The 72,089-nt window shown below is 32.2% G+C and overlaps 2 protein-coding genes and 1 long non-coding RNA gene across 5 annotated transcripts in view; 1 reads left to right on the plus strand and 2 right to left on the minus strand.

Annotated features, from left to right (window-relative positions):
- Window positions 1-972: 972 nt before the first annotated feature.
- LOC148597983 (uncharacterized) lies at window positions 973-56,296 on the plus strand. Of its 3 annotated transcripts, XR_015918305.1 has the most exons (6): window positions 973-1,276; window positions 16,174-16,426; window positions 32,633-33,086; window positions 41,847-42,520; window positions 43,330-50,893; window positions 50,941-56,296. XR_015918305.1 is itself a non-coding variant. In XM_088560012.1 (5 exons), exons 2-4 carry the CDS (start codon window positions 16,176-16,178, stop codon window positions 42,486-42,488), a joined length of 1,347 nt encoding a protein of 448 aa, XP_088416138.1. In that variant the 5' UTR covers window positions 973-1,276; window positions 16,174-16,175; the 3' UTR covers window positions 42,489-42,520; window positions 43,330-56,296. The 3 variants fall into 3 exon arrangements, 2 of the variants coding, with proteins under 2 accessions (XP_088416138.1, XP_088416139.1); XM_088560012.1 differs by having other exon boundaries at window positions 43,330-56,296; XM_088560013.1 differs by lacking the exon at window positions 973-1,276 and adding an exon at window positions 1,647-2,065 and having other exon boundaries at window positions 43,330-56,296.
- On the minus strand, window positions 29,272-35,185 carry LOC148597984 (uncharacterized). Its single transcript, XR_015918306.1, has 3 exons — window positions 35,016-35,185; window positions 31,776-31,905; window positions 29,272-29,958 (listed from the first exon to the last, which is right to left on the minus strand). It is a non-coding gene; the product is annotated as an uncharacterized LOC148597984 (long non-coding RNA).
- Window positions 56,297-65,182: 8,886 nt separating the features above from the next.
- Window positions 65,183-72,089, minus strand: part of LOC148597985 (uncharacterized) — an 8,982-nt gene continuing 2,075 nt past the window's right edge. The window contains exon 2 of the mRNA XM_088561141.1: window positions 65,183-67,759. Within this exon, the coding sequence (XP_088417267.1) occupies window positions 65,439-67,751 (2,313 nt within the window). The 5' untranslated portion in view covers window positions 67,752-67,759 and the 3' untranslated portion in view covers window positions 65,183-65,438. The remainder of the gene's footprint in view (window positions 67,760-72,089) is intronic.

The following is a 72,089-nucleotide window of genomic DNA, read 5'->3' on the forward strand; positions in this document are numbered from 1 at the left end:
AAATTTATAAGAACTGGGTGAAAAGTCGCTTTTATTGTGTTTAATATGTTGCCTTTCCAATTTTTTATTTTATTTTATATTCGTGCTCCCAGTTTTGAGTGGAGTCCGAGTTGCTCATTTACTTTTGTTTATACGTGTACATGTATGTACGTGTTATTTTGATTATTTAATGTTCGTTGTTTTGTTTGTCAATTTTTTTTGTTTTGTTTTGTTTTGTTTTTTGTTTTTGTTTTTTTTTGCAATTTTGTTTTGTTTTGTTTTGTTTTTGTTTTTTTTTTTGTTTTTTTGTCTGGTCGTTATCCCTCGATCATGTTATTTCCTTTCGAATCCTAATTCTTTGGATTATTCTATAGCGATTGAACCACAGCTGACCTGTCAAAACCATATATTGATTATTGTGAAGTGAAATGTCCCCTTTGTTTTGATTGAAATTATTTGTTTAGCTTTATGCAATTTTAACCTCACCTATGTTTCCTTAAATTTATTTTCTATTTAATTTGTTCTGAAAAATGTTAGATACTCCATGCTACTCTCACTGGAATTCAGTGCCATGCTCCATGCTTTGGCATTATTTTTCATAACCCTGGAGTATTTAATTTGGTTTTAATCTTATCGTTAATATATATAATTCAGATTGTATTAATCTTCGTGTTCCATTTCTCTCTTAACAAAGCACATTTTTGACCAAACAAAGTGCTCGGTTGGCAATTATCTTCTTTCTTTTGTAATTCGATGAAACTTGATCGAAGATTAAAACCCCGTTAAACAAACCGAATCTTTTTCCAAGGTAAAAAAATATAATAAATAGGTAAAAATCAATTACTGAACTTGATGCATTGTCAATATCCTATATTAAAATCGATGGCATGCAAACAATTTTACATTTTTTTATCCGCAAATTGATTCTATTTTACGCAGGTTCCCGCGGCCATTGGCATGCGGCAGAGATGAACTATAGATTGTTGACCTGTTCGGCCACTGCCCTATGCTAAGTTCATCTACTGCAGACGAATATATTACTTCATAAAATTATGATAATTTCTTTTCTTATCGCAGTTTGCAGTTGGATTTAAATTGATGAACACGATTAAAATTTTTGAGAGTTTAAAGGTTTTTAATAGTTACCTAATGTTATGACCAAAAAATTCTAAAAATAGTATCCGAGGAATTTGGGTTACTGTTACTTTGAAGGTGTGAAGGGACTTACGGAATCCGCCATTAAATACTATCATAAGATATATATGCAGCGTTTTGAGGCGGAAAATCGCCGTCCAAGGTAAGTGGATATTTTTTATCAAGTTTTTTTCTTGTTTTTGTACATATTTCATAAATTAACTCCATTTTTCTATCGATCAAAATCTTTCCCGTACCAGGTAATCGACTATATATTTTATCTTTAATCGCAACCATGTGCGCGCTTACCGAATGCAATACACAAATGTTTATTGTTTACAACAATGTAATATTTTAATTATTACGTCATGATTTGTTATGAATGGGATTGTAATTAAAATAGCACTTTATGACAGTTTTTATTACTTTGATAACAAGTTAATTACGTAATAAAGTAACGTAACTTTGCTACCTGCGTTTCACAAATCACAGGTAATATTGTGTATTCAACGAACGGGGCAAGGGGAAAGGTGAAATCAGGTCACGCTACGCCAGAACTTTGACTCCACTAAAATATTAGTTGATTATTCATACCGGGGGCGCTATACATGCTAAGTTAATAGTTACACATTACTAACGAACTATGCAGAGATGTAGAAAAAAAATAGCAAGCAATGCTATGATTGGTTGATCTTTTGACCTTAATACATTAAATGATAAACATTCGCCTTTGCGTTGTATTATCTAATGGTAAAAAATCTGTCAGATCTAAAATAACTTTGTGAAATATTACCCTCCGTGAATGTAAGATGCTTAATCGAAAATAGGTTAGATTAGAAAATTGTACACGTAAACTGTTGTGCTATATTTTGTTATTTCTGAATCGGGATTATGTGTGAAAACAGAATGGAAACTTTGGAATTTACAACTGCATTCAAGTAATAAAAAAGTGGTAAGTGCATCATCGATCATGCAATACACTGATTGGTTGATGAGCCTGTTCTGCATGTTTTCTGCACATGTGTTTTTCTTTGATCTTTGTAAGTGATATACATAGAACAGACTTTAACGTAGGTTTTGTTTGGGAATTTTTATTTTGCTTTCTCATGGTGTTAATCTTGATTCTGTTGTTGATATTCAATAGATTTTATGATTTCATTCAGTTAAATGATTAATTTGGGTTAATTTGGTAGGGATACAATGGTAAAATAACACACATTATTCTTCTAAATTAAATTGTTCTATTAGGTGAAAAAGTATCCATGTGTTTTTATAGTAAAAAGTTATTTGTTTCACAGAGCTGAAAGCAGAAATGGTTATTCTTAATTAGATATATAACTGTTGGTTTACAGATGTACTACAAAAAATGCAAATTTAATTTCATTTTCAGGTCTTCTCATGCAAGTGTAATTTTGAAAAGGGAGTGCTTTTTTGGCTTTTCCATTGTTTTTTTGCAAGTAGAATCTTTGAATATATGAAAGGATTTGTTGAATTAAAAAAGCAGACCTTGGTTGTAAGCAAGTTAATTTTTCATGAGGATCTTTCCCATGGCAGCAAATGAAAAAGCTCCTAGAACCTTGAATAAACAAATGTATAACTTAGTGCCTGTATTCTGTCCAAGGCATATCTTTTACAGTGAAACCAATTTCAATTAAGTGTCAGTATCTGTAAAAATCAGGCAGTGGGTAAAGCATGGTACAAAAAAAACACCATTTTGGTAGTGTCATTTGACTATTCCCATATCATGCTAGACCTCTGAGTTAGCATTTCACTGAAATGCACTGAAAATGAACATTTCAAGGGCAGATAACTGTCAAAAACATCATTTTTCTAAGATTCTATTGAAAAATTTCTGAACAAAACCAGTGATGCAGAGATCAAATAATGGTCTCTTTAAATAGAGAAAGTATCCTTGAATGATATTACATTATCAGATTGATTGGTTTTTGACATGCATGTTTCTGATTTTTCCCATTTGCCTGATTCTTACAAATACTTACATATAAATCTTTTTTTTTTGTACAGTAAAATGTGTTCAGTTAAGACATGTGTTTTGTTTATTTAGGTTAAACACACGTTTTAACTTAATGCTTAAGTTACTTACCCTACCAGTGCACCCAGTCCATGCTCCCACTTTTTAGTGGAGTCTGAGTTGCTCATGTACTTTTGTTACATTGTATGTATTATTTTGGTTATATTATGTTCTTTTTGTGTGTGTGTCTGTTTTCCATTTCTGGTCTTTGTCTCTGGATTACATTCTTTTGATTTCCGCTTGAATCTTGGTTCTCTTGATTACTCTTTCAAGGATTGGTTTAGACAAGTTTCAATATATTTCCATCAGTTTAAGGTCTGTTCTTCACAATTTAAAATTCTTCAAGCTCAGAGAATCACCATTTAAGATAATAGTAAATTTTAATCCACTATTTGATATGTTTGACAAAATTTTGTTTGGAGGGGGTATGGATTACATACAATGTAAATAATGAGGTCTAAAACAGACATTTTTTGCATCAAAAGGGCCAAAGTTCAAATATTGTGGCCAGGTTTAAGCCTTGAAATTTTTCAAGTAATTTACTTGTCACTTTATAAGTTAAAACTTTATTGATTTCATTTATAGTAATTTACTAACTCTAGGAGTATTTTCTTGTTTCCCCCTTTTTTTTTTCTTTTTTTTTTTGGGGGGGGGGGGATGGGGGCAGTGTTCTCTCTAAAATTTTTAAATATTATTAGACAATTATGATAGCATCTTTTTTTTTAAAATTGAAACATTATTTGGGGAGTTAAGATTATAAATGGGTCATTGGATGCATCTTTTTTTTTATTTTGGATTGGGCATTTTGCAGTTTTTAACCAATTCCTTTATTTATCATGGTACAAGTGACCTTTTACTAATATTTTTACACTGGTAGATTGGGCATTTTTGCAATTTTTTAGCCACCTTTTTTAATAAATCTAACTTCATCAAGATTCAAGCGACCTTTTACCCTATTACGTGTATTGTTTTCATGTTTCTACAGTATCAATATACTGGTCTTAAAATGAACATCCTATCATGCAACTTATGGGCTAAAATCATATAGCATGCACAAGCATTGACCTTTATAGCTGCTCTGGGTAAAGTAGAAAAGCAAGATTGAAAACACTACCCTCAATACGAGATATGGCCAAAATTTTAAAAGTACTTTTTTGTCATATCTTGTCTAAAAAAAGGAAATAATCTATTAGCACTCGGACATGTTAATGTTTAATTGTTACGACCATTCAATTTACATGTATAACTATTTCCTGTACAAATAAGTGATTCATTGCATTAAAAAAAATAGGTCACTACATGTCAGTACCATATTTCTACAGTGCAACCTAAATAAATTGAACCCTGTATAAATAATCAAACTCTGAATACACAACAAACCTTGCTTACATTCTTATGTAGGAGATTTTAAATTTGATTTTGTGGGAGACTCCCCCCTTTATAGAGTGCCAGACGATTAACATGTATGACTAATAATGTGCTGAATTACAGCTGTTTCATTACTGACCATGATAAAAATCTTATGACCTGAAGATTTGAGATATACTGATTGTACTGTATCTTTATCATGCTTTGATGACATGTATAATACATCTGAGTGGTCAGAATTAAGATCAAAGCCATTTACACTGAAGATATTGTAGGGAAGTTTTCATGAGAAAATCCTCTAAAGCATACCTTGTAGAGCTTAAAAGTTAAGAATCTCAAGTCATCAATCTCTAAAAGTTTTAGGTACTCAGTGATTTTTTACCCTTTTATTGCAGCCAAATATCTGAAATTTTCCCCAAAAGTTGAAAAATATTTTCCCAAAGGGAGGGAAATTCAACATTGTCAGGCATATTTTTTTTAAAACCAGGTAAAGATGCCAGTGAAATGTTGCTTAAGATGTGATTTCTCGACTCTGTTTACTTCTAGGGAATGGGTTTTTTTTTTTGGTAAGTTGCAACCTAATGAATATTGGGAGTACGTATTTGTCAGTTCGGTACTGGTTATGAGTTTCAGATCGGCAAATGATGTGTTTTTGTCCCCATTACCCTGTACCATATTTTCCCAATGTGTTGAAAATACTGCAAAAATTTCCCAAAAATAAAGGGTTGGGGCTGCTTTTAAAACAAGGAACAAAATCACTGGTACTTATTTAGATACTGGTGTAAGCATTGTGGCTTCTAATATCACATGGTAAATGGGATAATCCTGACTAAAAACTTTGCCTTGGCAGCCCATATTGTAGAGGGTTTAGTCTTTAAAAATCATAACTTTAATTTCAAAGAGTGACTTTTTTGAAGTGTGACATACAGTCAATATCCTCAACATAAAAGAAGGATAATTTCATTCCACTATTGAACAGATTTCTGTGAATTACTGTTAATATAATTTTTTATTTGACTATGTATTTACTTACAACATATTCATGCTTATTTTATTGGCAGATCTAGGGAAGGGGGTCGAGAAAAAGGGGTTCTAAGCTGTTATTAGTCAATATTTACCCCCAAAATGTACATATTAAAACCAAAACTACTTAACAAAAGGTGGAGGATTTCAAGCTTCAACCACCTCCCCAACGCCTCCCCCCCCCACCCCCCGTTATGGATCCACCATTTTTTAATTTCCATTTCTCAGTAGTTCGATCATCATAAAATCATACTTGATGAATAAATCCAACTTATAAGTTTCCTCAACATTGGTAATATGATGTTTACAACTTTCAAAAATTTCATTTATTGCTGGGACCAGTTCTAACTATAATTTTACATGTTTATCACAGTGTTGATGTCAGATAAGGTCACAAACTGTAGGGCAAATGGAATATGAACTTAAGCAGGTGCACCTTGAATGAGATAGACAGGGGAATATATCAGGTCACACCTGTTAACCCTCCACATGGGGGGGGGGTGGCTCCCACACAAAGGTTTCATTAAGAACTGGCTACCGTCAAATGTACACCGTTCAAAAAGTGTAAATGGACAATTCAAAATCACAATGGACCCATTCCCTCTTTGATACATTTTGAAGGTGTAGACAGTCCGTTTTTTCTATTTAGCTTGTTCACTGATAAGATAATGAAAATTAACAAAATTAATGGAAAATTAAAATTAAGAATCTCCCACATTAAAATGTGATATGAGGGAGGTTTTTGGTTGAAAATACTATAGTTTCTGTGAAAATACTAAATAATTGAATATAAACATTTTTAAAACATTTGTTTTTACATAAAATTCTCCCGCATGAGACGGTCTCAATGGGGGATTTGTTGCAGAACAATGTTTATCCTTTGTATAATGATGAATGTTTAGTACTTAGACCAGGATGATTGTTGTCACAATAACTAAAATTCTCTTTTTTTTTCTCTTGCAATTTTTATAATAATTGAAAGCACTTAGCATCAAGAAAAATGTTGAATCGACATGAAGTCCTAGGGTTTTGTGCCCGATGATGCTTCATTTATGAAATGCAATAGGAGATATCACCTACCACTTTTTATTATTGCATAGTACATCTCATGAAGGTAGTTTTTGGTACAGCACTGCAAAGTTGAAAATTAAGGCATTTTAAAGTTTTTGCTCCCATGCTTATCATGTAGAATGTAAATCAGACCTGGCAAAATCATTTTTCAACCTGTCGGACATTTGGTCCTGCAACCTAACAAAATCTGCTGGACCGAACAGTTATCTGCCGGACCAAAAAATTCAAGAATTTCGCATTAATTTTTTACTCGATTCAGACGCCATCTTTAAACCGGAAGGTATGGTTTCCTGTCTAATAAAAAAACTTACTAGACATCTGGTCCAAACTCATGCAAATTTTACCGGACCAGCGGATAAAAGTACCAGTCAAGTCTGATGGCCCGACGAATTTCACCATGACTGGTAAATTTTATAATGATACATGTTAAACATAAAATCATGTGCATTACTTATCATGCTTGCTACAAATTATGAATGAGTTTTTCTTTTTAGGAAAATGCAATTTTCATTGATGGGTACTAGAGAAGTTTGCAATACTTTCAAAAGTTTTGAAAACAAAATACTTGTTTTTCAAAGAAATTTCTATTTAGATGTTGTTAAAATTTTTGTACAACTTTTATTGTTATAAGGCTGAGTTCACAAGATTTTTATGTGAACTTATTTACTCAAATCAGGTAAAAATTATGTGAAAACTATATTTTTCCTGTGGATGTTTAGAAAGAGAAGGGGTGTAGTGTTTACCCTTGTTCTGGATCTGTCTGCAACAATTTTGACTATCACAGTTTTCTCAGCCACTACTCATCACAAAATTTTAAAAGATTCTTCATGTAGGTACACCGTATGTTGGAATTCATTTTTGGAAAATTTGACAACAATTTCCTGTTTACGGAGGACTTTGTTTATTTTCCTTGTATCGTGACTGAAAGCAGGGGTACCACTAGTGAGCCATCGCTTGTATATTTTTTGTTTGAAACAGGAATAAAAAGAGTCACTCAGAATTAAAGGAATGACTAAAAAAAACAGGTAATTGATTTTGAATGGCCTGACCAAATTTTATGGAGAGATTACATGTACTGGTAGTGATGTATTGTTTGTTTATACAAATCTAAAATTTACATTGATTTAATTTCTGTGTGGGAGATGTGATGAGTGCTTGGTATCATTAAACAGTGAATAAAAACAGCTTGCTGATGGTGGCAGCTTAGTTATCAATTTGTTTGTTTTAACTTGGGGAGCAACTATTTGATTTTCACCAGGGGAGTCTTTAATTTTCTTTTGTGTATTGAATCCTGTTTTGTTGGGATTGAAAGGGTAATACTAGATTTCAGTCACTGAAGTCAATGATTCTGTAAACAGCGAAGTCATGGCAAATGTTAAAATTAAACTGCTGTGAATATTTTATCATAGTATGAGTTGAGAATCAATGATTGGGAATTTAGAACTGGCTGTAGCTGTGTTTAATCATAGAAATTGTGAAAAAAAAGACAGGGTAAAAATTTTCCTTACTGTAAATAAATGATTGAAAGGGTTAGACAAGTCAGTGATGAAGAGTTTAAGAAATAAACGGATAATAAATTACAATCACAAGCAGAGGTATTATAACACATGATAATTCCGTCCCCATTTTTTTTTTAGTTTCAAGTCCCATAACACTGATAAGAAAAAAAATATAAAAAGATGAATCCTCATTGTTTAAAATATTTTTTTTTACATTATCTCTGAACCCACTGGAGTTGTTACATGTAAAATTGGCAAATAATGGAATACCCCTGATCTGTTCCTCAAATTACAAACAGTGATAGATACAGAAATTCAAAAAAGGGGGGGATAGCTATGGCCTAAGATGGGGAGCCCACTCAAGTGATATTTTTTTTTTACTATTTCCCAGCAATCAAAGTATAAGGGCCTGTACCTCTACCCCAACGTATTCTCAAGGGTACTTGATATGTACTAAGGTCTCCTATTGGATAAATTGTTACTCACACAAAAAATTAATTTATTGCCTAATTTGAGTTTGTACCATGCTCCAGTAGTACACTTAGTGTGACAATCTTTTTTATTTTTAGAGAATTTTTTTTGCCTCTAGAAAAAAAACAAAAATGTGTCATTTATTAATTAATGCACTACATTCATTGGAATAAAAGTACACCAGTGTTAATGTATAAACAAGTTACAAGATGTATGTGAAACTACTAAGCTTCCTGCAAAGAGACACAATTTATATTCAAGATTAATGAGTTGTCTCTCTTTAAGAAAATACTCTCTGTGTAAAATATTTACTTTATTTGACCAAAACTTCAGAATTTCATTAGTCATCCTAAACAGTTTTGGCATTAAGTTTTGGTAAGGAATAAGTGTGAAATAAAGTAAATTACTATGCAGGTATAACTTCTTTTGTGTCTGTATAGAAAGGGGGAGGGCTTTTTAAGCTAGTGGCAGTGTTAGAAACTGAATTTTTTGTTAACAAAGACCCATCATAAATTTACATAAACAGCACTGTACATTTTAAAGCCAATTTCATCATAGACCTGCTTAATTTTACATAGACTCGGTCCGTAAAACTACTGCTAATTTCTTTTACTGTTAAAAGGACATTATTCTGTGGTTTGTCTTTTAATTTAGGGAAGTAGATAGAGTTTATGTGAAAAAAATTATAGTTCCGATTTTCATAAAGGATACCAGTTCTCAAACTCCAACACTTAACAGTTTATTTTTATCCCAAACTTCTGATTTTTTGTACTTGAAATACAAGTCTTGTTTCCCTAAAGACCTCTTTTTTTTACAATTTGCGCAAAGGCTGTTGATCTCAAAGTTGTCTGACCTAGATTTGTTAATAATAGGTAATAATACCCTCAAAGTATTCTGGAATCATTTGAAATCTGTATTTATATTTCATGTTGGTAAATTTCTATTTTTCACAATATTTTTAATTCTCTATTGATGTCTTTCAAATCTTGGTGTTAAAGTTGTATTTTCCTTATAGTCAACTTGTACTATAGTGCTGACTTTGGATCAGCTGTGATCATGTGACCTGGATTCCACGACTAATGGATCATCATATCGTCTGGACATGGCAACTGACCGTTAGATAATTAGCTCTGGGGAAATTCTTCAGAAGATGGAATATTGATTTCTGTCTGCGAAAATCTATATCCCTTGCTTGTCAATGTTCCCTGAATGCTGTAAATGCCATTGTAAATAAAATGCAGCGGAATGAAGCTGTTCTTTGTCTGAGTTCCTGGTCACTGGCGGCTATTGCTAGTGATTTGATTGGTCAGTTGACAGTACGATTGGGTACAATGATTAATGGCAGGAGATTTCGTGATCTTTCATGCTGTCGTGTCACCTCTTATGACCATGCATTGTCAGGATTGGTACTTATTAAACATATTATATAGGCACAGACTTTCCTGTAGGCGTCCATCTCAGGTTTGCTTTTTTCTGAGACTGATTGGGTTGGAACATCAATAAGCATCAAGTTTCTAAAGGACAATAGAATGAGATGAGATATTATAATGGTGGCTGAAGTTGTTAAAAAATTTTGATCTCTAATTGCAAAAAAAAAGGCAAAAAACAAAACAATTCTCAACTCAAGTATCATGCTTATTATGTTGTTTAGTTATGAAATTGAAACTGTCCGATTTTAAACTATATATTTTTTTTATTATTATTGAGAGGTCATTAAAAAATGTTTGGTGAAAGACAAATGCTAGCAATTATGTTCTTCCCAGGTATAAAGTACATTTTTGCCATTTAATTTAGTTTGAAAGCAAATCAGGAGGCATGCTGGTATAATTTTAAGTATACATTGAAACCTTTGACCTTTAAATGACCTCCAGACAGTTTGATGTCCAGTGGTCATGTGATCTGTAATTGATTCCAGTTACTCCCAGGTGATATGTATTGGCAAGCTGTTGACTGTTACAGATTTAGATATTACATGTTAATCTTTGGCACATATCCATTGAGATTTTGGATGGGGATATTTAATGAAAAAGGGGGTTCTATGTTAATATGAATCATGCTACCATTAACATGCATGGTGTGCTCTAACTCTGAAACTTTTTTTTTTAATTTTAGTATAAAATTCTGAAGTCTAATAAGGTATTTCAAATTTTCATATCTTGACAATATGTCTACCCAAATTATTATTGTGGGTTCTAAAATGAGCCAGAATTGCATGCTGCTTGAAAGCCAATGTATATTTATAAAAGAAAAAAATAGTGCTGCATAATTGTTCCTTGTTTGACTTTTGGTGGATGACTGTCTCATTGGCAATCATATGACATCTCCTAATAAATAGTCTTTATATGTTTAAATTTATCTTTTGATTTGATTGAAATTGTCGTCTTGTTCTTGATGGAACTAATGAAAATAGTATTAAAACCAATTAAATCTGAAAAGTTTGCCTGTGTAGTCAATCATCCCAAATTTGCCTTTTTTATGTCAGACTATTGTCAAAGTTGTCTGTGTCCTTAAATGCCCTCAGTTGTCCATTGCATTGGTCACATGACTATTGATTGACAGATAATGTCTGACAGGTGATGTTTATTACCAGGTAGACTGTATGAAGACCTGAGTGTGTCAGAAGTCCAATTATATATTGATCATAAAAAGTACTGGTATACCTGAGTGTAGGTATTATTAGCTGTTATTTGTTTGATAGAACTAAGCATTAAAAAAAGGGGGGGCAATTTCTGCTAGAGAGTACAATACGTAAAAAGGGGGGAGGTAAGTTGATATGAGACAGCTACTGGAGAGAACACATAATTTAGATTTTTCTGGTGTGAACTGGGCTTTCAGTCTGAATAAGGAGGGATAGAAGATTAAAATAGTACACTAGATTTCTAGATTTCATAAATTGTTACTTGGGAAATTGCTTGTAGAGATACCAACCAAAATTGTAAATGAAAAAGGGGGTGAATTTTCAATTGTACACTAATGGTTTTTAGAGTGTGGGTGTACTTAGATATTAAAAATGTAGAAAACTCCTGGTTTAGATTTGTTTTTGATATTCTGTCTGTATGATAAGGATCAATGTCATAGACCAGGGGCTGATCCAGACACTTTGAAAAGGAGGGGTGCCAGTTGGGGTTCCTCAGAAAAGGGGGGTTGCTAGGACATAATTTGCCATTTTTTATCAACACGAAAATGACAAATGTTCCAATTAAAAGGGGGTGCTAACCCCCTACAACCCCTCTCCCCTCTGCATCCGTCGCTGTAGGCAATATGTAATGTTAGTTCATTGTGGTAAATAGTTTCCAAAGAGTTAATTTAGATCAGGTCTAAAACTGCATGGGATTGTTTTGAGGTTTGGTCAGGTTAAATTAATTGGAAAATGAAACAGTGCAAAGGCAAATTTGCAAAAAAAAAAACATGAAAAAAAGACGGTGTGAAAAATTTCCTCTTTTAATAACTGTTTCTGGATACTTGTACAGTATGTGGTTAATGGAGATCAAAGTAAAAAATTCAATACATGTACAAAAATGTACTTGTATTTTATTGAGAGTCAAAGAAATTTTTACTTCAAACATGGAAAAAGAACAAGAGATTGAAGAGGATTGTTTATTTTTTTTTGTAGTATTTTGACAACTGAGTTTAGATTTTAGTTGTTGTTAAGTAATTTGAGGAAATGATTCATTCCTAGTTAATGTTCAAAGACATTTATATAGAATGATGGGATGAAAAATGAGTTGTCAGTTCAAAAACAGTAATCCTGTCTAAATCAAACTTTTTTTTTAAATTGGTGTGGTATAGACAGGTGTTCAATTTACCCAGGTTCAAATGCATTTTTTAAAACAGATATAATGAGACTTTAAAAAGTGTCTGGTTTTATTAGACAGGTTTTAAGAATTTTCTGGGTTCAGTTTAGACAGGTATCACTGTATTTAAAAAAATAAATATATTTTATTTGTTTATCCTGCAATTTGTATTGGATTTTTTTTAATGAAGGTGCTTTTAACCATCAGCAGTGCTTTTTGCTTTTAATTAAATATATTCTTCTTTCTTTTCACCTTGTTTAATGCTGGAAACTATAAGTTGAAATGAATAGTTAAACCAATTAATATCATTGTTTTTTTTTTCGGATATCATTTAATTTAAATCTACCCTTTTTTCACCTTTTTAATGGAGAAAACTAAAAATTGCATTATATAGCAATTTAAGTGGTTTCACTAATCAATATAGATTCGAAAGTAATGTTATACAACCCCATTTTTATAAAGTTCAAAAATTAAAAATTTAACAGGTTAGTTATCAATAATTCATCATCCATAAATGTTGAATTTCACATCAAGACTTATATCTTTCAAATATATTCTCAAATAAGCTATAACCATATCTGTTAACCTTTGGAACAGTTTATGTTGGATATTGGCACTTTTCATGTAAAAAATCAATTTTTAAGTATTTATTTTACAGAAAATGTAGTAATTTTAACCAAAAATCATCCATAAGTCTTGCATTTTTATATGGGAGATTCTTAATATTTCATTTATTGTCTCCCCTACCTCCCACCCCATTTCCCTTCTGCTGGAGGGTTAACAGGTAAGCTATTAAATTGTATGCTTGTAAATGATATAAAATATCTTGATGACCTGGGACCTCTATTACCAGTTTCCCCATTTTTCTCTGATCTTTTGTTTATTAAACTGAAAAATCTATCATTATGATAACCCATATGATTGCTTTGACTTGCCAGACAGTCAATGACCTCTATAAAGGTTATTGTCCATTTGGTCACTTCACAGCTAATTGGATGTGTATTGGCTGGTGTGTGTTGGCTCTTTGCCAAGGTCATTTCAGGATAGAGTTTACCTGGGGATAAATCAGATGGTTTGTTAGGCCAAGGGAATTAATGGTTTGGTTAAGATGAACCAGAATTGCCAAAAAACTGCTGCTTTAGGATAATTTCAAAAATTTATGGAACATTTTGCCGTTTTAGTGTTTACTTTTAACTATGACATCATTTTTCATGAAATTTGAATATTTTCCATTTTCTTTAAAAAAAAATGAAATAATTGTACAGGGTAATTTAGCTAGAGTTTCAGTAGAACTGTTCTTCTCTAGTTTAATGTTAACTTTACTCGTGAAACATGCTTAGATAGATTTTTGAAAAATTCCTTTGAAACCATACAACCAAATCAATACAGATTTATATATAGTCATTAGCTTTGAAAAGAATTCAATTAATTTTACACAAGGAAAAGGAAGTAGAGATTAAAAAAATCTAGGCCTGACCAAATGAATAACTGCTGCTGTTGCTTTGATATTTAAAATTTTAATAGCAACATGTTTACAGAAATGATATTGTGATAAACAATCAAAGAAAAATTAAAACATTGGTTTTTTTTTGTTTTATATTGACAATAGAATTTTCAGTTTTGTCCATTTGATTAATTTAATACACTAAACAAATCTGTCCAAAATTTATAAATAAGGATTTTTTACTTTTTTCTCATACATTGGAAATAGTCAAAGCAATCACAAGTGTTTTAGTCCACATGGCTGTTAAACAAACATTTTTTTATACTTAGGCCTGATATCATAAAACAGATAAGCAAAAAATGCATTACATGGAAATGAATCAGTTAATTACTAGAGTGCAGATAAAAAAAAACTGTGCTATTCATGACCTACAAATGGACAGAAAGGTCAAACTGTTGCATTATTGGTAATCATTATGTATTGGATCAATCATCAAGCTGTTGAATCTGATAGTTTTTTTCTTTGTTGAAAAAAATGGAAACCCACCACTTAGTAACTGTTAAAAAGGGGGGGTATATTTACTATAGTAATTTTATGTGTATTATTTCACAAGATTTGATTCATGTTGTCATGTACCCATTTTTTCAAGGATGACAATTTGGTAGTAACTTAAAATTTGGAAGATCATTGTGGTGGTAGGTGGTGAAATCAAAGATTATCCTGATGACCCTTGAAAATAAAATTAATTTTCCCTCAAAACATAGCAGTGGTAGATTAATTAAGAGGGGATAGGAGACATTTAATCTCACTATAGATTGCATCTACCTCCTCAGTTTTACAGTTGTCCATGTTTCTTTTTGTAACAATTTCAGTCCCATTTTTCTCAGCAACTACTTATCACAGCAGACATTCTTCTTGTATGTATGTCATAAGGTGGGGTTAATTTTCAGGACAATTCAAGAACAACTTCCTGTTTTTCATGTTTACCAAAGACTTAGTTTATTTTCCTTATATCATGATTGAAAGAGGGGGTATCACTAGTAAGCCATCACTCACAGATATTTTCTTTGATAGTGACCTAATTTTCTGGACATGACATTTTTTAACAACTTGTTAGGTGTCTCCAGAAAAGCAAAGGATTTTTACCCTACCTGTGCACTTGGTTCATGTTGCCAATTTAAATGGAGTCAGTGAGTAGGTTGCTCATTTACTTTTGTTTCTTTGTACATGTTATTTTGGTAATTTTGTGTTCTTTATTGTATAAAAGTATTGTCCTTGTCTAGTTGTCCTTCGATCAAAGTTCTTTTTGAATCGGGAAGTACCATTTGATTTTTATGGGGAGGCAAGGATCAAATTTGAAATTAAATGGCAAGATTGAAATTTTAAAAGAAATAAAATCCCAGGAAAGGCCATAAGAAAAAATGAAAAGGCAGGATCTATCATTTTCCTAATTTTTTTGTTAATATACAAAAAAAAAAAAAATTTGGTGCTGGGAAAAAAAAACCAAGATCTAAATGTTCTCAAAATAAAAAGGTAGGATAGAAAATTTTATTCCTGCGTCACCCCTAAAAATAAAAAAGTTACTCCCTTACGGATTGAATCCTGGTTTCCTTGTTTTCCCATTCCTTCAAAGAAATCAAGGGAACCAAGTTTCCAGCGGAAATCAAAAGAATGTAATCCCTAGAATAAAGACCAGACATGGGATTCAGACCCACACAACAAAAAACATAAAATAACCAAAAAAAAAAACCAAAAGTAAATGAGCAACACGGACTCCACTAAAAACTGGTAGCATGGCATGTACCAAGGGCGCCATTAGGGTACGTGTCGTTGCTCATTAAAAGTCAAAACCAGGGTAGAATATTTTTTATTCAATATTATATTTCTGTTGAAGTGACTTTGTACACACGCAATGGTATTAAAAATTTCAGTGCTAACTAATTATGTATTTTTCTTGTTTGACTTGTTTGTTTGTCCATGAGTGGCGTACTTCTAGGGTTGAAAATTGGTATGTACTTGGCATAAAATCAAGTTAACTTGTTTTCTTTGAGTTAAAACACTGCTTATGGTCTTGAAATCATGTTGCCTGTTATTGTATTATGAATTATTGGTTAAAAAGCACCATTTAACAATGTTTACTAATTAAAAAATCTTCAGTACTCAATTCTATAGAAAAAAAAATTGCAATTAAATTCCAAAGTGTGTTATACAAATAATGACTGTATACAAATATGCACTGTATGAAATAAACCAATCTTCAGGATTGATTTTGATATTTCAAAATTCATATGTGAAAACCCCTAAATACAGAGGATTGAAAGTGATCTTGAGATCTAAATAACTTTGTCCCTTTTTCAGAAATGGATGAGGATGGGACAGACCACTGCATAAGGTTGCCAGCCACCAACGGACCACGCCCCTATAAATGTGAGGTCTGCCAAAGATCATTTCGAGAAGTAGCCACCCTAAGAAAACATGAACAGCTCCACCGAGCAGACAGACCTTATGTGTGTACAACATGTGGGAAATCATTCCTCTGGTCGTCAAACTTAAAAGTACATGAACGTGTGCACACGGGAGAAAGACCATATAAATGTAAAATTTGTCACAGGTGAGTTATTTCCCCTTGAATATATTAGTATAAATTAGGAAATTGTTAAGAAGACCATGTGTACAATAAAACCTGCTTTAACCGAACCATTTGGGATTCATTTAAGCTGAAGGTTCCAAAAGGCATCTGTTCATTGATGTAGTGAGGGCATACAATTTGAGACGAAACTCACATTTGAAAAAAAGGTGAAAAAGGAAAAAATTTCAAATAATATTATACAAAGTAGAAAGTGAGGCCCAAATTTTCAGCATATGTTACCATGGTTTTACCTGAGAAATCTGACTTAAATTTTAACCTTAAGACATGTTTTTGGTTGATAAGGTTAAAAAAAGGTATTATTTGAATTTGGAATTATTTTGGAAAAATAAGTAAAAAAATTATTTATAAAACTTGTGTCTACTGATGGGGTTAGTCATGACATCATAACTAAGGGGGGTAAGTAAGTTTTCCTTGCCTTTTATTATCCAACTAACCTTGCCCCTTAGACATGCCGGCATGACTAACCCCCTTAGTAGGGGTTAGTTTGAGAAATTGTTAAGTCATTTTCCAAATTCCCAAAATAATTACAAGTTGGAATAATACCTTGTTCAAAATACATTTTTAGTGATAGACAGGAACTTTTCTCTATCATCCTGGTCGAAAGTGGTCATCTCTTTACAGCTAGTAACCTACTTTTGGTTCTGACAAAGGCTGTAAGGCAAAGAATTTGAGCCTCACTTCTGCATTATATTATATTGCAATGATACATTAATAGTTTCTTTTTACTTTTTTTGAAATGTGGCTATTGTTTACTTTACGCTTAACTGATCCACCTCGGAAAATAAATTGTTCACCGTACCAGTATATGCTATTACAAAATATATGACTGTAATGGAAGTTGTAAATGGAATCTAAGTAACAAATCACAGTCCTGTGAGAGCTTTAACACTAATGTATCATCATGAAGAGTGATTGAGTGACCCATGATAGCTTAGAAATACTGAATTTTGAACCCATGTTTTTTAACAGGCAAATATCTTTATGGCTTGAAAATATCTGTAATCTACTTCTTTCACCGATTTTTATAGCTGTTGATATTGTAGTGTTTGTTTACTCAAATGATGTATAAGCTCACTTAAGAATTACGCAGAGGGTGATAAGTCCATATCTTTTACATAATTTTGAGTAAATGCATTCACTCAAATTTTATACAATGGCAAAAAAAATTTGGTTATATAGTATATAGTATATCCAAGTTATGATATACAAATCCCAATTTTAATAATAAATTGAACTTTCTGAAAACTTTTAGGCTCTTTGAAAAGTTTGGAAAGAATTTCTGCGCTTTTCTTGTTGTGCATGATTCTTAAGTCATTCAGTATTTAAAAGATCTTGACCTCAAGTTGAAAACAAAAAACACTTCATGAATTGATGTCTGCATTTTCAATCAATCTTGAATTACAAAAAATTGACACAAATCCATTTTTCTTAAAGTCATCCATCAACCTACCTTTTCTTTGTATTTATGGCTATCTATACCATTCCACTGATTTAACTGTGGACTTTTAAGGAGAACTGTGTACTGTGAAAAAACCACCTCGGTGGTCACAAGGTAGTGTGTTGACGCCTCAAGTTCCAGGCCTCAATTTCACAAAAAGTCATAAGTAATAACATCACAACCTGAAATAGCATTGTGACGTCATAATTTAGGATCCATTTCACACTTACCACTTTTTGTGAAATCAACGCCAGAGGTCTTCGGTTTGATCCCCAGCTGAGTCACACAAAAGAATCACTGCTTCTCTGCAAAGTATGCAATATTAAAAAAAAATAGAATTCAGAGACTGGTTGGATTTGAGTCAGAATAATGTGTTTGAGTGGACAGGCCTTTCATTAAGAGGTAGTACCAGGTACTTTTACCCTCCTAAGCAACTGAAAGGGAGCTCCAGAATTTTAAAATTTCATACATAAAAGAAAATGATGAAAAGTACCTCCTACAAAACCGAAGGTACCTGCATTGCAAAAATTTAATGGTAAACATAAATGGTAGATTCTCATCCAACCTTCACAGAAAATACGGGGCAGGTGGGGAGATTTTATTTTTTATTTGTTTATTTCTTACCAGATATTTGCTAGCCTAGTTACAGCAATTTGAAGTATAGATATTTTCTAAACCAATAGCCACATCATTTTCAGAGAAGAAACATCATTTTAGTCGCTAAGAAATGAATGATTTGTGTTGTAGTATTTCAATACTAGAAACTGATGGGAAAAAATCGTGATTTTGAAATTCACACCCCACCTAAAAAAAATGTCAATTTTTTAGGGGTTGGAGGAGGTGAGAATTTACTTATTAATTTAATTTGGTTTTAGCTAGCACCATGAAGATCCGGCTTAGTGTGTTGGACTGGTTCAAATCAGGGTCCGTTTTTCTCATACATGTAATGCATGAAATAACTGCAATAATTAATCAATTAATCAATCAGTTTTATGTTTAAATGATCAATCAATATTATCATCATTGACAAACATGTAAAAAAAATGTACTGGTTTATCCAGACAAGGATGTTCTCCTTTGAATAGAGTCTCGATTTAAAGGTAGCACATTGATAAATTTTTGCAGGCAATGTTCCTGGTGGAATTTGAGGGTTTTTTTGAATGTCTGTTTAATTTGTATTGACATATGTGTATATTACACAGTTACATAAATGAACATGTGTCAACAGGGGCAGATTAAAAAATGTATATAAAAAAAATGTGGGTCTCTTCATATCATCATTTGTTCATTTTGAATACATTTCTCACAAAATTAAAACAATTTTCCAACAAAAAAGTGGGGATGGATCTTCATAGTATTATTAGATTATGCACTTTAATTGTACTCAAACAATTTAGGTAACTTTCTGGCCTTTCCATTTTTCAAAAGACTTGAAAGTCAATGATCAACTCTGTTGGGCTGTTATTTTCGTGGTGATATATTTATTATTCATCAATATATTTTACAAGAGACATATCTCTTTACAGAAAGCCTATATACATTTTAATGCCAATGATCACTCACTCCATGCATAATACATCAGCCTTGAGGCATATATGTGATCAAATTTACATGTTATTCTATTTTATTGCTTGGTGGTACTTGGCCTGGAGATTACAATGGTTAAATAAGGTCTAGTTGCTGCTTGAATCTGTCTTTTCATCCATCTGTTCCTCAGTCTGTCTGTCTGTACCACATACTTAGTAATACTTACTGAAGGTGAATATGCCAGTATATTTATTCGCCATTTGTTCATCTGTTCCTCAGTACATCTGTCGTTCCACATGCTTTGGGGGTACTTACTTTAGGTGTATATATATATATATAGATAGATAGTCTTCGTGCAGGCGGTGTTGTCATAGATGTCACAGCGGTATGAGTTCGAATCCCACAGATGGAACAACCAAAAATTTGCATCGCAAATTTGAGTTTTAACATCGTTGGGAATTTTTCAGACCCTTCTATAAGTTTACTTTATCTTCCCAGTATCAATATGATCCGATGGAGCAGTGTAGCGAATAGAGTCATCACATTCTGAGACAAATTTATATATGTAGTTATTGTGCTTTCTTTCTATGAACTACTGGCTGACCGACTATGATTTTGATAATTCTCAGGAAACTACAGACAGACCAAACCATAATTTTGATTGATTCTCTTGAAACCTCTGCATTTCTTCTTTTCAAACCACACACTGACCTCACATTATTTTGATCAATTCTCCTGAAACCCTCTTATAATTCTTTTTTACCAAACTACAGACTGACTCTGCATGGTTTTGATCAATTCTCTTTATAGCCCTCATGCTTTCTTTCTACCAAATTACCGACTGACCAATCATTATTTCAATCTATTTGCTCGAACTCTTGTTACTTCAAACTAGGTTGGCCAAGCATGATTTTGATCAATACTTTTGAATCCTTGTTACTTCCTCTTTAGCCAGCCACTGGCGGGAGCACGGAACGTTAATAATTACTTGTTGTAATACCCATTGCCGTGGTCAGTAAAAAATCAATGAAGAAAAAAGCCATCATCTTGCATTAATAAGATATGTAGCAACATTCCTCTGCAAACGGATTAGGTCTATGTTTTTTTTTCGTCTACTGGAGAATTTCTTTATGGATTTTTTGGATATGAGTCCATCAAGGTTATTAATCGTATGCGATGGCCAGACTTGTGGCTATTTTTATGGTCATTTTATTAATTTCGCAGAAGCATAAAGACTAATTTGAGATTTCTTTATTATTTTTTATTGGTAGCTTTGGTTTATGTTAGAAACTCTTTCAAGGCTGTTTAATTTGTATGCGATGGACAGACTGAGGGCTATTTTTATAGCCGTTTTGTTATTTCCGCAGAAGCATAAAGACTATTTTGAGATTTCTTTATTATTTTTTACTGGTAGCTTTGGTTTATGTTAGAAACTCTTTCAAGGTTGTTTAATTTGTATGCGATGGACAGACTGAGGGCTATTTTTATGGTCAGTTTGTTAATTTGGCAGGAGCATAAAGACTAATTTGATATTTCTTAATTATTTTGGTTTATATTACAGACAGATTTTATTTACTGAAACTCTTTCAAGGCGGTTTAATTTGTATGCAATAGTCAGACTATGTTCTATATTTATTGTCATTTTGTTAATGTGGTGGATGCATGAAAGACAAGTTTGAGATTTCTTCTTAATTTTTCTGTGTAGACTGGATAATGAGTTTATTTAGGGACTGAGGGGGTATGTAATTCATGAGCAAAAATTGAGCAGCCTATCTAAATAATCTACTTATTGCACATAGTGGTAAACCACAGTCTGTAAGTCTGTACACATGTAACCTCAACTAACCCAAAAACTCTTTGATGGATATTTGTAGTATTTTTCAAATGATTATCATTATTAAAGAAAGCTCCTTTTCATTTCTCTGTGTTTTCATTTTTTTATTTTCATGTGATGGGATGGAAAATATTCAAGTTCTCTAACCAGGTTTGCAGTGTTAGTAAACTTTGAAATTTTACCAGAAGGTGTCTGAGATTTCCTAGTCTAGCAATTTCTAGTGGTGTTCGAATCTTTTTCTCACATTCTTAAATTGGTAGATGAAATTAAGTAAATTTCCTGGAAGCTGTAGTCCTGGTCAGCAACAAAATTTAAACGTAAACCATCATTATGCATTTCATTGAGATATTAGGATGTCAATCCCAAGACCGATTAAGTCTTATATGTTTCATTATAGATTTTTTAGCCAAAGGTTCATTAGATCATTCATTTGTATGCGATGGACAGACTTCAGGCAGATTTTTCTATGGTCATTTTGCTAAATTGGCATTTCAAGACCAATTACTGAAACATCTTTTGGTTTCCTCTTTACTAAATGTTTGAACTCCAAGCAAACTTGGTCCAAATATACTAATTTTTTTACCATATAAAGGAGTAGATTCATGAAGTACAAAATTTTGCCCAAATGTAATAAAAACTATTAATATTAACTGCTTATGGGATTTTTATATGTAAAAAAATATTTGGTAGAGTTGTCTCTTGGGTACATTCCACATTTCCACTTTATCTATTTTTTTTTCATGTGTCAGTCAAATTTTGCATCAATGTATTTTCTTGCTCTGTTTGGCAATTTCAAGTCTTTATATTTACAGAAAAGTTCAGGGACCAGATGAGGGCATACCCAGAGTGTGATGAACATTCCTTAAAGGCCCGAAGACTAGCTTTTTCTTTTTTAACTTTTCAATGGTGTTTTTTTTATCTTTTTGCAGAGGTGCCTACCCTAATGATTTTGGCATACCAGTAATGCTAACAATCCCTTAGGCTATCTTACCCACTTAGGATTGATGTTAAGTTCCTTCTGGTTTGGAAATTTTCTGATTACTGGATTTTTTCGGCTCCATTCTGTTTTTTTTTTATATGACTCCATTACTATTGTATATATAGTCATTTGCAAGTAAGCAAGTTTGTTTTTCGTCTATCATTTTTCAGTCCTTTTATCTATGATATTGTTTTCTCATCCTATCGGTTCATATGTACATAGTTATTGAAGAAAAGTGAATACATTAAGTTTTATTCAATAATTTCATCGGTTCATATTTTAAATATTTGATGTCATGAATAATTGCTTCTAAAAAATACAATATAATTGTATGTTTTATGATGCACTCATGTCACCCTATTGTTAGTTTGTTTATTTGTTTATCGCGCTAAGTTCATGGTTTAAATCATGGACTCCTATTAAAACCAATTTGCTCAATGTAAAATTGTTATTCCATATCAGAAATCAATGTTCAACACATTTTTTCCATTACTATTGTGAAGGGATACAAATAGGCTAGTTCTGTACATATTTTGTTTAGGCCAAGTAAAAAAGTTTTGAAAGTTACGCTTTTGGTCAAAGATATATCATGGAATGACCATTCTGGAAACTGTTTGAATGTCATTTGTTTTCAGTCCTTGTCTGTTTGATTTTGTCTGTAATTTTGTTAAAGGAGAAGGTACAATAAAGGGTCTTATTGGCCCAAAATGCAACTGAAAATTAATCATAAAGTGATGAATGATTTACCGGTAGTTGTGAATTCGGATACTTGAATCCACCACAAATGAGAAAACATAAAAACTTCTGATAATTGTTGCATTGATAGGCCAGAAAAATTGCTTGTAGTTTACCAATATTCAAATAATCTGTCACTCTCTGGTCATATATTTGGCAAGGAAAAGGTGTCCCCACCCAAGAAACAACTTCATATTTAATGAATGCATTTATTATTACATAATCATATCATATGTGAAAATATAAAGTTTTACTGTTTTATGAACAACTGTTATGTTACTATAACAAAGTTGATATTTTTGGGCAATATTCACACCTTAATGTCCCTACACCTTTTGCTTTGTGACTTTTCTATGTATTCATTGTGAGAGACTTGAATACTCCTTATTTTATCAATTCTCCAATTTGTATTGAAAGCAACTGTCTTTTGTATCTTATTGGTTATGGGATAATATATTTTGAAACAATAAGAAAGCTAGGTACACAAGAAAATTAAACATGTTATGCAGAATTCAATCAGTTCAATGATGGTTGTAGAAAAGTATTTATTTTGGGTATATATAATGGTCCATTTCTATGAATATAATAGATGGCATGTCTAGATTGGTGGAGATGTTTGTCTCCTACGTGTTTCCCTTATCTTCTCCTATTTACAAGAGAATCCTGTCTAAATCTGAACCCTTGATAAACTGCTAACCAAATATAAACCAAATATCATCTGAAGTCCATTAATTTCTGTTTCAATACTGTGAACTTGATAATTTTCACGCTTACCGTGGTTGTTACGTTAATTTTTGTGGATTCTTTTCAGTGGACATATTTGATTATATCAATTTTCACAGTTTAAAAAACAATGATTAATGTTTCAAAGTGTTAACAATCAGTTTTGAGGGTCCTATTTTTTGTGATTTTGAGTCCACGGCAAAATTAGTGAAAATGGTGTCTAAGTCAAGCAAGTACCTGGTAAAACTAAGATTTATTCTGTTGGCCTAATGAATATTCCTACTACAAATTTAACTTATGGCATAACTAAATGGATGATCATTTGGGTTTTAATGGTTAATCATTTGGATGTAGGGAGCATTACCCTTTAGATAGGTCGGCTGTGGTCTAAGTACTTATGTTACCATCATATTAGACATGTGTAAAACATGCAGTGTTCAAGCGTGAAAGGTCCTAGGCTTATTCAGGTTTCAGATCAATGGTCCAATTTTCAAGTAGACTTTGATGCAAAAATCCAGTTGGAACACCTCAGCCTTTCTAGTTACACAAAAGAAAAACCTCGGAGGCACAAGGTGGATGGATCTGTCTGGAATTTGACCGATCCAATTCTAAAATTACAGTTAAACTGGTTGAATTTTTTACCATTACTTTTTTTCTTAGCTTCTTTCTTTGCGCCAAAGTTCTTGGAAGAGTTGTTGTTCTTTATTTCTAGTGCTATCCAACCAACAGTCTACCTGGTGGGTAGAACTACTTTGATTTGTGTATGACTACAATTACGACAAAATTTTCAAGAGGAAATTCTCCTTTCTGCATCCGAGGTTATTTTTTAGTGTAGGGGAAATGGCCGAGTAGTTCTGATTGACAAAAATCATGGCCCTTAAAAATCCAGAAAATATGCATTGAAAGTCCTAAAAAAGTGTGTGATTTTTGTTGTAAAAGTGCATGGAATTCTAACATCCGCTTTAAAGTGTCAATTAAAATGGTTGAATTTCCAGGACCCAGGAAAATGAATTTCCAGAGGTTCTAGGTTAGAAACTGAGAGTTTCAGACCTTGGACCACCTCCAACTTGAACCGTTGGCTTTTTTGTAGTAAAAATAACCTTGTTGATTTATCAGGAACCAATTGCCGACCTTGGATTTAAATTATTGGTAATCCAAGGCATGGGAGGATTAGTTAGTGAAATGTCCTTGACCTTTGAACTCACTAGGCGTCCATCGTCATTGTCCGTCGTCGTCGTTAACAATCATACAAAACTCTTCTCCTCTGAAACTACTCGACTAATTAGAACCAAACTTCGTATGAATGTTCCTTGGGGTATCCTGCATAGAACTGATGTGGGGATTTTTGATTTCGTTGAAAAAAACATGGCCGTTGTTACTAAAAATAAAACATAGGGGTCAGACAGTAGTTTTTTTACATATATCTCCTAAACCATTAGGTTTAGCTGAATTCTTTCAATAGCTGAAATGATCCATATTATTAGGACTACAAAAGTCTTCAGACTCCTTGTAAGAGTTAGTACCCTTGGAAGGGGAAAAATTACTTTTTTTTTAAATAGTTTTCAGTCAGTATCTTGAAAACTATGATACATTAAAAGAAATTTTCAATTGTTGAAAAGATCTTGTAATAATCCTACCAAAGACTTCTTGAGTCAAAATTGTTGGACAACTTCTTGTTTAATTTATTGCCTTTGAAAGTCAAAATTCAACAAGGTGAGCGATTCAGGCTCCTCAGGGAGCCTCTTGTTTTACTGAGTGTTTACTTGCAATTTAGGGAATTTTCCCATTTTTGGTTGGCTCCGTGAAAAACCTTATCATCATAACTGATCTCTAGGCCAGTTAAAATTGTACTTATTAAAAATTTACCCCTTCCACAAAAAAGTTAAGGTTGGAAAAACAAACTGTCCTTGCAGCATATTTTCAAAACTGGTGATTTAAATAGCAAGCATATCACTTCCACCTGTTAAGTCAACCTAGTTTCTCTCATTTAAGAAGATGAAGAGAAAGAATTAGTTGATAAATGGCAAATTTTAATGGATTTTTTATAAGTGATGTAATTGTAGTGGCATTGGGGTGTGACTTAAAGTTTAACACAATAATGGACCCCTTGTTTGTTGAGGGTCAATGTTCTTAAATTAGACCAGTGGTGAAATATAGTTCCTCTGTACTCACTATAAAGGAACATGTAATTTTCGGTTTATTGAAAACACCTTCAAAAACAAATATTTTTTCCTTTTGGTTGAAAAAGTGTTCAAGACAAATTATGGACAACAGCTACTATTGAATCAAAAAAATGCATTTGCAAAAAGAATGTTTTAGAACTAATCCAAAATTTTTTAGCTTCATTGATGTCTTAAATTTAAAAAAAATATATCAATAGATTTAAATGAAACTTGGTCCAATGTTGAAGTTTAAAGTACAATAACTCTAATAACTGTGATAGTAACCTTGTTATTTGAACTTTTTCTACAAGTAAATCTATGCTTTCTTTCACTCAAACATATGGGGCTCTGTTAAGGGACAACAAACTTTATGATGTGGACTTTTTCTTACAAGTAAGTCTATGCTTTTTTTTCACTCCAACACTGAGGGCTCTGTTAGGGGATGCTAAACCTTGTCATGTGTACTTTTTCTACAAGTAAATCTATGCCTCTCTTGCACTCCTACAATAGTATCAATTGCACAGCATACTAATTTTTACTGTAATCCCTATTGTCAAATTTGCCTGAAAAATAGTACCTGAAATTTTACACCCGTCATGAAATAATAAAATTGATTATCTCACATGCAATCTTGAAACTTTTATGTTCTTTGGAATGTGAAAAAAGATGCATCTTCGAAACAATGGCCAATGCACTTTACTTAGTACTGTATAACAGTTGCCTTAATAGGTCAACAGGATATAGCTAATCATGAATAAAATATGGTCATATTTAAGCAAATTAAATAGAATTTTGTCAATTTTTTTAGCGATCCCCACTCAATTATTAAAGCAGAATTGCTGGATTTTCTTTCCATTTTATTTTTTAGCAGAGCACCTGCAATTAATAAAACGTCTATCATTTTGATAATATCTGGAACAACTTATGGTCAGTATATATATCTGCACGCAGGAGAAGACCCAGGATTTCAGGTCGGGGGGGAGGGGGAATTGTAATTAAATTAGGGCCAAGCAAAAGCAAGGCAAGAACATTTTTTGGGTGAAATTTGTGAAAAATCAAGATTTCAAATTGATCATGCTATAAAAACTCAATTTTCTCTTTCTTGGGGGTGGTGGGGGGATGGGGGGGCATATGCCTGGAATGCATTTCCTTTGGTCCGTGTCTGAGCTATACATATTCTAGTTGAATTAAACATTCAACTATTTACATTTTTGCATAAAATCTTACAAAACTAAAAAATTCCCCTTTTTGTCCCTCAATCAGTATTTACTAATGTAGTTGAGTAAATGGATGGTATTAAATATATTTGTCATGGTTTTCCATGTTGAATTGTACAACAGGTGACAAACCAGGTAAAAAAAACTCATTAAAATACATTTGATGTGTTTACATTGTGAAAATTGGTTAAATAGCTTAAAGTCTTCATTCAAACACATTTAAGGCCATAGAGAGGCCAAGCAAATACTTTTAATCATTTTAAGTTGGGAATGACATTATTGGCAATACTTTCTGGAAAATCTAATTTAAAAAAAAAAGGCCTGGGATAAGCATATAATTTTGATTAATATTCTTGGCAGGTACTTTTACTTGTGGCTGTCAATTAAACCTGTCTAAACTGAACCCTGAAAAAAAAACAAAAAACAAAAACAAAAAAAACAAAAAAAATCTATCTACACTATCTACACTCTTTTGAATCCCTTGTCATTGTAAATGTTGTTTGAACCTGATTAAATTCATACCTATTGACCCTCCCACATTAGAGGGAGTACTCCCACAATGTCAATAACAAATTAAGAATCTCCCACATAAAAATTTAAGATTTGTTGGAGGATTTGGTCAAAATAATTAGCAGCAAAAATGAAATAGACATTAATGGCCTTTAAAGTGATAAATTCTCTTCTTTTAAGAAGTTTACACATGTACAAATGTCAGGTGATAAAGTGACTGCTCTTTTCTACCTGTAAATACAGGTAGCGAGGCGTTATCAACAGGCAAACGAATTACAGGTCGCAACAAGGCTCTGACATTGTACACAGATTTGGTAACCTATGTCGAGATAATGTGCAGTTCAACAGGCCAAAAGTTTGAAGTTTTTGAGTTGTGTTCCAACCTGTATCAACTGTTGTGAAACCTGTCTAAACTGAAGCCTGAATAAACTGGTACCCTGTGTAAAACAGACATCTTCTGAAGTCCCATCACGTCAGTTTCAATACTTTTTGGACCTGTGGAAACTGACACCTGCCATAAAAGTACAAATCTCTTAGTCCAAAACTGGTTTGGTTTACAAAGGTTCCACTGTAGATTGTTTGAATTACAGGTTTCAATTTTGAGAGATAGTGACCTTGTTCAATTTTCGTGACCCTTAATGATTTAAGGACAAATAAAAGGCTTAGTTGAAGTCTCTTTAATGTCAGGGAAAGATTGAAATTTTGATTTGACAAGAGGAGAATTTTTCTTATCATTTTGAATATATTTTTTTTTCATACACCCGTATTTTAAGATAGGAAATATTATTGTATAGTGGTGACCATCAGCTTTTCACATTTCACACAATAATTCAAAAATTTTGCCTCCAATTTTTCTGAAACTTTTGTGAATTGTCGTTTCTTTTGATTAATTAGCGCCATTTAAATTTTTATTGATTTCATGTTTTTTTTTTGGTCTTTGAGTAATGGTACTTTATTGGTATGAAAATGGGGTGATTTTTACATTTACACTTTTGAATGTTTTATTAAATGTAATGAGAATAGATATGACAAATTTGTCAAAGAGACAACAACCTCCACTGGATGAAAATATCAGCTCAAGGCCACCCATTGGTCTTTAATGAACGATGAGAATTTTTATTTTTAATATTTGTATTGCTTATTCTATATGGGTATAATTTACAGTAGATAAGTATAACTACATATAATATTGTGGGGGGGGGCAGGGGGTTCCAGTTTAGTGAACTTGTAAGACAAACTTCTGGAATAAAGCATTGTTGAACATTAGCACTTAGTTCAGCATTATTGTACATAGCACTGAGTCCAGCATTGCTGTACATAACGCTGAGTCCAGCATTGTTGTACATAGCACTGAGTCCAGCATTGTTGTACATAGCTCTGAGTCCAGTACTGTTGTACTTAGCAGAGTCCAGCACTATTGTACATAGCACTGAGTCCAGCATTGTTGGATATAGCACTGAGTCCAGCATGACATCAATATTTTTGATACCTTAAACTAGGTAATTTTTTTGTCATGTCAAATGAATGAGTCTTAAAAGTGCTATAGATATCAATCTTATGTGATGTATGTTTTTTTTCTGTAAAACAATCCTTAAAAAGTCCAAAGAGTTTTTTATTGTACCAATCATGGACCCACAGGGACAATGACAAAACAACATTTATGATTTGATAGATAGATATATTTATAAGAAAATACAATACAAGGTGTGTTTTTTTTTCACAATATGACATGGTATCATGTCAGCAGTGATTGCATTACAGAGCACCTTTCTGCACTTGTAAAAAAGAAAGTACTTGGATGGTATCACTTCATTTAAACCTGCTATAATAAATGCCATGTATGTATAGAAGTTTAATTGATCAACTAAGAACTGTAAATATGCTTGTCATGTTGAAGGTTTTATAGGTTGTACTCATCAAAGAAAATTATTCATGGGAAAAAATGTGTTTGCATTTTTTTGAAAATTAAGCAGGTATAAAAAAGCATATAATTATTAGATGCTGTGTGTATGTTTGTACTTGATCTTCTTCTGTAAAAGAAAATCCTGAACTGGTTTTAAGCAAAGCACTCAATAAATGGCATGATAATTACATGGTGAAATGGAAAAAATAATGTACTTAGTTTTAGTGCCCACATAAGAGTCAGGCATAAAAGTACAGGTAGTAACACATGTAAGCTATAAACAAAATTCAGGCGAAACTTTTTATTGCTAATATGACTGTCTGGTCAGTTTTGGGGTAGCATGATTGCCTCTAGTACGGGAGGTTGTGGGTTGAATCCCCTGAGGTCTTTTCCTTTCTGTGAGTACATTGATGATCCCGCACCAGAACAAAACATGGTTTGTTTGATTTAGGTATAATTCTCATCCTGAAATACATGTACATGAAATATCTAATGTAGGACATTCCTCTAAATACAATCAATTAATTAATAGATTTTGTTGATGTGTATTCAGTGTAACAACACACAATTCTAATTTCTGTTCAGATGATCTTTCTGATCAGCCAATCAGCTTTCGGGTTTTTTTAATGTGGAAGTATTATTGAAAGGTTATAAGCTTTTTTGGTTAGTTGCATGGTTCTTTTTGGACAACATAGGTTACTTGTATAAACTCAAAACTTGAGTCTGTGACATTATTGGTGTCAGGTGATCTGTACTCCTTGACTTTAAATTATCCCTACCTAAATAACATTTTGATTTGAGATCAAATCTTTTAATTTTGACTGGAATCAATTAGAAATTAAGTCATATTAAAAAAATAATTTTGACTTTTGCATTACCATCTTAGAGACGGTTCACCCTTGTTCATAAACTGCCCTACTGTTGGTTATGTTGCATAACTTGGACAAAACCTAAAAAAACAAGCTTAAGGAGGTAGAACTAAGGTAAGGGACACAACTCTTACAAATCATTGGAACATTTGTATTCACCATTTTCCATCAATCTCATGTAAGCATCAGAGTAACTTGGACTGATTTCATTCTATTTCAAATGAAAGCTTGACAGGCTTTGAAATGAAATTGAATATGATACAAACATATCATTGATTTCAAGAGTTATGTCCCTTACCCTAGGTCTCAGATCTTCTTAACTAGATTGTTTACATATGGCCTGACTGACTCTTAACTAGATGTGTAGTTAAGTACGGGGAAAACCTTTGAAAATAGAATACTTTAAATGATTAAAAACCAATTTAATACCGTTTTGTACTATTCAAGTGGATGAAGAACTTTTGAATTAATACATGTACTTAAATTGCTCCCACACTTTATGGGAAAAAGACATTTGGCAAAAACATTCATATCAATTCATTGAACCAAATATATTTGTATAGGACAATAAAAATTAATGCAGTGCTATAATGTAATGGCACTGATAAGTGTCGCGTAATAACTAAAAGGTGATTAGAAAATTATTTTGTCGATAGGCAAATCTAGGCAATAGTAAAAAAGGAATAGTCCAAAGAATGAAAGTTTGTGTGTTACAAATGGCAATATCAAGGCAAATCTGAAAGGTTGGAAAAGACGCCAATAGTTCTTGACTTTGATTAACAAGCATTATCCTTTGGAAATGATAACTCAAGGTGGTAGACCTTGGGTATCGTACATAACTCTTACAAATCATTGGAATGTTTGAGTACAGCATTTTATATAAATCCCATATAGCATCAAAGTAACTTGGACTGATTTCATTCTGTTTCAAATGAAGCTTGTATGGCTTTGGTGAAATTTGAATATGATACAAACATATCATTGATTTCAAGAGTTATGGCCCTTACCTTAGGTCTACCTCATTAAGTTTAAGTGTAAGAATTGTTATATATACCTCCTCACTGCAGCCAGTTTCTCAGACATAAGCCTGAGGAGGATGGTGTCTCGGGTTATGTCAATTAGCTCAGGCCCATAGATGGATTCAAGTGAGGAGGCAAGTCCATCTGTGGTCAGAAATGGTTGATTATGTAAAAAAAAACTGGCAATCACTAGAGTTGTACCCTAGAGGCCAGTCAGTACCACAGCTCAGTACACTCAGTGTCATATGTGTAGATGGATAATTCAGTGGTCTAACATATGTTTTTATGGTCAGGACAGTGGCAGCTAAATGATTCTTAAGTTAAAAAAAGAGTTTAAACAAAGAATGTGTCAATGTGAGAGCAGCCCTACCAAACAGTAAAAAAAACACCATACCACAGCCTATGGGTCTTCAATGAATGGTGAGAAAGTTCTCTCATTCAAAATCTACCTTGGACTGGCCTTTGGTACAGTTACAAAGATGATTCTGTGATATTTTGTCTGTGCCTCAGACCTATTTCTACCTCTAGAAAATGTAGACAATAACACAGTAAAAGACTTAATTAAAAAAAGTAGTTCAATAATGTTAAAATTATAAGGTACAAAATTAAGTGTCAGTCCTTGTAAGAATCAGGTTGTAGGTGAAACATGGTTTAAAAAAAAACTCATTATTGTGTAATTTGACTATTTTCACCATCAGAATCAAAGAAAACAGACAAAATGTTCCATATCATGCTGGATCATTGAGTTACAATTTCACTGAAATGCACTGAAAATGAACATTTCAAGGGTAGATAATTTTGTCAAAAACCTCCTTTTTATATGATTCTATTGAAAAATTTCTGAGCAAATCCAATGATACAGAGACCAAATAATGGTCTTTCCAAATAGATTCCATTTGGCCTGATTCTTTCAAACACTTACACCTAACAGTGAAATATTAATGGAACTATTTTTAACTGACCTTCCATTTAGGGACAGCAAAATCATGGTCACATAAGACAGGTTGTCTTTACATACAGGTGGTGGTTAATACAGGTTTTTACTGTAAAAACAATAACTACTAGACAACGAAACTCTGGTATTCTTGAATTCTTGAAAAAACAAGGTGCCACGAAAATTGTTAGAAAGCACCACCATATTGCCTTCCTAAGCAACCACCTGTGATTAGATATTTTCCTACATCAAGGCTTCTGGTTGGCTGACTGGTTGGCTGACTTTTAATTTTATTCAGATTATTTTTGCTTTTTCAGATGCTTTACACAATCAAATGACCTCCGAAGACATGAAAGGAATGTTCACATGCGTGGCAAAATCAGTGGTCAAAGGGCACCGGCAGCCAGACCTACAGGGCATGTCAACATGGCGGCATATCATGCCTTTGCCATGCAACAGAGGGCGCTGTTGCAGCATGCCCTCACTTATGAAACAATGATCCAAACAACCGTTAGTGGCCAGCAACATATGTTCCCTGGGCACCCTCACACACGGCCTAGTTCCGCAATGTTATCAAGTCTACCTCAACCTCTAAAATCACCTCATGATGGTACCTCAGTGATTTCTACCTCATCAGAACGGGATAAAGACCAGTCAAGCCCTAAACTTGAGCAGGTGACACCACCTCATAGTCCTCCTGAAGAGGGTCAGATTGACCCAAGATCGAAACAAGAGCCCAGATATAGCCTGGTTCATTCAGAAGGCTATCAGGTAGGAAATAAATCTATATTTGATCTAAATATGGGCAGGAAGGCTCAGGCCAAACTAAAAGAATTAGAGATTTTTTTTCATTGTATGTTGCTTAAGTTAAAAATTTATCCCTTAGTTTGTGATATGATGCTATGAACTTAGGGGTAGGAGAAGAGGTTTCAGGGTATTATTTGCACATATTTGCCGAAATTTTGCACACAGTTAATTTTGTTTTCTAACAAGGGGATTCCAAATTTCATTTAAATTCAGGCAAAAGAGGCTTTGATTAAGTATGGACTGTAAATGCAAACCCAGACTTGATGTAGTTGAGAGGGGGCTTGCTTGGTCCTAATTTGAGATACAAATTGTTCTTAAATAAGAACCAGTCTATTTAATAGTGAAAATAATATTGAGCAGTAGGGTAAGTATATTGATCATGAAATAAAAAAAAAATCTGTCACCAAAGTCACACTCCATGAAAATGCAGAATGAAATATTTGATCCTATTGCAGATATCCCCAAAAAAAATTAAAAAGCCAGGACAGATTGTGCAACAAAAAAATCTGATAATAAAAATTGATCCCTGCCCCCTCCCCTTTAAGTATCAAATTACTGCATGAAAAGTCTATGAAACAAAATATGTCGCCATTTCAACCATTTAGATATTTTAATGATTTCTCTGTTAATGATAGCTCAACTCTAAAAGCTTGTGACATTTTCATATGCAATAGGGCACTCTGAAAAACTGTCATCTGGGAAAAAAAATCAGCTGTTGCCATATTTTTGTCATATTTGTCAATTAAAAATGTTTGTGAAACGGTACACCTGGTATATTTCTGATTCTATTTTAGGCTCAGCATATAAAACTAATAATGACATGTGTTATTATTTAATGACATCCTAATACATGTTTTGTACATTTCTGAGTCACTCATGTGTGGATTTAAGTAGGTTCAATATTGTTTTTGTTAGGCCAAAGAAAAAAAAATTGTGTTTATCGTGGTATGTAGCTGAAGTCAAGTGTTTGACACTGAAATAGTTGTATGATTGTATAAATACATTGTACTTCATCATTGTTGAAGTAAATCAATCCATTGTCACAATTTTATTGTTCCCTGCTATACAATTGTACCCACTAGGGACAGACTTTTAAAATTAGCTCACATTTCAATGTGAGAAATTGCTACAAGTGAAACTAATTCTCATGACAGTTTCGTGATAAAAGGGGCTTTTAATGGGTGTTTTCAATGTTTTTATTAGAAGAAGAAAATATGGTTTTTTTTTTCAAGGGGGCTGCGATTTGGTTATTAAGGGGGCACTACAAACCTAGTTTTTTTAACTCTTCCCTAATGTGGGTTTTGGTTTGATAAAAAATTGTGGTTTCATGGGGTACTTATTTTCTTAACTACAAATTAGAATTTCCAATGAAATTTGAAGTTTTTATTGCAAACTAATAAGCTCTAGTACCCTCTTGATTGTCTTAGGTTGGTGTGCTCGCCTTGAGTGTGGGAAGTTGTGGGTTTTAATCCCCGGACTGAGTCACACCAAAGGCTTTAAAACTGGTAGTCACTGCTTCCCATCAAGCCCACGGTACTCTGGAAACAGAATGATGACTGGTTGGCTCAGTCAGAATAATATGTCAATGTGGAGTGGCATGCCAACCTAGATTTCTGTCTGCTAGCACAATAAAGATCTGGCTCAGCATGTTGTACTAGTACAAGGCAGGGTCTGTTCAAATGGTCTAATGTCTCATGTGATACACCGTATAGCCGGTAATTTTGGCATTTTTCTGTATGAATAGGAGCACTAAATTTTCACTGTCTTTATTTTTCACATCTTCAGATTTAACGGAATGAAATTATATGTAAAACATCATGACTTAAATTTAATGAGCCTTTTTTTTTCATAATTCCCCAAACCTCATAAAAGTAGACAAAATTAGAATCTCACCAAAATGTCCTGCTCCATGTATATGGTATTTAGCATCTAATATTTGTGCAGGCAGATTTATAGTAGTTCCTAGACCAGGTGTAAATTTTTTGTCAACTAGATTGCTTGCGGGGGTTATAAATGTCCTTGACTATCCAATTGTGCATCTCAGACATACTTGGTTGATAAAATAGTCTGAAATATATGAATTATGTACCAAGTGACATTGTATTACAGTCAATAGATTATAGTGGATAATTGAAATATATGTTTCAAATTTGTTTGACTATGAAATTCAGTATTGAATTTTACTCTTTAGAATATTTGGGGATTATTGTTTGAAATATATGGGCAGCTCCCTCCATTTTTCTAAAAAAAAAATAAGCTGGTTATATAGAAAAAAACTGGAATCATGCACTTGGGCACCCCCCTTTAGACCAGGCAATAGACCCCTCTCTATCAGAATATCAAGGTCTGCCACTGTTCACCCCCCCCCCATTTTAGGCCAGCCAGAAACCCCTTCTTTCAGACTATCAGGATCTACCAATGTGGACCAAGTTCAATGTGAACAAAATACATGTATTTAGAATGGGTGGGCACTTGGTCTTTCTGTAAATATACTTATTTTTGGACCATTTTTTTTAACTATTTTTGCAGTGAACAAAAAACCACAAAAAAATAGTACCCACAAAATGAACTTTTAACATTGTATAGTGCTAAACATTTTTTTTTTAAATCACAAAAATTGATAGCCACCAATTTGTTCATTTGAGAAAATTTGCAAAAATTATAAACGGCAAAAGTTAAGTACCATTTTTTGTAGGAATTGGGCAATGAGAGATACATCATTTTCCCCAATTTAGTCATCTTTGCTTAAAATATATTCAGTACAACTGGAAAACAACCAAAAAAGCTATTTAATTTTATCCTGAAGCATATGTAACATTGATATTTTTTGACTCTGTATGTAGGGATAGAGTGTGGGAAAATTCCAAAAAGCAGTCTAAACCAAACCCTAAATAATCCAAAAACCTGTCTAAACCAAACCCTAAATAATCCAAAAACCTGTCTAAACCAAACCCTGAATAATCAGAAAACCTGTTTAAGTCAAACCCTGAATAATCTGAAACCTGTCTAAACCAAACCCTGAATAATCTAAAAAACCAGTCTAAACTACACCCTGAATAATACCAAAGACCTGTCCAAACCAAACTCTGTATAGACTCAAAAATTGGTCACTTTAGACAGGTGTTATTTCTTTCTTCCTAAAATCAAATGGTTCTTCCATCATGGTATGAACACTGAAATTCTATACTTCACCATCAACTCATAATAACAAATCTACCACTTACTGATCAAGTTGATAAAGATTAGAGTACATGCTGATCCCCCAAGAGCCTTAATTGTGGCCAATGACCCCTGTGTGTCAGCTGACTAAAAAAAAAAGGTCATTAATTTCTGGATAATCTAGCTACAATGACACTTGGTGGTGTATTGACCTTTGGAAACGTAAAATATGTTGTATTTTCTGGGTCTAAAACACTTTAAACTTTCTACCTGCTTTCCCCGTACAGAGGTTGTTTGTTTAAATCCAAATCAAATCTCCCTTTATTTGTAATGTTGATTTTGAAATGATTCAAATGAGAAAATGCTGCAAGTTTAAACTTAGGAATAAACCATAAAATACAAAAGTTCCTTATTATATACCGGTATGTCCTTTTTATACCCCACCAGACAAAGTGGGGAGGTATTAAGTGATACCCTCCCAAAAGTTCATGTCGTCTGTCCATCCCTTGGCAGTTTCCTGAGGATAATTTGAGAAACTATCGATGCATTTTCTAAGAAGTTTTGCACAGTTGAGGTTTAATTTTCGGCAAAATCCAAAATGAAGTTTTTGAATTATGCAGTTATGAAGATTTTGTCATCCCCCTTTTTTCACCATAATGTGATGAGGCATTGCTCAATGTACCAATAATGCCCCATTTTTTTATATATAACATTGTTTTGACGCTACTGTATTTTTTTCGCTAATATTCAGAAAATGCCACTCATTTTTTTAGTAAGGCTGCAGAGGCATAGCAGCCAAAGTCTATTGTTTGAACTTGTTTCAATTATTCCGTTTTTTTTTTAATATTTAAACAAAGATTTTATGTACGGCATGTCATAACAACAAATAATATTGGTACAAAGCCAGCCGTAACTGCTGTACCTGCCTCTATGTCTCTAGGGCTGACAAGCTGTTATGGTGTTGAATGAGGCATTTCATATACCCATTAATTTCTACAATAGTTAAAGTAGAAAAGACCAAATCATTCCTCTTTGTATCCTGTCTAACTGGTTGTTTTTGTACATGTATCCTCAATAAAGCTAACCGATATAAACTTTCCTCATGGGAATATCCAGGGGTTGTTCTAAAAGTTTGAACCTCCCCCCACTTTTTATTGGAAAATTTTGTGATTTTGTTTATTTGGGCAAGATATGACACATGATAGTCTGGAGCCTCCCATTTTTTTCCTGACCCCATTTTCAAAATCTCTCTGGATCATCAAATGTTGTTTGAGGGCTAAGCAGGGTTAAACAAATAAAGTTCAATAATATTTTTATTTTATTTTTTTTCTTCTCTCTTTGTTTGATCTTTCAAGATTGTGGTAACCTTCCATTAGCGGCTGTTGATAAACCCTAAGCCCTGAATTCTCGTTTCTTGAATGTCTATGTCAGTTTATATCATTAATGGTGGTCTGAGGTCCAGGAATCATACATTCTGATCTGGGATACTGTGGTTTTATTAACCTGGGTCCTCAACTGAACCTGAATTCTTGTCCCTTATGGAGTGTCAGTTTTCATTAGTTAGTTGTGGTCTGAGTTACAGGAATAATCAATTCTGCCCTGGGACTATTGCAGTTTCATTAACCAGGGTCCTCAACTGAACCCTACAAATTAAAACTTAATTTTGGACTAGATATTCTCAAATGATATTTTAATTTGAAGTCCAGAATTCTTTATCTTTATGGAGTGTCAGTTTTCATTAGTTAGTGGTGGTATGAAGTCCAGGAATCATACATTCTGACCTGCGACTATTGTAGTTTCATTAACCTGGGTCCTTAACTAAACCCCATTCAAGAGTGAATGGAAAAGTTCTGTACCTTTCACTCTTGAATGTGAATGAAAACCATAGATTTGTAGTTCAATGTACTAGAAATTATACAGCTGCATCAAACATGATCACAAATTGCTGTAAGCATTTGTAAAATTTGCAAAAAATGATAACATTGAACTTCGTGTCAATATAAAAGTACTTGTCAAGATTTGAAATGTTGTCTCATTTCAAATTTAAGGTTAAAAGTTCAGTTCTCTTTTTTACTGCAAAGTCGGAAATTAACATATGCATTTTTTAATGCGATATTTGTAATTTTAGAATGAAATGCAAATTTTTTTTATTTGTGATGTCAAAAATATCCTATTTATTCAATGTAAAAAAAAATTAAATGTTAAGAAATATTATTGTTTATGCACATTGTTTGAAATTTTTGACATGTGAATACTACAACTGGTTAGGGGTAAAATAAGGGTACACCTGTTAACCTTTAAGACATTTTATGTAAGGATTCCCTCCCCCTCCCCTGTCCCCTACTGTTCTTTCTTACGTGGGAGATTTAAACATAAAAGCACCTTTTTCTACATAAAAATTTAAAAATAATTCAGTATTTTTAGTAATTTTTACCAAAAACTTATAATTCTAAATTTTTTATTTAACTTTGTTGGAGTCTAGCCCCTAACATGGGAGGATTAATATGTAAGGGTTGTAAAAAACAAAAAGGTGTAAAATTAAGGGGCAGACAACAAATGAAAAAAATTGGGGTATAAATTTGACTAAATATCATAATGAAAACTGAGGTAAATGCCTGATGGCAAATGAATTTGAAGAAAAAATGTATCTGAGTTAAAGGTTATATCATATGAACCAATACTATTTAAGATTAGGGCAAAAATATAAGTAACATCCTAGCCAAGACAGGCAAGAAATATTTTTAAGGGTTATATAAAAAGTCTAGATTTATACCCCACAAGGTACCCCAAAGAAAAAATAGTATGTACACAGGGTTCCACCCCTACAAATCTGCTTGCCTGGATGAATAGTGAATAGGTAACAGTCCAGTTTTATTTCTTGCTTAGTAAATGTTAATAAAAAGACATGAAGGAAAGTTAAAGTTGAAGGATGTAGACCTAGGGTAAGGGACACAATTTCTACAAATCATTGGAATGTTTGTATTCAGCATTTTACATCAATCTCATGTAAGCACCAAAGTAACTTGGATTGATTTCACTCTGATTCATATGAAAGCTTGATAGGCTTTATTGAAATTAAATATGATACAAACACTGATTTCAAGAGTTTTGTCCCTTACCTTAGGTCTACCTCCATAATCTTTAACTCAGATGTAGTCATTTGACTTCCAAGGTATGAATTTCAGTCATTCAAAGTTTTTCACTACACCAATATTTACCCCTATTTTCAATCAGCTGAATCCTTACATTAAACTACAACCCTCATTCTACAACATTCCCCCACATTCACCCCCATTCTTCAACATTCTTCCCTATTCTCCTACATTCTCCACCATTCCCCCATATTTTCCCCTATTCTCCAAAATACTTCACCTACCTATTATTTATTCCATTCACATGTCAAAAATGCTATTCAATGTGCTTGTACAGTGAATCATGGCTTACTCGAAGCCCAAATGGATGAATCTTTTGTTTGGTTACTGCAAGTGTTTGTATTATACAGGTTTAAAATGATCTCCAAAAGATGTCTGGTTTAGAAAGGTTTCCAACTTATTGAAGACAAGTTATCAGGTTTTTTTAATGTTCCATTTAAACAGGTTTTACTGTATACAAAATTACCATTTAAAGTGCAAACAAATACTTAACTATTCATGTTTTTTACTCAATGCAGTTTTCAGCCCACATTCAATCAAAAGATAAAAGCATTGCGTGTTTACATGTGAAAAGCATATTGACCATAATTGAAAAAATAAGTCATGAAACCTACTTGAGCGGAAAAAGTAATTGTGTTTTATTCATGCTTTTAAAGAGACCGGGTGGTTTTTTTTTACATAAAACATTATTTGAAGTGTTTACAGGTTTAAATGAATTTTGCATCATAAAAAAAAAACCAGAGTCATCCTGTTCATTTGGGCTTGTAAAAATAACAAATTGTAACATGTTCAATTATTAAATAAAACTGGTCAGTTAAAGATTCAGGCAAATAAAGAAAAAGTGATGATCAATTATACTCCTTGTGCTAGCTTTTTATTCTTTAGAACCAGTAATAATGTGTATTATGAAAAAAGAACATGCATGACCAGAACCTTCCTGCCCAAATTCATCCTTGATTTCACAATGTTCTACACCTTGAATCAACTTGTAAACTTATACATAGATCTTGCATTGGCCTGTATCAAATTTTTCCTTTGAAAAATATGTTGTTGTTTTTTTGCCTGATTTTTTTATTGACTGATATCCAATGCATTACATCAGATCATCAGATCATCTAGGCATGCATTTTAAAGTGTCATGTATCATCTTTAATATGTCAACATTGCATTCATAAATCATGACTTTAATAAGTTTTTATGTCCTTGATTCTCTGATAACAAGCTTGTATTTATGCATTGCTAATTATTGTACAAGCTCCATTGTAAATAGAATGACATTTATGGAATTGGGAATTATTTAAAGAGAAGTAAATAAATAATAAAATGGTTAAACTTGAAACCATTGCCATTAAAGACCATGCATTTATGAAATGTACTTTAGTGCATCAATGCAGATGTCAAAAAATGAGTGTAAATTGCAATTTCTCACAGGGCTTATTTCTTTTTTTGAAAATTTGTGGTCTAATAACAGATTACTCATGGTGTAAGACAAACCAGCACTTGTTTATCATTTAGCCTATATTTACTGGGTTTGTGGAATTTGGTTGAATCTCATTTTTTCAAAAATCTAAGGATTCTTTCATCTTTATTAAAACAATTTCCATGGAAATCTCATGAACTTAAGGAGGTAGGCCTTGGGTAAGGGACATAACTCTTGACATCAGTAATATGTTTGTATCATATCCAGTTTCACAAAAGCCTATCAATCTTTCATTTGAAACAGAATGAAATCAGTCCAAGTTACTTTGATGCTTACATGAAATTGATGTAAAATGGTGAACTATTACTTTATTTGAATTACAGTCTAAACCAGACACTTTATGGGGTCCTATTATATTTGTTAAGTAGCTGTCTTTGTAAGAATCATGCAAAATCTGAAAAATGTGATACACCCCAAAAAAGGCTACATATTTTTGTTTTTGTAATTAGGTTGTTTTATTGGTCTATGAAATGTGTAATTATTCATTCAAATCTGACTGCTCTTAGGAGATAATACACATCGAAAATCCAGTAGATTCTATTGTATTTGAGTGTCATTTACAGATTTAACTCCCTTAATTTTGAAATTTACAGTACATTCTATACAATTTTGATCTCCTAAGAGCATGGGTTATATGAAAAACTGAATTTTTATTTCTGTTTACTATGGCAATTCAAACAAAATATCAAAAATAAAAATATGTAGGCTTTTTACACATGAATCACATTTTGCATGATCCTTAGCTGGAGTCCTACTTAAATTTTATGTATAACCTGAATAAATTGAACACCTGTCTAACTAAACAAAAGAGGTTTGGTTTATACAGGTTTTACTGTGTTATGAAAATCTTTTTTTTTCTCATAGTATGATTTGTGTACTGCTCATTTACAAAATTTTATATTTATGTATTTTTATATTTATTGTCTTTTTCAGATGTCAAACTCAAATATAGTCTGTTCTCCATCATCTTCAATACAGACATCAACATACAGTACACCAAATGAAGGCATGATCTCCTCACGTCACAGTGGTGGAAGCATCACGCCCCAGAGCAGTGGTCTGGTCTCGCCGGTCTCCTCTAATTTTCGATTTGGTATGCCGGAGCGGCTATCCATGACAAGTCTACCTCAACCGACTCTGCCTCCCATCTCAAGTCTTTACAATGGCAGCTCATCTCATGATCGGGTCATTGACCTCAGTGTCAATAAGTCTGTTAGCAGTGAAGAATCAGAAGATAATGAATCAAAGGGAGGCAACTCTATACGCTCCAAGAGTCCTCCTATGTCAGAGACAGAAAGCGAAGAGAAGCGACACGTCACTACTACCTCGGAAACTCCAGTATCAGATTCGGGTATCCATCATTGTCCACACTGTAACATCATTTTCAACGATTTTACAATGTTCCATCTACATCAGAGTCTACACTCCCCAGAAGAAGAGGATCCATTTGTATGTCCATCGTGTCATCGGAGATGTCAAGACAGGATCGAGTTCATGTTTCACATGGTTTGGCACGTCAAATATCCACACACCATACCCAACTATGAACCATTCAAAGATAGCTACCTTACGTAGATTTGTCTTGGGTTGGTGGCTTTCTCAACATGGTATGTTCCTGTTATTAGGAGATTCCATTATGTTTTGATTGGTCTTGATTTTAGACTGTTCCATTTGTTTAATTAAAGTACCAGGTGCCTTAGTAGGGTTAACATATAAATCAGGTGCTCAGGTAGAGTTGATTTATGCACTGGTTGCTCAGGTAGGGTTAATATATACAAATGTAGACAAAATGATCCGATTTGTGTCGACATATGGACCAGAAGCTCTTGTAAGGTTAAGATCTGCATTTTCAAGGATAAACCTGGAAGTTTGTTGTCATTAGATGTGAATGTATAGTGTTAATGTTGTATGATGTAGTCAAACAACTTATATTTGAATCCGAAACAGATTTATCACTCAGCACAACTTTAAGAGAACATTCATTTTCAAACTTCAAAGTTGGTTTTCTGTTGTTTTTCTGTTGTTTTTCTGGGAAAAATCGTTATCTGTGGCTAAAAAATAGGTGTATTAGAAATGATTAAGCAGAGATAATTATGTACTAAAGACAAATTACAGGAACTCTTATAGACTGAAAATTACTCATAATTTTCCCATGATTATTTCAAAAGATGAGAACACTTTGCAGTGGTTTTTGTAACTATTGTATTGAAAAAAATATATATAATGAGGGTTTTTTTCTCTTGGAAAACAATTTTAATCCATTTAGGTTCATTTTGTATCCATTTGCTGTGACAAAAAACTCATCATATTTCTGAGAAATGTGATTACCTAATACATGTTGATATAAAATTGATTTGCCAATATCATTTGAATAATAGATTTTCTGCCTTGCATTTTTCTTCTTTTTTTTTTTCAGGTGCAAAATGTCAATGATAATCAGAAAATCTGGTGCAATACATCTTCATCCGCAGAAGGGTTTGACAATTCAGCTTATACTGGCCAAAGAAAGACAACACTAACAGGAGCTTTTTTTTGCCAGTCAAAGAGAGACAACTCAATCATTTCATTGTTGTTTTTGCTAATCAGAGCTTCTACTTGTAATAGTTTGTCATTTTGAAATGTTGTTTAGTTAAGGAGAGAATTATATTTTAGAGACTGTAAATTTCATTAGCACATTGTTATAAATGTTACACGAATATACAGACCTTAAGATTCTGGTAAACATTAATCAATTTATATAACATTGCATTTTTGAAATAATGCATAAAAAGTTGTCAAAAAATTGATATATTTTAGGCTTTTTTCATGTCTCAATTTCTAAGATGATATTTACATTTTTTCCCCAGCAAACAATTTGGACTTGTTTATTCTTTGTTTGTAATCAATATCTTATCATTTTAATAGTACATATTTTATGTTTGACCGGTGATTTCAATTCACATTTCATGCTCCATTTCACACACTGCTTTCATTCCCCCACTTTCAACACTTTTTAATATATATATATTATTCATCCTTTATCTCACCAATACTTATCGTTTTTCATATTTTGTAGTAATTGTTTTTTTCATATTAGAACTTCCAAATGAGATCTAAGTGCTAAGCAAAAAAAAAACGTGCCATATTTTGTTTATATGTTTTCAATGAAAAATATTAATCATCCGGTGATTTCTCACCAATTGTCTCAAATTTTCTGCTGGTGAATAATTTCCCAAAGCATTAATAATTAGGGCTGAACATAGTTTTCATATATTGTAGGGGTGGACATAATTTATATAAAACTTGGGATGAGGTTTATAATGATAGAAATAACTATAACAACATTCAATATTACGAATAAATATGAGATTTGAGCTTATTCATAAACAACTAGTGATCAAAACAGATGGGAAGTTAGGGATTTCTTTGTCCATCCCTTTTTTGTTAAGATATTTGCCTATTTATTCAATTTGCAAATTTCTTTGATTCAAGTCCTGTTGAAAAAAATTGACAAGTACACCCATATGTAAAAATCATGCATGACATAAAGTATGTGTAAAAATACAGAAAAACTTCATTTTGCTAGAATGCATTCAATGCATATCTGAAATAATTGCTATATTTTTTATAGTACAAACTTAGGATGGCAATGATCGACTTTTTCATAAAACAAATTTGATTGCAATGCACTGTTATAATTGCCGTAATTTTAAATTTATCTTCTAACCAGTCAAAAGTGCCTCTCTATGCCTTTTCTCAATTCTATGATTTTAAGGGGTATTAAATGCATTTCAACAATCAAAAATTCATCAGGTCTTCAAGTTTAACACCATCTGCCTGGCTCTTACATATACATGTATATAGTAATTACATTACAATTACAGTATCTGTATTGAAATTCTAGGGATATACTTTGATAATTCTTTAAATTGAAATTGACAATAATTTCTCTAATGTACAAAAATGAAGTCTTAATAATGATAACTTTAATATAACAATGATATTAATTTTTTCCCAAGGTTTTATAACAGTGACCATTTAAATAACATTTATATGATTTATATCTCTTTCATTTTTTATTCAACATCATTCCACATCTAAGGTTTAATTGGTGCATCTGTAGTGCTTTGTTTGTGCTGCCTTTCTATCACTCATTACAAGAAACTCTTTGAAAGGGTAGTTGTTTATGTATATGATAAGTTTTTTTTTCTTCTAGAAGAAGTAAAATTGTCAAAGAGTTCTACAACATTTTCATTCCATTATGACCATTGCACAGGGTTTGCTAAGCTATTTCAAATAAAAATAATCACACACTGGTGTCATGAAAAATTTCTAGCCTGACCTTTTATGTTTTTATTTTTAGATATTTGGTTGTGTGATTTTAGAATTTAATTTGAAATAACTTACCTTCAATATCACATTTCATTTATCATTTTTTGTACTTTATGGAAATGTGCCATATTTACACAAATTTCTTAATTTGTATTTTTATATTGAAAAAGAAAATAAAAAACTGATTTTTAGGACATATTTTATTTGCTCGCACTATATTTCATGTTGTACAATGAAGTAAAAATTCATTTTTGTATTTTGTAAATTTTTCTTTTTAATTTCTTAATCGAATATTTCTGAGTGCCATATACAAGTTATCACTAATTTGGAATACATATGGGCCTTACCAGGCTTAAAAAGGTAGATGTTTTTTTCAGTAACCCTTTGTGTTCAGTGATAAGTGCAAATAGAAAAGTCTGGCCAATGCATAAGTGAAGTATTGCATCAAATATGAATAAAAAAATTGAGTAAGTAAAGTGTATAACTTAATGGCAGGTAGTTGATTTATTTTTTTAGAGCAGATTGGCTCTTTATGGTATTGTCTAAAAATTCAAAAAGTAGAAAAGTGACAAATGAATCCCAAAGTTTAGCATTTTTGATTGAAAAATGATATCAAGATATTTTGCTCTGGCCAGATATTAATTTGTATTTTCTTTTCTTACCATTATTCATTTAATGTTTTAGAAGTGTACTACATCATTTTATTTTTCATTTTTCCCCGGTGGTTTTTGTTACAATATTGTTGTGGTTTGAAATAAGTTGGTTTTTCAAATATTTTAAAGAAAAATTACAAAAGGTGTTGGATATTTCAAACAGTAGTAAAATGCTATAAAATATGTTTGAAAAATAAAGAATATTAACATTTTGGTACAAAGAAAATTATTCTTAGTGATTATGATATATTGATCAATTACTCTGTTGTGTATAAATATGTATAATATTTAAACATCTTTAAACCATTTCTAAATAACAACTTGATTGTAAACTGAATTGAATAGGACATATTATATTCTAATGGAAATAGTTTACGAGAGTTACCTTTACAGTTTTTTTCACATATTTTATTAATCCTAATTATGTTTTTTAAGTAAAATTTCATCTTAGAGTCATGCAAAAAAGTAAAAAAAAATATTATTAAACTTTAAAAAGGGACTTACTAGCCTCTGCATGGTTTTTAAGTGAAACTGTATTTTATTTTTTATATGACCATGATTTGTATATCAGATAACAAAATTAGATACTTTCTTTTCCACTCATCTAATGCTTAACTAATCATCTGCTTAATCTGTATCATTTTACATAGCATAATGTAGTAATTCATAACTTTTATTCAGTGTTGTCGCTTAAAACCGTGAATCACTCATAGAAAAACAAAACAAAACCGAAGGGAGATAACTCTATCTAATCAAACCCTATGACTGCACTTGACTTTTGTGGATAATGTTAATTGTCATTGAATATTTAACATTTTGTTTATTATGATGTACTCTCAGTGAATATTATACCTCTATTTTCATTATACCTAATTTACCTCTTTATATAAAACAAGGGTGTGAATTTGCACCCTTTTTATACACAAAGGATCGAAATTATGTTCACAGTTTATTTTTGTCATCAGTACTACGGGTGTAACAATAGAAGTATAATAATCTGAAGAAGTTGAAACAGTTGTTCGATTGTTTGAAGCTGTTGAAACAGTGCTGGACAGACTGTAACAGTTTATTGTTGTTACTAATAAGAGTTCTGTGCACTATTGTTGACAGTGTCTGCACCAAGATAAGGTCAATGTTCATGCTAAGAAAGAATCTTGTTTTCAACCTCATTTTTCTCAACAAAAACCTCAAAGACATTATTCAGGAAATATTATTTGTTATATTTTATTTATTTTGGTTTTCATCCAAAATTTTTATCTCAGGACCAGAAACTGGGTATATTATTATTATTTCCTGTCATTGTTTTAATAGCAATGAAATGTGGAACAACCATCTTGAAATAAACCTAAAAGTTAAGTGTATTCAAAAATAGATTTTGATGTAAAATTGTTTGAATATGGAAATACTACTTCAACAATGAAAAAAAACACGTAATGCAAATTTTTCAAAGAGGAAAAAGTTTCTAAAAGTTACTTTTTTGTGTCTCTTATGTTATCCGTTTTGAAATTGAATTTAACCTAATGGTTATTTATTCATTCAGTGTAATGTGAAGTGTTCATGGAACAATTGGACAGTGTCATGAAATCGTATTGCTGGTTTTCAAAATCAAAGAAAGTTGATGTGTTTTGTTTAAACAAAAAAAAATTCAATTCTGTTCCAATCGGAACTGCCTTTCCTGTTACATAAAAGGAAAGGTTTAGAGGAAATACTCGAGAAGTTCCAGTTGTTTTTCTTTCAATTTGAACAACTCCGCAACTTCTCATTACACAAAAGAAAAGTATAAAGGAAATGTCCATGGAAATCGGAATGATACTGTTCTACATTTCATTGCCATTTATGTTCATTGAGAACAAATTCTCTCAGGAGGTGTTGCCGCATGAGTAGTTACTATGGCAACAATGTTATCTACCTCAAATATTTTGTACATAAACTTTTCTTATTTTGGTGTAAATAATAATTGTTACTGGCTTGCTTTGGTTGATGTGCTTCGTAGAAATATATTATCGTCACATATTTCATAATCTTTTAAATTAGTTTATAAACAGGTTAAAAATCATCCCACCCAAACTTTATTTTGTAATTGGTCGATATACTTATTAATGGGTTTGGAACAACCTCTGATGCCGTTGTTTTTCATAATGGTATCTTTACATAAGGATCGAGAACGTGCTTTAAAGACTTTCTCAGTTCATGTATCTTCACGTTATTGTAAAGCTAAAGTCTCCAAATGATAAGAATAATAATACTGCTTGAATTCAAATTATTATGTTGAAGAGCTAAAACATTGTACTATCACAAAAAAAACTGTAGAAAGGGTGATTCGCTAAGTGTTTACAGCAGATGGATAACTGTTTTTCTAAAATCTCTGAAGTTGAACATGAATGGTTCATGTCAATTGTGCTTTAAGTGAATGTGTGCAAGTTGTCATTTACTTGGTGTTAAATGTTGTTTTTCTTGCTGTAGTAATTACGAAAATTAGTAACAATATTTTAAATTGATATCAACAAGTGTACTTTTCAATGCCTGTGTATTACACGTGTTTAAACATTCACTTGTTTCAAGAAATATTTTGTGAAGAAATGCATTTGTTCTGACATCTTGTTTACATTTATCTTTTTTTAAAATACTTATAAGTTCTCTTTGAATAATTTGAATTACTAAGTAATGTCAATACATCTTTTTAACATAACTGACTTTCATTTTTAAGATTTTTTTTTTTTTTTTTTTAATCCTTATTAGCCTTTTCTAATGCCAATAATAATGTATCTTTTTTAAATTCTGAATGCTACAAATTTGTAGAAATGTTTCTTCATTCAGAATGTATTATTTCCCCAGCATGTTTTCTGTTTTGAAAAAATTAAAACGATAATTACAAATGCTAAATATGTGATAATTATATCTTTGTGATAAAAGAGTAAATGGTATTGATTTGCGAACATGACTCCAGAAGAGTAAGTTTGGGAAGCATTTAACAAGAGGATTACTGTTAACTCTTTTATTTTAAGGTTCCCTCACTTAAAAAGTGAATTTCAATTGGATCTTGTAAATAAATCTGAATTGATACATTCTTTAAATTCTTACAGAGTTCAAGTTTAGCTCAATCAGATTGCTTCAAATTTTAGATTTGAGGACACATTTCAAAATTTGTTTAGATGGAAATATTTGATTGGTTAAGTATGGAAGAGCAAGAAAGTACATATTGGAAGTTTGTGTGTGAAAGTTTAAAAACAAATACACCAAGGCGCCTTATATTTCACTATCTACCTCAAATGTTTCTGTATAGTATTTCTGTTGTTTATTGAAATTTCCTCTGTAGAAAAACTTTGACTGCAATGCTCATATTTTGTTTTCAATTTTTGGGGTTTTTTTGTCATGTACTAGTACTTCAAATTACAATGGTGTTTTTCAGGTTAAACTTTTTCAATTAAAATAACTACTTAATTGGTAACATGTAAAAGGTTGATACAAGATGTATTTTAAATAGGAGGAGGAATTACTCTTTAAAGCACTATAGCTCAGTCAAGTTTACTTGTTAAACGCTCTCTTTTTAGTGTTATGACATGGCTATTATATACAAGATAAAGTATAACAAAGAGAATCCGATTGGTTGAGATGGAAAAATGTTTTCATCAATTTTTTAACATTCATAATAACCTGTTTGGCTAAGCCTGTGTTAAATTATTAGTTGCCCTTTGACCTTTGATATGCTATTAACACGAACACGTTCTGCTTCATTGTTACATTATGATAGTGCTATTTTTGTTTGTTGTTTGTCGATTGTTGTTGTTGTATTTTGGCGGCCAGAACTACATCTATGGATTGATTAGGGAATAAACATTTATGGCAATTTGAATTGACCTGATAGCAAATTCAAAACCAAACTTAGGTAGACTTCTGAGTTATTAAGTAGCACTCCAGCTAAGGATCATGCAAAATGTGATTCATGGGTAAAAAGCCTACATATTTTTATTTTTGATAATTTGTTTGAAATGTCATAGTAAATAGAAATAAACATGTGGTTTTTCATATAACCCTTGTTCTTAGGAGATAAAAATTATATTGAATGCATCGAGATTTAAAAATTTAAGGGATATAACTCTGTAAATGGCGCTCAAATACTATAGAATCTACTGTATTTTCAATGTCGATTATCTCCTAAGAGCAGGCAGATTTGGATGAATAATTACACACTTCATAGTATAGACCCATAAAACAACTTAATTACAAAAATAAAAATATGTAGCCTTTTTTTCAGATTTTGCATGATTCTTACAAAGATAGCTACTTAAAAATCCCTGTCTTGGTAGATATGTACTGAATAATATATGTATGCTACCTCATTGTCACAGACGATCACCGGTTAGATTTTGCTTATCACATGGTAAAATAAACTTTGTATTTGTATTAGGTTTGTATTAAAAGTGGCATCAGTTCATTTCAAATCGCCGTACATTGATGATCTGTTTTTTTTTCATGTGCACATATAGAACTTGATTCAATAATGTTAAAATACTTACCCACGTATAAAAGAATGTTACAGAAGACATTTAAGTAGATTATGTCATATATCAATTGATAGAAATAATACACTATTGTCAGTATATTACTTTTAACAGACTATGAAGACTACTTTTTTTTTCAATGAGTATGTGTTTCTTTGTAAATATTATTTTTGATTAATTGTCAACCAAGGAAGTTGCATTTATAAATAAGAAGTTGCATTTATTTGCTTGTAAATATTTCATAAAATACCTCTTTCCTGTATTAACTTTCATCTTATTTGAAAAAAAAAAATTAGAAATAAATAATAACTTAAATATGAAACAGGTTTTAAGTATTACTCCAGCTAAGGATCATGCAAAATGTGATGCATGGGTGAAAAGCCTACATATTTTTATTTTTGATATATTGTTTAAATTGTTATAGTGAACAGAAATTTATATTTGGTTTTTCATATAACCTGTGCTCTTATGAGATGAAAGTTATATAGAATGCACTGTAGATTTCAAAATTAAGGTAGTTATGAAAATTATATAGAATGCACTGTAGATTTCAAAATTAAGGTAGATAACTCTGTAAATGACACTCAAATACAATAGAATCTATTAGATTTTCAATGTCGATTATCTCCTAAGAGCAGACAGATTGGAATGAATATATACACATTTCATGATATAGACCCATAAAACAACCTAATCACAAAAATAAAAATATGTAGCCTTTTTCTGAGGTGTATCACATTTTGCAGAATTTGCATGATTCTTACAAAGACAGATACTTAAGTATTGAGGAATTATAAATGTTTCATAGTTTTACTGGAAATTTTAGTGATCTTATTTCTAATTATTGTGTAATATTCTCAAAGTCTTATTTTTGTATACAACCTCTTGTATATAAAACATGATTTACAATGATATTATGCAAATGTATTATACCTTTTTGATGTTTTTGTATAATGTTATATACATGTTTTAACTACAAGTTTATTAAGTGCTTTTATACATGGTTGTGATTTTGTAGTATATTTTAACTCTATTGTATAGCAGGAAATTATAGCATTTTTGTTTTAATTATAAAATTATTATTATTATTTGAAAATTATGAAAATGCTACAGTTTTAAATTGTGTTTTGTTTAGCATTTTTTGTCTTAAGATATGAATAGTGGTCGAAATGGGGACCTGTCCACCTACATTTATTAAAAAATACATAAACAATTGCTAAAAATGAATATATAATAATATAAATAATATTTTGTTTAGTGAGCACCTCACTTTATTATACCAATTAAACTTTATTAAAAAAGAGCCATATTTAGACCATATTAATTGGACTTTGTCAAAAATGTTTATCAAAATTTTACTGTATATGATTAGAATTTCCTGGAATAATTTCCTGCTATACATTACTAATTCTATGGAAGGCCAATGATGCCTTAAATAACAACTACTAATGGGCTTATTTCGTTCGTTTTAATTCTTTAGTTTCCTCAGAAATGTTTTTTGAAATAGCTGATTTATTCTAAAACTACTTATAACTACAGTACCTGAACAGATCCGTGCAAAAATTGCGATCGGTCATCGGTCACCGATCAGTTTCCGGTCAGTCATCGATCCGTCAAACCGATCCGTTAAACCGGTGATCGCATCACGTGACCACAGAGCAGTCATTGTATTTTACGGTTTTTATTGTTTTTTTTGTCAATGTTACATATATTTACATATTGTAATAGATTTAAACATCAGTTCATATTTTTATTTTACATTTTTTTATTTCAAACAGATCTAACATCATTTTACATAACAAAACTGCGATCAGATCAGTCACTGGTCATCGGTCATCGATCGGTCAAATCGTTACGCGGATCAGTTCAGGGACTGTAAAACTTGTAATTTAATGTATGTCAGTGTAGTACCTGTAGCCTCGTAGAAAATCAGTATATTCTTTTAAAAAATACAGGGAAATCTGTATAAACCGAACCCTTAGTAAAACAAAAACCTGTCTGAACCAGACACTTAATTTAGGTCTTTCAAATCAAATCAGTTATACGATAGTTTAACCTGGTTGAACCAAACACCTGTCTTAACCAAACCAATAGGTTTGTAAGTCTCGTTCTGGTGTCGTTTTCCATACCGAAATTTCCCAGTAGAACGTATTGAAATCCGAAGACCAATCTTTATTTCGTTGTTTACTTCCGGGATCTCGGACCGCTGCATTACAAGGCAAAATCTTCAGTTAATTGTTCTTAACATTTGAAGTATTTAGATTGATTTTTTTTATCACTTTTATCATTAGTTTTTCAAGAGAGTGATTTTTGGCTTTAAATACTTGAATCAAAGCCCTGTAAATGACAAATTTCCATTCCTATGAATGGTAGACTTGGACCCATTTTTGTGAAATCACAGAGTCAAGTGACGAGACTTGCATACCCTATTCTACAATCCAAAATGGGTTCTGTTTAGACAGGTTTCAATGTTTATGCTTTTTTTGTTTAACTACCTCAGTCACGTGGATACATTTTTATCTGATCACCTATAAATAGATATTTATCCTTTTTCTATAAAGTTTTATTTTCGTATTTTCTACCACATTGGCCTCATTAGAAAAATAAAATGTGATTTACTTTGCAATTCTTTCAATATTGATAAATAAGTCATTTAATTTACATAGAAATATTTCGTTACAATTTAGCTTTCTTTTTTTAAGATTTGTAAAAAAGGAAAAAAAATTACTAGTAACATATTCTGAAAGTTTATAACAAAATTGTGACAAAATAATTTGGTATAACAATCAAATAAGTATATCATTAAACAAGGTTGAAAACGCATTTGTCCCTTACCAAATTTATATCTTTCAAATAATGAACATTTTTTATCCAATCACAAGACTTGGGACATCAGAAATTGATGACGTCACTGTCACATGGCAAAATAATATCTATAAGGAGATGATAAACAATTTTTTTCATCCAATCAGAAAATGTGTTACATCTTAGATTAAATTATTTATCTGTGTTCAAAGAATTGCTACTTATATCCATGACTCTACCTCATAACATATTCTTAGTGCCTAACATTGGTTTATTATAAATCTTATGCAATCATGGCTATTCTCTAATATTTACTTGTATACATGTATCTACCTAATAATCAGAAAGACCTCAAATAATTTTGTATAGTTTGTTTTAGTTGCATTTTGTTTAATCTTCTTAATTAAATTTGTTTTCTCAGGGAGGTTGACTTAGTCTACAGGGCATAACTCTTGAAATCAGAGATACGTTTGAAGGATATTCAACTTAGTTAATATCTGTCAAGCATTCATTTAAAACAGAATGAATTTACATAAATGTACCAATGGTTTGTTAGAGTTATGCTCCATAGCCTACGACTACCTCCTTAAAAAATGTCCGTTTATTTAACAATATTGTTATATTGAGCATACAGAGTTAAACTGTTTTAAACAAACTTTATGTTCTCTTTGTACTAACTTCATATGAATCGTTGAATTTAGTTATTTCATGCCATGAATGCTATTTTATGTAATAATTGACTACATGTATTTTAATTATCAAAAACGATATTTTAGAAAATTGCATTGTTCTATATATTTTTATGTTTATTTTGTCTATCATGTTCCAACTATCAATGTTCTTACAATTTCTTTTCCGAATATTTGTCATGTATTTTGATAGCCCTCTTGTTCTAGTAATCTACTTATATATTTTCATTTATTCTGTTGAATTTTACCGTCTACACTATCATCCTAAGAATCATGCAGGGGCGATTTATTTAACGAATGATCACATTTTATTTTAAAGTTTTATAAAATACTTCAGAGTATTGAAATTCTCCAGTAGTACAATCAATTTAATCTATATTCTAGTGGCAAGAGTAACTCAATCCAATCAACTTGCATATTCTTTTTAAGGCAGGTAATTCTGATTCTGCCAAAATATTCTATCATAACTTTCTCAGCTAATTCATTTTACTAAAGGCTTATTATTGAAATTCTTTGTCCATTCCATCAATGAAATGCCTTAATCTAACCTATTATGTGATCTTTCTCGAATGATTTTTAACTAAAAGTTTGCATGATTCGTACATAGACTGCTACTTAATGTAGTTATTTCCATCCAGAAACAGTGTTCAGATATTAACAGAAATATTTTGTTTCACTTTCTGTCTTGTTCTGAATATTTTGCTCTTGGAACTTTTTCCCGTTTATAAAATTGATGTAATGTACCTCTTACAGTTCTTGAAAACTTGTGTTTTCGTTATTTTTGCCGTTTAGATAGATATTTGGTAGTAATATTTCTTGCGTATTTTGTGTTCTTGATCTTTATTTAAATATGATGATGATAATTGTATAAGAAACGGTTCATATTTACATATATTTTCAATATAATGCTTGCATCAGGAATTCAAGTTTTCCAAAACTTTAAAATATTGAATATAGTTCTATGAAAAACAGAATATATCAACTTCGGATTAAAATTCTGCTCATTTAATTACACAATAATTGAAAATTAAAGGTCGTTGTTATTCAAATATGTTTAATAGTCATCAGCAGTTCCATTACAAGTCATTGTTAATTAAAAATCGATTAATTGATCGTTGAATAATACCACCTGTCATTCATGATCAGTCAATGACAATCAATGACTAAGTCATTGATATAAACGAATCATTGACATTTCATTTTTTCAGTCAATGACATTAGATGTGAAGTCAATTTCAATTAGTGACATTCTATGTGCAGAACGTACTTGAATTGTATAATTTCATTTTTTACTTGTCATGTGACAAAAACCAGGTTCATTTGTGTTTTTACCATGCATTTAATCTTGGAAAACAATTATATCGAAGGAGTTACTTTCAAATATGCGTGTTATCACCTAGTCTTAAGAAATACATCTTTACACAACAGATGTGTGTAGTTGGTTTGTAGACCAATTTCAGAAATGCATTTATCGTCCTGTGAGTGTAGGTGATGTCTCGACCAATGGCATATGAGAGACATACTAGAACACTTGCTGTGCGCCTGCGTTAAAAGTTCAAACAAATCTAATTGTTTAAAGAGTGGAATGTCTGGTTTCTAATTTGATCAAGTACATCTTACTGTTAGTTATGTTTTGTACAATTATTCTAATACGAACGTTCCCTTATGTTAAGATTTGGTCACAGATAGGGGTCGTTTATTTATAATGATAGAATATGCATTTCTGAAATGGGTCGGATGGTTTATTCCCTACGAAAGTGTTTAGCTGTTGTAAATTTGTTTATGCTACGTAAGTTGGGCGGTACTACATCTTGTGTTGTTTTCCGGTGATAATAAAGGAGAAAAGAATTACACCTAAAATTGTGATAGAAAATCATGATGATTGTTATAAACGGATGGTTGAAATCTTGTTGCTGGTTCATTCCTCCTACCACAGTTGACCAACAGAAGAATAACTTATTTATTATCTGATTAAAAGCAACTTAGGTCATATAATTTGTGATCACTTTGCCTTTTCGGCTTGTATTTATCATCGAACTAGATATGTACGCTCGAATAAAAAAATCAGAGAAAGAGATAGATTTTGACACGAAACGTTAACAGTCCACTGTGGTAGGAAATGAAAATTAAACTGAGTTTATAAAATAATGACATTTTTATGGGTGAGAAATGAAGAGTGACTCCATTCTCTTGCGATACTACATTAATGGTTATAGCTCTTATAAGAACTATATATACTGAGAAAATAAGATGCTTGAGGTTTATAATTGTTTTCTTATGGACGTTTACGTTGCAGAATAATCTTCATAGAAGTTTGAACTGTTTTCTGTTACAATTTTATTGATGTTTTCGTATTGTTAATTACCTCAAATTGTGTATCACTTATTACCTATAGTTCATTTAGAAATAAACTTGTTTATGTATTTTTGTGTTCCTTATCACTCTTGCTGGTACGAGAACACAATTAATTCCCCTTGGTTTTCATTGTATACGAATATAGTTCCAACTTTGGTAGTAGGTACCTTCCACATTTTTTCATATTTTTACTGGAAACTTATTTGCTTAAGTTTTGCCTCTAATTGGTAGAAAATAGGTTAAAATTACATGGGATTTTTTTTCATTAATCAATTCTGACTAAAAGTTGTGATTTGGTTCAGTGGAAGAAGGTTAAAATTTAGGACTTATAACTCAGTTCATTTGTCATGTTTACCCCATCTCCGAATTATATGTATTAATTTCAGAAAATGACGGTAAAATTTTCTACAATTTATATATAAAATTCTGTTTGTACATATCTTTAGGCCAGAGAAGTTTTATTCAGTTTGCGCTGGTTGAACGTTTTTAATCTGCTCAAATGTGTATATTGAAATGCACTTGAAAATTAATTGCGGTCTCGTGCCTAATAAGGGGGTTGCCTGGGTATCAGAAATTGTATTTGCTAGTATTTGCTGGGGGTAATTTGGTGTTTGTTTTCAAGAATTCAGTAAATCTACATGAAATAATAAGATTTTGCCCCTTTATTCTCTATTTTCTGAAATTAAAATAAAAAATATGGTTTCTATGAGATTTTCCATTGAAACTGCACTTTTGCTAAGGTGCTAGGTATGAAATATAGACCAGTGGGGAAAATATTGTACAGCTTTGAGTCTTTCTCCTCTAACTATACACTAGGAACATCAAATTAACAAAAAACATACTTTATGAACAAGGTTTAGGCAGAAATCTGACAATTTAGTGTAATTTTTATGAACCCAGTCAATGAAATATGGCAAAATCAGGGTTTTTCACAGCCTTGTCTTAGGATCTATAAAATCACAGATATGTGTTTTATTGGTCCGAATCTTTTGTATTTGCTAGTAAATAATAGAAGTAATTTGAAAAAAACCTAATATATTCATTCCATTGATATTCATGCATCTAATGTAAGTCACTACGTGTAACCTTGTGATGTCTCAAAAACACCTAATTTTAGAGTTCTGCATACACTTTAAGGTTTCAAAAATGAACTTTTTTGTAGAAAAGCTGCAAAAATACAGCTGACTGTCTGCTTATGTACCTGATAAACTTAGAACCTTACATTATTTTACATTTGTTTCAGATCTTTCATCATTCAAAACCCAAATAAAGGCTAACTTTTAATATCAGACACAATCGTACTTGAACAAGCTCTGTACAGGTCTGGTTTAAATTGATCTGGAGTGACAGTTTTAGCTTTGAAACCACTTCTTATTGTTTTCAATGTACATTTGATATGTGTAGACCACTTTATGTTTGAAGTTGATCAATTTAAGTCATTGTCAGCATCATAAAATGAGTTTTCATATGTGTACCCCTATACATGGTCTAAAAGTGCATTGACCATGGCCGCATGTATAAAAACCCAATTTTTGGCCTTAAAGCAGCTGGAACTTGAGTAAACTGAACTTCATTGCATCAAATACACATAATATGATGCAACCAATGTAAAAAATCACAAAAATATTGCATTTAAAAAAAAAATGTACATTTTAGAGGGGCCTTATTTCTTCGACCATTGGACATGCGAGTCATGCAATGTACCACTGATACTAAATTTGCTATAACTTATATATTTTTCAACTAATCATGATGAAACTTTGTACTTGAAGTTAAAAAAGGTTCATCTTGACATGAGTGCAGTTTTTATTCAAATCGAGCACATTTATTGATCTAATAGGTACGAGAACACAATTAATTCCCCTTGGTTTTCATTGTATACGAATATAGTTCCAACTTTGGTAGTAGGTACCTTCCACATTTTTTCATATTTTTACTGGAAACTTATTTGCTTAAGTTTTGCCTCTAATTGGTAGAAAATAGGTTAAAATTACATGGGATTTTTTTTCATTAATCAATTCTGACTAAAAGTTGTGATTTGGTTCAGTGGAAGAAGGTTAAAATTTAGGACTTTTAACTCAGTTCATTTGTCATGTTTACCCCATCTCCGAATTATATGTATTAATTTCAGAAAATGATGGTAAAATTTTCTACAATTTATATATAAAATCCTGTTTGTACATATCTTTAGGCCAGAGAAGTTTTATTCAGTTTGCGCTGGTGGAATGTTTTTAATCTGCTCAAATGTGTATATTGAAATGCACTTAAAAATTAATTGCGGTCTCGTGCCTGCTAAAGCATATGTCTTAAAGTAGTAGTATAAAAATCGGACACTAGATCGATTTATCCATGTCAAAAACCCACCAAACTCACATTTATTTCTTGCTCTTAATAAGGTAGACCTAGGGTATGGGACATAACTCTTGAAATCAGTGATATGTTTGAATCATATTAAATTTCACCAAAGCAGTTCAAGCTTTCATTTGAAACAGAATTAAATCAGTCTAAGTTACGCTGATGCTTATGTGAGATTGTTGTAAAATGTTGAATGCAAACGTTTCAATGATTTGTTGTGTCCCTTCTTAATCAGCTACTAATAACATGAGTCCTATTTTGTCATTAGATTGTTGAACCTTTGAACAAAAAAAAATAGAAACTTTGAAACTTTTTTGAAACTTTTTTTATTTCACTTAGAGGCTCCACGTGTACAAAATAAACATATATACAGTTATGAAAAATGTTGAACATAATGAATGAACACAACAGGAAGGTAATATCATTTGAATAAAGACATCACCATCTTAATAAATTTGGCAAGGCCTATTATAGAAAATTTATTTTTACAATTCATTAATTCCCCATAGCTAATAGTATTTGGACTGTCGGTTATGTACTTTGGCAAGAATCTACGTCTTTCTTGAATAAAATAGGTACAATTGAACAGATAATGAAATTCATCACCTAATTCTTGTCTGTTACAAAGATTACATATTCGTTCAGATCTATCAATGGCTAAGAACCTGCCAGTTTCAATTGGCAAATTATGACTACTACATCTGAGTCGAAATAAGTTATACAATAAATCTTGTGGTAATACAGTCAAATAATTTTCAAAACTAAAAGTTGTCTTGTACATCCTATAATTAGAAGATTTAGAATTTAGAATCATATACTTGATTTTTCCAGTTTTCAACAAAAGTGTCAAATAATGACTGTTTAACCTTTTTGAATCAATGAAAATTTACATCTACATTCTGATCATTCCAAATCTGAATATTACCAGTCTTAATTAAAATATCATTTATACAGTTTAACCACTTTGAGTGATACACATTTTCTTTATCTAACTCGTATAAAATGTTGTACAGAGTATAGGAAATGCTTTCATGTTTACCATTTATAATAAGTTCCCAAAAACCAATCATTCTTGCACTAATAGGAATATACATAGGTATTCTACCTAGTTCACCATATACCATACATGTTGATGTACATTTTTTAACTTTCAATATATATTTGCAAAATTCAAGATGCAATCTCTCAATAATAGATTGTACATGAAATTGACACTATGCAAGACTTATCGTTCTTGATTTGGTTGATTTTAGTGGGGAGAATGCATGATTTTCTCAAAAGAACAGGTCAGACTACAGAAAGGGGGATCGCTATGTAAAAATATAGCATATGTAGACTAAAAGAATCGTTTTTCAGTGGATTTGTTTCTACACCTTGAATCGACTAATTACCATTGGCGGTGTCAGACTTTTATATGGATTGGTACTTAAAATCTATTTCTCTGGTGCTCTCTTTAACTGTGTGGCAGGACGGCCTATCTGTAGTAGGTAGTGAGATTTAAATAGCCGGTTAATTGACTTGGCTAAAGGATTAATTCTTTAGCCGAATCGGTTTGTCGCTTCAAGCGGTCTAGGGTTCGATCCTCAGTGGCGGAGTATAATTTTGGGAGTAAAATCATGCTCTCCCGTTACACCTGTGTCATCAACGGTGAAAGCAGGTATAGAAGCCGCTCGGCTAAGTCTCTCCATCTGTCTATCACGCGAACCCAGGAATTTAAGAACGAGGAATTTCGAAGTAGATTGCTTTCTTTTTTTTATGTTTTAACATATAAATATAAATGTTTTTAATTTTCAATTTTGTAAGTATATTGTCGTCTTCCGAAATGCTGATTTAGTATCATTTAGCCGTTCAACACTGATTCAGTTTCATTTTGCCGTTCCGTGAAATACATGTATTAGTACGTGGGCTGAGATAATCCCCCGTGCACCCCCCTCCCCCCCCATTCATCAACCAAAATATGATTTTCATGTACCCTTATATCTCTCATTTACAAATCTATTTGTTGCCAAAAAAAAAACTGAAGCATTTTTGTATTTTTTACTGCTTTTTATACCTCGTTGAGGCAAAAAATCATTTTTTTAAGTTTTTTGATTCCACAAACTTCTTTCTACAAACCGAAGAAAACTGATGTTTGTATGTATCATGTAGCCCAATGTCTTAGCTTTACAATGGTACCAAGAAAGTTGTGGTAACATTTAGGATTTTGCGGTAAAATGAAAAAATGTACCCCTTCCTCGCCGACAAATCGCTTAAATTTTTAATGACAATGTCAATACCCCTAGAGTATTTATGCTTCAGTAAAAAATGGCTTATATGGTATTTTCTGTTCAGTACTATCATAATTTACACTTCTGGGGTTCTTTCGATGATTTTTGGCGATTTTTGTAGTCCGAATTTATCAAAAAATGCAAAAAAATGGGATTTTCGATTTTTCGGTCAAAAGTCACATAAATTCGACTCCACAAGTTATTACTCAACTCAAACGTCTCAAATTTGTTATCATTCGATAAATAATTTAATTTTCTACATAAATAAATCACGAAAAACTACTTTTCAAAAAAGAATTTTCAAAAAATGTTAAAAATACTACCCCTACCCCTGGAAAACTGGTCTCAATATCAAACATAATTCTCATTCACAGCATACTGACATTGTAGAACTCATATTTTAAGTATTTATTATTACGATAATGATGTTCCTACCATATCTGATTAATAAAAGCACATAGATTTTCCTTTTTGGGTGACAATTACTATAAAATTGAAAAAAGGGGAATTTTCAGAATTTCAGAATTTTCTTCTTTATCACCCGATATTGTCTTTTTGTGTGATACGGTACATTAATAAAGTGTCTAAACTTCAAAATGAGCCCAAGTAATAAATATTTGAACTTTTCCAAGTCAAGTTGGTGAAAAATTGCTACCCCTACCCATGAAAAAAATGCCTCAACATAAACTAAAATGTTAATTTTTGGTAGATAAAAAGTGTACAATAGACATGTTGGGTACTTTTGATTTAATTATCGAAATATTCAACATATCTTGTCATTTCAGGCACGTAGTTTTCAGTTTCAATGTGACAATGATGAGTTTTTCATAAAATGGGAAATTTTGGATTTTCAAATTTTCTTTCATTTTACCTGTAATGGGCGATGTTTTTCAAGTACCCTACTTCGATCAAGCTTTTGTATATTCAAACATATTTATGTAGCATCTTACATTTCTAATGAGTCAAGGCAATGCACAATCAAAAGTATTCCAGGTCATTTTAGAGAAAGAATGGTACCCCAACCCACTAAAATCTGCCCCAAAGTGAAAGAAAATGATCGTTTATAGCATACACGAACTGTACGCAATGTCTGTCTGGCATTTAATATGGAGATGTTCTTGTATCAATCATATTATCAAGCAAAATTATGCTTTTATTGTCCCGGATACGACGAGATATTAAAAAAGGGAAATTTAAGAATAAAACAGATTATCACGCATTTTAGCACGTAAATTGTATATTTTTTTTTGTTTAAAATATCAAAGTTTTAACATGATTTGTTTGCTATCATTATTTATCATTATTTTTATACATATGAAGTTTCAAAGAAGCAAATATGATGAATGATTGGCATACATGTATTCAACACAATTTAAAAATGCTAATCTTCCGCATACGAATTCCGGGTTTTTCACGGAAATTTTAGTGGGCATGGGATACCGTTTTTTCGCCTATATGGCTTGGAATGCGTTAAAGTATGCATTGCCTTGGCTCATTAGAAAGCTTTGACGCTACATACATGTGTTTGTATATGCAAAAGCTTGATCGAAGTATGGTACTTTAAAAAAAATACCAATTACCGTTGAAGTGGAAGAAAATATGTAAATCCGAAAATTCCACTTTTTATGAAAAACTCATTATTCTCATATTGCAACTGAAAAATACGCTTCTGAAATGAGCAGGGATGTTGAATACATCGATAATTAAAACAATAGTACCCAACATGTCTATTATACACCGTTTGTGTGCCAAACATTAACATTTTAGTTCATGGTGAGGCATTTTTTGATGGGTAGGGTAGCAATTTTTCACCTAATTTGACTTGGAAAATATTTATTACTTGGGCTCATTTTGAAGTTAAGACATTGTATTAATGTACCGTATCACACAAAAGCTTGTTTAAACTACGGTAATCTGAAAAAAAGACAATATCGGGTGATATAGATGAAAATTCCGAAATTCTGAAAATTTCTCTTTTTCCAATTTTATAGTAATTGTCACCCAAAAAGGAAAATCTAAGCCAGCACTCCACAGTTTAGTTTAGTTTCACAATTTTGGCTAGGGCTGGAAATGACATTAATGGAAACCGGTGGTTGCTATAGTGATTAAAACTGGAGAATCTATTGTTGATAAAACATTTTCTGAAAAAGGGGACCTTTCAAAGTATTTTGCAATGTTTTATATATTTTCAATGTTAGAGGGGCTTTTTTCAATGACAATTTGACTTCATTGTTAAATTGAAAGTAAGTCAATTTTCACCAGGCTAAATTTAATAAGTGGAATACAAAGTGAAATAGCTCAAAATCTAACAGGCGATGCACATATGAGGAAGGGGTTTTCGAAGGAAAAAGTTTGGACAGTTTCAGGGCATGAAATAAAAATTTAAGATATTTTGCGGGAAATTTGATATTTTTAAACCTGATTTGATGAACTTTTTAGCAAATTTTCGCATATTTTGCATGGTTTCTATGGTAACCCCATTTGCTGTGGGTAATTTTTTTCCAGAAAAATTTTGCTGCATCCTGAAGGCCTTGAGCTATTTCTAGATATATAGATTTACAGATGCTTGACAATTTTTAAAGCGATAAATGTCACAAAGCATCAGATTACAAGACCAAAATTAGGCAGTTCTACAATACTGTGGAGTGCTGGCTAAGCGCTTTAATTGATCAGATATGTTAGGAACATCATTATCTTAATTATAAATGCCTAAAATTTGAGTTCTATGTCAGTATGCTGTAAATGAGAATTCTGTTTGATACTGATACCAGTTTTTTAAGAGTAAGGGTAATTTTTTAAATATTTGTTTGAAAATTCCTTCTTGAAAAGTAATTTTTCGTGGTTCATTTATGTAGAAAATTAAATCATCTATCGAATGATAACAAATTTAAGACGTTTGAGTTGAGTAATAACTTGTGGAGTCGAAGTTATGTGACTTTTGACCGAAAAATCGAAAATCCCATTTTTTAAATTGTTTGTTAAATTCGGACTACGAAAATCGCCAAAAATCATAAAAAGGACCCCAGAAGTACGACTTGTGATAGTACTAAATAGGAAATACTATATTAGCCATTTTTATACCAGGGGTATTGACATTGAAAAATATGACAATTCAAGCGATTGGTCGGCGAGGTAGGGGTATATTTTTTTTTCATTTTACCGCAAAACCCTAAGTGTTACCACAACTTTCTTGGTACCTTTGTAAAGCTGGAACATTGGGCTACACGATAATACCAAAATGTGTTTAGTTTGTTCTCACATGCTATCCATGAAAGCTTAGAGACTCAAACAATTTATTTTAAAAAAATCTTGACTTTTTGACCCAGTGGGGTAAAAATATGGGCTTATACTGAAAAAGAATCCGAGAATATTAGAACTGTCAAATTTGTGATGCAAATTTTTGGTCGTTCCCTCCGCGGGACTCGAACTCGTACCGCTGTGACATCTATGGTTTAGGGCGCTGGACTTTGTGCAGACCTTTCTATATATATGTGTGTGTGTGTGTGTGTGTGTTAAGCTTAAATTATTCACCTATATAATTAAAGCTTTTGTCAAGTGACTGTCATGAGGTTGATTTAATTTCGGATGTAACACGCTTTCTGATTAGATGAAAAATTTTGTCAATCATCTCATAGAGCAAATTTTGTAATGTGACTGTGACGTCATCAACATTTTTTACTGATTTACTCCTTAAATTTTGATACTAAAATTAATTTATAAGGAATGGCTCACTGAAAAAAAAACATAACGCAAATGGTGTGGACGGACAAACGAACGAATACCATGATCGCCATATATCTCAAGCAAAGCAGGGAGGGTATAAAGAACTAATAATATAGAGTTTATCGAAAGGATTAAAGCTTAAAACATATCTCTTACAGATAAACTTTGTGACTACCTGAAAGCTGCATGAAATACTAGAACTCATATAATACTATGATTGTGTAAATACTCATGACAAATTTGATAATATCATGTCTACTTTGTTTCAATAGCATGCTTTACGTAAATAGATACTTGTACCATTCATGCATTCATTCTATATATCAATATGTTGTTTAAACAGAATAAAAACCAGAGGTGAAAGCGCTCCTGGTCCAGTGTGATAGATTTAGGTGACGTCTGCTCATCTATTTTAGATTTTTTTCTGTCTTCTTCCTGTTTGGATGTATATTAATGCTATATGATGCTACACCTGTATTTTTTTATGTTGTCTTTATTCGTGACATTTTCATTCATCTAAAATCGTGGTTTTCCTTCTTTTTAGATACATTGTGAATACATGTACTTTGCAGGGGTACTGTAAGCGTAGGGAGTGCAATCTCTCATAAATGAACCTTAAAATTTTCTTTAATAATGAAATATACTTAACAAAAAGGCAAATATATATCACAGCTTAGCATTGATTGGTTTTAGCTCTAGAATATCCACACGGTCTTTACAAGCTCGGGGTCTCTTGCAATGTACACATGCGCGGACTACAGTTCAGCTTAAAAGAAGAGAAGAATATGACTTAAGGTGAACCGTGCTGAGAGTTCGCAGTACATGAAATATTTCAAACTCGATGACTTAACGTATATATTTTTAATCATTTCTCTTCGGCATCAGTTTGCACCTCCCCAGATCGGAGTGCATCGTCTGGTGCGTCTCGTTGTTTATATGCAGATTGGTTCTCCATATTAACCGTCGCTTTGGCCCGGAGAGCTTCAATTTTGGATGGCCATTGTTTAATTTTATTGTCTGCGCAATTGACGTTGGTTAGTAGTGGCAATTTGCAAATTCCTTCTGGTAATGCTTCTAGCAAATTGTCAGACACGTCGATTGTTTTGAGACCAGTCATCTTACCAATGTCGGAAGGAAGTGACGTAAGATCGTTAGATGCTGCATTTAATACTTCTATCCGGTATAGATAGGGCAAATCAGCTGGTACCATACTGATACTGTTAAACGAAACATTAAGAAATTTCATTGACGCCAACACGTCCCAGCGCTCTTCTGGTAAATTAGCCAAACGGTTATAAGACAAATCCAAATCTATGAGTTTTGTCAGTTTGTTTATTTCCCCGAAAGTTTCTGGGAGCGATGCAATTTCGTTGTCAGAGAGATTCAAGATTTCTAATTGTTGCAGCTCACACAGAGCATCCGGGAACTCCTTTATGCTATTATGCGCCAAATTCAACTTTTTGAGATTTTGGAGTTGGCTGATTTTTTCAGGAAGTTCGGATATACCATTTTTGCTCAGATCAACTTCTTGTAACATTCTTAATTTGCAGAATTCCTCTGGAATTGCGCTAATAGCGTTTTGGGTTAGTTTTACGACAGTTAAAACTCTAAGTTTGCAAATACAGTCGAATATTTCCGGAAGCTTTGTATTTGAGATGTCAAGGTGAGTGATAAGACGCGCATGCTCCTTTTCAGCAAACTGAGTAAAAACTGATTTGTCATCATCATTTGGGTGGAAAACTGGATTTTCCGCTATACTTAGGGATGTCAAAGTTTTAGGCAGCATGAACTGGGTTAAGGTATTGCCTCCCACATCTAATGTCCGAATTTGGTGCATGGCATCCAGACTTTTGGGTAGAGCTGATATCTGGTTCCCGGCTATTTTTAAGGTTTCCATGCATCGAAGCTTCTTCAGATCTTGTGGAAAGCCCTGAATTTTGTTGTGTGAAACGTCAAGCTCTGTTATTAGTTGCTCCTCGCCGAGGCTTTCTGGAATTGCACTTATTTTGTTCTTGGCAGCTATCAGCGTTTTTAAAGGCACTATTTTGCTGATCGTTTCTGGAATGACTTTTATGTAATTTCCAGATACGTCTAGCGAAACAAGCGATTTCATGTGTTGTATATCGTCTGGTAACAAAGTAACCTCGTTTCTAGCTACTTTAATGTGCTCTACGAATTTGAGCTGAGTAAGTTCTTGTATATTTTGTATTTTGTTGCCAGAAAGATCAAGGACTTTCAAATCTTTGAGCTCTGTGAAATTTGGTGGCAACCCAGTGAGGGAATTATCTGCCACTTCAAGTGTATGTAGGCGTTTTAGCTTGTTGATGTTTTTGGGGAGGTGTTTCAACATATTTCCAGAGAGTAGTAATGTCTTGAGTGCATACTCGATTGCACAAATCTCCTCTGGGATTGATTCTAAACTATTATGAGACAAGTCTAGAAATGTCAAATACTTGAGAAACCCCATTTCTTTCGGAATTTCAGACAAATCGTTTTTCGCCAGATTCAACCATGTCAAGGTCGTGACGTTGTTGATGTTATCGGGCACATGCGCAATCGAGTTTTCTGAAACGTCAAGCGTTTTCAATGCTGGATTCTTCACATTCGCGTCTGGCAGTTCAATTATTCTGTTTCCTTTTAGAATGACTTGAGCGCCAACTTCGTAGATATTTTTCTTCAACGATTTGATTACATTGTAAGAAACATCTATCATTTCAATGGATTTTGACTTGTTAATGGTTTTCGGCAAGGCTTTTATCTTATTGTTTGATGCGTCAACTGTTGTTAGATTTTCGGCTTTATTGATTGTAGCTGGTAAACTCTTCAACTGATTTCCTGAAACCAACAAAGTTTTCAGTGTCTTTATTTTGCAAACTGTTCCTGGAATTGCAGTAAGAACATTGTTCCTTAAGTCAATGAGAACTAGTCTTTCTAGGTCAGATATGGTCTTCGGTAGCTTTTTCAGCCTGTTGTTGTCCGCCAAGAACTTGGTCGATTTTCTTTGAATTTCTTCATTTTTCCATATTTCGGCCGGGAGCGCTTTAACACTTGTAGTTGAGAAATCTACAAAGACAGCGGCTCCCTCAAATTTGAAATGCTTCCTCACAGTAGGTGCAAGCGCTTTGATCTTACTACCTGGACCAGCCACTGGTACTACTTCCTCTTTCTCTTTCGCCATGTTTTATTCTGAAATATATGGAAATAAGATTGATCACACAATGAAATGTACTACAAGCGTGCGTATGGTGTTCGTGCTTGGAAACATAAGCTATTTTGTTTATTATTGGCAAAGCATTGTTACCTCCCATGATCAAATCTCCCGGGAGAACTAAACAGGATATGTTTCTATTCCTAACGGGGATTAGCAGGTTTCTTCGATGATTGCCGATTGGACTTTACTTAATTGTTTATATGAATTACGTGTAGTTGTCACCAAGATTTCACTGAATATGGCTCGAAAAGTAACTCTACCTAATCTTATAATCAATTATTTTTACAAGTTAATCTTCCATCGTCAGGTGTTTTGGCTTTTAAAAACTGGTGTATGATATGGGAATTTCAGATCTTCGAAAAAAAGTCATTTAAAGTCCATATCAGAGTATGTCATGTCTCAGTATGGGGTATGATGAATGATTTATGAACTGTTTAAAATTAAAACCTCGGCTATATACCTTTAGATACCTGTATGTATTGTGGGTTACAAGTAAAAACAAAGCTCTATGGTGTAAGTTGATTATGAAAGTTGTTTAACTACATAAATAATTTTTTTTATTTCTAACTGAATAAAGTTACAGGAATACTTGTCTAAACTAAACTGGAAAAACGAAATCCTGTGTAAATCATCTTACAAACTATTTTATTAAAATACACGATCTGATATGTGCCAAGTTAGGGAAACATTTAGTCCAAAAGGGGTTCGATTTAGACAGGTTTCATTGGGATATTTTTTTTGCGTTTAGTATGCTGCTACATTCAAAAATGCTTCATATTGGCCAAATAACTACAAAATACTGAACACGATTCGGAAAATGGACTGGCTAAATCACTCAATGATATAAATGCATTTGATACAAAGAAGCGACCATTTACATTATTTCAATCCTATTTGGACAACGCTAGTGAAAAGATCGATTTCCGATTTACATTCAAACATTTACCATTCCCGGTTAATATTCGTCTTCTGCCAATTTGATCACTCTACCCCTTTGGAAAGCTATTGAGTAACAAGCCAAATTTCATCACGATCATAGATAAAAAGGGATTCCGACCCAGAAATAAATAACATGACTTTCCATACTATCATTTACTCATTTTCGCTCAGATTTTGCACGACATTAATTAAACTCTTCGACCAACAGAACACTCCCCTGGATCAACCGATGAGAGTAATATCAACTATGAACTTTCATCGCCCTTTTCGGTGCGTCACTGTAAACAATTCGAATCGTGTAAAGTACTGGTTCAAATTTACGGTACAATAAAAAAAAAAACAAGTTCGGAGCAATTGTAATCGATGGCAAGCACATTTATAATGGTAAATATTGTTGACATTAGAGAGTTAAACATCAATATTGACAAAAAATCTCCAATAAACACTGACGAACTGTTATCCGTTGCCGCATTTTTTTTATTGTTGCTTTCAAATGCAATTTTCAATCAATAAAACTATTGAAAGCTGTAATTTATTTTTAATTAAAAACTGATGTAAAACAGAAGTTTCTATGGCGAGACTGAAAGAAGATTAATTTTGCTTCGTTAATATTTAGTAATTTTTTTTGTTAAGATACTGTGAACGAAATCATCTTCGATGGAAGCTTATTTATGCTGTTTCGGAAAATCCTGCTCTTGTAACGAAACTGTTAATTAGTGTGTATCATTCAAACTACATTCCAGGTATGCGTTGTGTTTGCTTGGTTGATGCTTACTATAGGATTAAATAGACTTTCCACGAAGAGTCGAAAATGTGCCGCGGTTTTGTTACTGAAAAGTTATCCAGACAGTTATTTTCAATTTTAATTGTAAAAGGGGGCTACCTTGAAAACGCGAGGATAAACATATAATTATTTAATTTTTATAGTTTTTTTTTTTAGATACATCATTTAACAAATGAAGGCCGTGATCCTTGATTTTTATCAATCTTAGAAAAATATGCATTCCACAAAGTACAATTTCCTGTCTAGAAGCACATGCCGATCACATGATTGTAGATTTTGGATGCGTTGCTTTTCATAAAAAAAAAGGAAATAAAATCTACATACATGTAACAACGTCAACTCTCTGTGAGTTGGTTTTCCTTGCATAAATCTTACACAGAATAGTATTGACGAGTTTGAAAAAAAAGAACAAATTACACCTAATACTAGGAAATCGATCCCGTAACCACTTCAGCTTTCATTTCTTTACCAGAAATTATGACAAATTACTTGTAATGGGATACTTCAAATTGCTCAAAAAAGGGAATTCAAATTTCAATAAATGTTTCTGAACATTGTAAATTACAAAATCAAAGATCATTATGAAACATAATTGAAATGTTTGATGATAAATACTATTGCTAAAAGTTTATTGTCACGAATAGTGGTGTGCTCTTTTAGGTTTTAACGGTTGCTATGGTTTCAAACAATCTAAATAATTAGGCTATTTACGTATGAAAACAATAAAGAGAATTGTACAGAGAAAAAAATAACTGATGAAATGAATTATTTACAACAACCTACAATTACAGGAATCTTAAAATCTTTTGTTCTTTTGATATACTTTATGGCAAGAAATTTATCAAGGGCACCTTTCGTCTCTATAAATCCCGTCCGCCCATTTTGGTCCGTTTTCACTTGACTATATATAATTAACATACAATAACTTCTTTTTTACCGGTTGCGAATTTCCTTTATCTTGTGGTAGGGGCTGCACATTGTGTCCAAGGTAGAGATTGGAGGATTTTATCAGTATCAGATTGAGGCTTTTATTGATAATCACAGGTCGACTCTTAGTTGGGAGACGAAGTCAAACTGGGAAAATTAGTTCCCGAGCCGCGGACATCGCAGGGAACTTGATCACACCATTGCGGCAGAGGTTTCCCGAGTCGGACATCGTAGCGCAAAAGCTGAGTTAATGCTACATACCCGTAATGAAAAGCATGGTTTAATTTTCCAAGCTGAGTGGTGACAAAAATCACGCTACATGTACACGTATTTAGATAGTAACACGTGTAAAGTAGTTACATGTAGACAACTATGTGACATCATTCCTCGCCTCATAAACCACGGCTGTCTAATTGGATACAGAAAATATCATTTTGGGTTAAATATCTTTTCAAAAATCTTTAGTTATCAATTTCGGGTTTTAACCCATTGTCTACGTGTTAATGACTATTTTTGTTGTGATACAATGGAAATAATACAAATTACATTATCAATCGCCATTGTATCAGTAAATGTAATCAATTAAATTAAACAGGGGTCAACAGCAGGGGATATCTTAGTCAAAACTTGAATTCTAGACTCCCACAGCCTAATTATAGTCTTGTGAACTACCATTTTATATTGACAAGTTAATACATTTATCAATGTTGTATTTTACATGCATTCCTGGTTTAAAATTTAATGACGAATTCCTACTATTAAATTAAATGTTTTAAGGTATGCTTATAGAAGCTTGCATTTCAGATAAATAATTGATGGTGTTGTTTCGTCGAAAAAGGAAAATGCGTTATTGGAACCATTCATTGGTCCCTCTAATCAGGTAATCATCCCTTTTTACTAATGAATTCACATGATTGTTCCGCATAGGATGGGATATTATGAGTCAAACTTTCAGAAAGAATTACTACGAGTCTTGTTTCTAAATAAGTGTAGACTAGTATAACAACCGACAGAAAACTCAACGAGATCTGTGAGTTTGGTAAGAAAGTATTTCCTCTGGTAATCAAGATAATCGCTTTCAGTCGTTAAATAATCACTCAAAACGATCAGGTGATCAACAAAGCACCCAAAATAAGTGATCACATAATCAATCGAAACGACCCATGGTCATCTAATCAACTGGTTACGTTTGTTTTTATCTCCTTTCCCTCCAAGTGTACGCGATTCCCCATTGAAACACTTGTTAGCATAAAGACCAAAACTCTAACCCTACATGTACATCAGTGCAGTTGCTATAGTTATATGAAAATTAAACACCGTACATTTAGCAAAATAGAACAAGATCTGAATTGGCGAAGATTCAAATGAGGCTGTGGGAAAAGTATACTGACAAAATGTTTAAATCATGGATATTTTTAAATTAACCAGAAATTACCCGTTTTAATCCGATAGACTAAGGCTAAATAATCTATTACTCGAGTGGTCAATCGCGTAAGTAGGCTTAAATCAACAGTTAATTAAATATATGTCAATGTTAATGAAGCCCTAATGGGTTAATATTACCCCCACAGTATTTGCATTATGTATAAATGATAACCTCAGTAATACACCTTTCATGCTCTAATTGACTGCATAATGAACCATAACTGCAAATT

This window comes from Perna viridis, chromosome 14 (assembly GCF_037379345.1).
Source record: "Perna viridis isolate PV_CMFRI_1.1 ecotype Kerala chromosome 14, ASM3737934v1, whole genome shotgun sequence".
In the NCBI taxonomy this organism is placed as follows: Eukaryota; Metazoa; Mollusca; class Bivalvia; order Mytilida; family Mytilidae; genus Perna; species Perna viridis.

Coding starts and splice junctions, on each gene's coding strand:
- LOC148597983 (XM_088560012.1), top strand. CDS start 16,176: ATGGATGAGGATGGGACAGACCACTGCATAAGGTTGCCAGCCACCAAC. Junction 16,427..32,632: donor AAATGTAAAATTTGTCACAG/GTGAGTTATTTC, acceptor TTGCTTTTTCAG/ATGCTTTACACAATCAAATG. Junction 33,087..41,846: donor TTCATTCAGAAGGCTATCAG/GTAGGAAATAAA, acceptor TGTCTTTTTCAG/ATGTCAAACTCAAATATAGT.